The sequence below is a fragment of the Myxocyprinus asiaticus genome, chromosome 7 (assembly GCF_019703515.2).
Source record: "Myxocyprinus asiaticus isolate MX2 ecotype Aquarium Trade chromosome 7, UBuf_Myxa_2, whole genome shotgun sequence".
NCBI classification, from domain to species: Eukaryota; Metazoa; Chordata; class Actinopteri; order Cypriniformes; family Catostomidae; genus Myxocyprinus; species Myxocyprinus asiaticus.
The window spans coordinates 39,454,865-39,526,953 of NC_059350.1; the positions used below are offsets into that span (position 1 = coordinate 39,454,865).

At 37.9% G+C, this 72,089-nt stretch overlaps 2 protein-coding genes, 2 non-coding genes and 1 pseudogene across 6 annotated transcripts; 1 reads left to right on the plus strand and 4 right to left on the minus strand.

The window, feature by feature from the left end:
- The first annotated feature begins 8,028 nt into the window (after positions 1-8,028).
- LOC127444122 (myotubularin-related protein 7-like) lies at positions 8,029-31,323 on the plus strand. 3 transcript variants are annotated; one of them, XM_051703327.1, is made up of 14 exons: positions 8,029-8,267; positions 8,901-9,020; positions 12,244-12,406; positions 14,408-14,565; positions 15,596-15,724; positions 15,846-15,980; positions 16,292-16,424; positions 16,522-16,631; positions 21,058-21,183; positions 21,277-21,326; positions 27,017-27,217; positions 27,871-28,005; positions 28,931-29,057; positions 29,763-31,323. In XM_051703327.1, exons 1-14 carry the CDS (start codon positions 8,244-8,246, stop codon positions 30,087-30,089), a joined length of 1,938 nt encoding a protein of 645 aa, XP_051559287.1. In that variant the 5' UTR covers positions 8,029-8,243; the 3' UTR covers positions 30,090-31,323. The 3 variants fall into 3 exon arrangements, with proteins under 3 accessions (XP_051559287.1, XP_051559289.1, XP_051559288.1); XM_051703329.1 differs by having other exon boundaries at positions 28,931-29,085; positions 29,763-29,913; XM_051703328.1 differs by having other exon boundaries at positions 28,931-29,117; positions 29,763-29,909.
- A 144-nt stretch (positions 31,324-31,467) lies between these two features.
- On the minus strand, positions 31,468-41,824 carry LOC127444130 (vacuolar protein sorting-associated protein 37A-like). The gene is made up of 12 exons (XM_051703343.1): positions 41,389-41,824; positions 40,490-40,564; positions 40,288-40,405; positions 39,490-39,587; positions 37,447-37,657; positions 36,149-36,219; positions 35,732-35,859; positions 35,439-35,497; positions 35,239-35,307; positions 34,395-34,538; positions 32,066-32,180; positions 31,468-31,954 (listed from the first exon to the last, which is right to left on the minus strand). The coding sequence occupies exons 1-11, from the start codon at positions 41,496-41,498 to the stop codon at positions 32,100-32,102; spliced, it is 1,164 nt and encodes a 387-aa protein (XP_051559303.1). The 5' UTR covers positions 41,499-41,824; the 3' UTR covers positions 31,468-31,954; positions 32,066-32,099.
- Positions 41,825-42,442: 618 nt separating this feature from the next.
- LOC127444475 (uncharacterized) lies at positions 42,443-42,620 on the minus strand (annotated as a pseudogene).
- Positions 42,621-44,000: 1,380 nt separating this feature from the next.
- Positions 44,001-44,208, minus strand: LOC127444476 (small nucleolar RNA U3). The gene has a single exon (XR_007897829.1). It is a non-coding gene; the product is annotated as a small nucleolar RNA U3 (small nucleolar RNA).
- An 11,907-nt stretch (positions 44,209-56,115) lies between these two features.
- On the minus strand, positions 56,116-56,330 carry LOC127444474 (small nucleolar RNA U3). Its single transcript, XR_007897828.1, has one exon. It is a non-coding gene; the product is annotated as a small nucleolar RNA U3 (small nucleolar RNA).
- Between the last annotated feature and the right edge of the window lie 15,759 nt (positions 56,331-72,089).

Sequence of the window (72,089 nt, forward strand, 5' to 3'; positions counted from 1 at the left end):
CCGGAGAAGTTAAGTCACACCCCATTATTTCACATTTGCACATGATTTGGACAAGAGTGGCCAGAGTATTTAATTTGGACATTTATTTAAATGTTGCCTCAAGCATATGGATGAACCCAAAATTATGTATCAATAAGTCCCTTTTCTGTTGGTCAGAGTGGATTGTGAGAGGGGTTGTTACACTCGGCGACCTGTATGAAAGTGGAGTGTTGAGATCTTTTGAGAATTTGGGTCATCATTTTGGGATTCCCAGATCTCAGTTATATAGGTATTTACAGCTGCGCCACATGCTCTGTACTATTTTTGGGAGTAGCACACACCCCACTAAAGCGGCAGATGCTTTGGGAGAGGTGATTACTGCTTTTGGAAAAGGTCATGAGGCATCAGTGTATTACTCCCTGCTGGTTCGGAGTCTGGGGGATGGAGCTTTAGCTTCTATCAAGAGATTATTGGAAAAATATTTGAATGTATTTGGTATTGGAGGAAGAAGTGTGGACTAGGATTCTAAAAAATATCAAGTCTGCATCTAAAGATGCAAGGGTTCACCTTATGCAATTTAAGATTTTACATAGATTTTACTGGACCCCCTCTAGATTATATAGGCTGGGTCTTAAAGACACACCCAACTGCTGGTATTGTCAATAAGAAGTTGGAGACACAACTCATGCCTTTTGGAGGTGTGTTAAGATTCAAGATTTTTGGATGAAGGTGCAGAGATATTTGTTTGACGATTTGGGCACTCAGGTTTTGCTTTGCCCCAGACTTTGTATTTTGGGCGACAAAGCGGTCATAAATTTGGGGGACAAATTTATAAAAAACTGGGTTTTAACAAGTGTTATGACACTTAAGACAAGTCATTTTAAGGGGTTGGAAGACTGATGGAGCGCCATCATTTCCAGAATGGTGTACAGAGATGGGGAGGGTGGCAGCGTTTGAAGAAGGGGTATCTAGAGGATTGGGTAATTTGGAATTGTTTATGGGAAAGTGGGGCAAATATTTGGCATTTTTGGAGGGCTCTTGGGGAGGGACAGTGGAGAGAGAGATGTAGAGGTTATATGTGTGATTTATTATATTTTATTAATTATTTTATTTTTTAGTATTTGTTTTTGTGTGTCTATAATTATGTGGGAACACTGGGATGTTCTTATGGGTAGGGTTGGGGATTTGGGGGGTGGGGGGGGGGGTATGTAATAGAGGGGGTTAAGTATTGATTCTGTTTGTATACGTTCTTGCTTTTATGTGTTAATGTAGGAATCAATAAAAACATTTTTAATGTAAAGCCGCACTTTGCGGGGGGCCACTTTTACATTCACCCGATTTCTCTCTCCCTTTTGTCTTGCAGACGGACGCTTTAGACAGAGGGCTGGGGGCCGTACTCTCGCAGGTGGTGGAGGGGGAGGAGCGCCCGGTGCTGTACATTGTCATTAACAATTTTTTTTGATTCCACACTCAAATCAACACAAACAGCACATGAAAACACATAATCAACTTTCAACAAAATATAATATTTCACCACCAGCAGATTTCACTGAAGGAATGATAGAAAAAGACTCTCTCTGCTTTATATATCTAGCCAACTCCAAGTCACCTGACTCAAAGTATGACTGTCTTGCCAAAACAAGCTCCAGCCGCTAGGCGGAACCAGCACAAAAAAAAAACAAAAAAACAGAACAGGCGTCCCCGTTTCTCTAATGGTCAAGTGTGTATTGAGCGAGTCAAATTCACTCGGAGGCTGCATAAAAAAATACGCCATGACTTACTCAGTCCGTCAACTTTATAAAAGACATCCTTGTGTAGGCATGAAGATATTTTGCAGTCGTTCTTAGTATCCTTTCTCAATCTGGCCGGGAACTTCAGTGTATAAGCGAACTTCCGTCCATGCAAAAGTTTCTTGAAGGAGTCATTCCACAAAACAAACTCCATCCGCTAGATGGAGCCACCGCAAAAAGAAACAAAAATGGCGCCAGCTTCCTCAGACAGCCAGAGTAAGTACAGCGGGTTAATCCAGTCTGGAGCTATGTGAAAAACCCCAAATGGCTTACTCACCCATTGTTTTTATAAAAGACAGTGCTTGCTTTGGACACATAAATACCCTGGAACCATCCTTCGTTTCTATTCTCAGTTTGGCCAGAAATATCAGTGCAAAAGTGATCTTCCGTTGATGTAAGAATTTCTTGCATTCCTTGAACCGATCGCGTTTCTCTCATTGCATTTGCAAAGTCCGGGAATAAGAAAATATTGTGATTCTTCCAAGAAAGCTTCCCATTGCTCCTCGTCTTACGTAACACAAGATCTTTATCGAATGATCTCAGAATTTTGGCCAGAATTGATTTCCAGCTTATGGCCTGTTATTTCGAGCAGACTCGGGAAGAGCTCGTCCAGGAATTTCACCATATCTCTGCCCTCTTCATGCTCAGGAATTCCAACAATTTGAATATTGTTCCTTCGATTCTTATTTTCGAGATCTTCCAATTTTTCCAAAACGGATTCCAAATCAGTTTTTGATGTGGGCGGATTAGCGGATAATTCCCTTTCCGATGACTCAAGATAATCGATCCGTCTTTCAACTTCTGTCACTCTTTTGACCAACTCAGAGAATTTCGTTTCCATCGTCGTAATCGGTCGATGTATTACAGCAAGATTCTCCAAGTCAGCAACAACCTTCGTCAGCATCACCGAGATTTTGGACAGTTGACGCTGGATTGCTTCTCCCGATGTGCTTTCCAAATCGAGTCCCCAGCTCGCAGGCCCGTCAGAGGCCTCAGCTAGAGCACGTAAGTGACTTTTAATGTCTCCAGAGTCTGAGGATTTTGACTTCTTTGCCATGTTTACCTCAAAGAGCAAATATGTAACTGGGTGTATCAAATCTCACCGAATTAAACATGAAAATAACAAACTAGCAAAGTGCACAGAGCCAGTTGCTCACACGTCTGCTCCTCGCATGGTGTCACTTCTAATTCCCCCCGGTGTTGCATTAGCCGCAAGCTCTCGCTGAGGGAGACTAAGTACAGCACCGTAGAGAAGGAGTGTCTCGCCATCAAGTGGGCAGTCCTCACTCTCCGGTACTACCTGTTGGGGCGGGCTTTCACCCTCTGCTCGGATCATGCCCTACTCCAATGGCTTTACCATATGAAGGATACCAACGTGCGGATCACCCGTTGGTATCTGGTTCTTCAGCCGTTTAAGTTCAAGGTGGTCCACAGACCGGGAGTGCAGATGGCTGTTGCCGACTTCCTTTCCAGAAATGGGGGCGGGGGGGGGGAGTGGTAGACAGGCCGGATGTCTCCCCGGCCTGAGTCGGGTGGTGGGGATATGTGGCAGCGGGGGCGTGGTCAAGCGTCTGTCCAGAGAGAGAGAAAGTGGTAAAGGCACTTGCACCTGAGCTAGATTATGTATAACACCTGTCTTTAATTCCAGTGAGCATGGGGAGAGCGGCATATAAGCAGCCACGCCACCAGCAGAGAGAGAGAGAGAGAGAGAGAGAGAGAGAGAGAGAGAGAGAGAGAATCTGGCACAACGAAGGCCACGGTGCTCCTGAAGCTGCTACGTTTAATCTGTTATGTTTGTGAATCTGATGTGTTTAAGTTACTATGTGCCTGTAAAGCTAATGTGTTTAAGTCTACGTGCCTGTGAAGCTGACGAGTTTGCGAAGTTGTAAAGCATTGAAATGGCTGACTAAAAGTCCTACCTGAGCCTGGAAAACCTGCTTCCCTGTGTTCTCCTTCCCTTCTGTTTGTGAGCTGTTACAATTATATTTTTATTTCCAGCTTTCAAACCATGTAAATGTTATCACCAAATTCAAACAATAAATGTTGTTTTGAAGCTTCTTAATGTGGTGACCAATCATGCTAATGGATGCGCTGCATATAGCGCTCTCTCTCCACGATATTTAGAGTTCATAGAAACATAATAATTATAACATTAGAAAGCTGAGACTTTCTTTTTCACCCTCATCCACATCCCTTTCGGAGTTGGCCACAGCAGAGACAGCCTCGGCCACCCTTTCCCATTTACCTGCCTCGTAGTTTCCGACATGATATTATTATCAAGCTTCCCAAGGAGAACTTTTTCCTTGCAGTAACTTCCTCAGCTCTTGTCTACAGAAGATTTTGTTTCTTTTCCTCCATGTCAAATTAAGATTATCTATCTTACGAACTTCTTATAATTTATCCTAAGAACTTTCTTAGTTTTTTTTCTTAAGAACATTTTCGTGAATCTGGTCCCTGATGCGGAGCGCCTGTCTGTGCGTTTATGGCGCGAGCATTCGCTGCTGACTCTTACTGCAACATCTGCACAACGGACGGCATGAAACAAATAATGCTACACACTCTCACGGCGAAATTCTAAGGATTCATATGACTTTTCTAAATTTGGCTAATTTGTATAATATTGTATGACTGCACTTGTATGAATTCGTATGACTTTCACTACAGCCAATGATGTCGCTGAACATCATTTCCATCTAATACGCGTTAATTACTTGATTCTGTCACACACAACAGCTTCCTATCAAGTTTAGACACTCTACTGATTGGTTAGGTTTAGATAAGGGTTTTGGGTAAGGGCATAATATTAATAATGTCCTTAAGGCCCAGTGCGCCAAACTTGCATTAGACATCCGGGCATTTGCATGTGAAGAAATTGTACAAATGTATACGAACCATAGCCAACTCGTAAAATATGTACGAATTTTCATGAGACTTGGTTGAATAAGGTTCAGTGAAAATTCCAATGAAGATCGCGATGTATGTATTTCGAGATTTATCAGATATTATTAGTAAAACAACAGGAACTCATTGCGGGGGCATTCTTTTTGCCGCCATATTTTGAATTTCGGGGGCATTTTTGCCCAGAGCCCCCATTAATTTCGAACACTGGATGGAACACTAGAGAGATGGAGGTGAGAGATGTAACAGGTGTTTGAGTGTCTCTCTTCACCATGCAGCTTGTACACCAGGCATTTCTGCCTTCTTGTCAAATGTACTGCATTGTGACAATGGAGTGCCAAGGTATGAAAGGCATCAAAACTATAGGTCTCTCCAAAGTCACGCTCTAGCAATATTAACAGTTTTGTTAATTATAAACAGGAGCGATTGTTTTATCGCGTTGCTCGCTTACGGATCTGCAGTAAAACACCATGTGCATGTCAAATAAACAGATTTAGAAAGGTTTATACATCTGTAACATCTTAAGATCAGTAACTATGCGACAAAGCGCTTCCTCACAGCACGTGCTCACACTAAACTCAAATGCTCAATGCGCTGCTGACAGCTACACGAGAGAGAGAGGGAGAGATAGAGAGGATTTACTCGTGCATCTTCTGGAATTACGATTTGATAGAAAAACAAGTTGATTGATTTGATTTGTTCATCTGTATCTATTGGTTTAATAATTCGCAGCTGCACTGTAAACTGAATAAAAGTGTGCGGGAATTTCCAGCGCTATGAACATGGAACTTGCGGGAATGATTAAAATTATGCGCAATACCCGCAATCCCGTGTCAAATTTCAGGCACAGCAATATAACTTTTATTTGTTGTATATGTCACCCGGAGATGATATTTTACCAACTGTGTGTTTGTGCAAGTGTAGCAGTTACTCTGCAGATCTTTGAAAGCATAGTGACAGAAAAAAGATACTGTTAAAGCAAGCTGTCCATCACTTGTCTATCATGACCTACAGGCAGCTGACAACTGGAACCCAGGCTGAGTACAAGCCTCTAGATGCCCCCCAACACTACACATTTTGGATATCTCCATAATCAAACACACCTGATTAATCTCATCAGCTTGTTAGTGGAGACTCCAAGACCGGAATTGGGTGTGTCAGAAAAGGGAGATATACAAAATGTGCAGTGCTGGGGGGCCTCCGCAAACAGGGTTGAGAACCACTGCTCTACAGAGCATTGCCCTGACTCCACATGTGTATTTTTACCATCACTATGCTTTTTTTTGTACAAAGACCAGATTCCCTTTATTATGGTGCTTACTTAGGTAATCCCATAGGCTCAAATTGAAGGAGGGAGTCAAGCCGTATCTAGGAGCCAGAATATTAGAGACTTGGAGATGGGCTCTTTTGACTTGGGCAATGACCTAGCAACCACACAGAGCACCCAAGCAATTGCACAGCAACGTGCCAAAAAACACTCAGAACAGTGTTGCTGCAACTCCCTGGCAACCACCCACAACATCCTAGCATTGGGAAACATCTAGTTAGCACTAACAGGTATTACTTACACATAACAGGGAAAAACATGCACTCAGCTCTACATCCCCTGCACCTGTAGTGTGTCAAGTGCTCTCTTTGGGCCTTGTGCCACTCCAGTGACCCAGAAACGTAATCTGTAAACATGTAGAAATGCTGACCATAACACATACCTCTTTGCTGTCAAGATTTTTTTTTTTTTTTTTTTTTTTTTTTTTTTTGCTGATGCAAATTAGAGGGACACCTCTAAGACTCAAACCTTTTTGATTTACCTGCTTTACAGAAAATGATATCCCAGTTTTTAGAGAAGCTTTTTTGTGAACAGTTTTGTAGTACCATAATAATACAGGGGAAGGGAAAGGAACTGCAGTGGAGACACTTTGCCTAAACCCAAGTAAATGAACATCTGGAGCCAAACTGTAGAGTAATAACAACAGCAAAGGTTTAAGCTCAACCAAAACATTCCAGCTTTGATTTTAACTGTCCAGCTTCTCTGAAAATCAGCCTGATCAGAGTGAATGGGAGGACTGAATATGCCTCCCTTACAAACACACTTCTATGGTCAAACTAAATTCCAAGTAACACTGTATAAAAACGTTCATTTAATTATATTAACAAAACATCATTGTATTATATAATGTATATGATCACAATTCATCAGTTTAGGTTAACTGAAATAGTTAGAATGTGTCGTTATACTTTCACTCATGTTATCTGAAGTACTGTATTTATGATTGAATGCACATGGTCTGTTATGATAAGCATGATGTTTGTTAGTGACGTAATGTTATAAAGTGCTCCTAAAATACATTTATGTATTCATAATAGAAAAAAAAAAAAAAAAAATAAAAAAAATAAAAAAATATGTGTAAACTGTAGCTCTACGCCGTTTCAGCTTGAGTATTTTTATGCCGGGAATTTAGCGCCACCTTCAGGAAAAAAGTTGCATCTACAGACAAAACGAAATTTAACGTGAAGATTTCCTGTGGAGATTTATTTTTAAAGTTCATATTTAAAATGTTCATAAAATGAAAGACATTATTTATTTTGTCCACTCTGAAATTATGTAATGAAATAGCATGTTGTAAGATGAAAATTATTGTGAAAGTGAAATTGTGAAATTTACAGCACTTATTTCGACATTACACGTCAAATACTGACGTGTGATTAAAATCCACATGATAAAAAAACAGAAACAGTGTGCGAGTCATCTCTTGAAGCACTTGTGTCTCTAATCTAGTGAATGATCTTATGAATCGTGTGATTATTATTAAAACAATTTTTTGCCATGACAGGAAATGATCATTTAAATGTTCATTTAATTGACAAAATACTATATTTAATAAATACATCTGCGCAAATACAGTACGCAAATGAGACATGCCTTATTTTATTTTGGATCTTTTTGTCTGCTCGGCCTTTATTCTTTTCAAGGGCGATATATTTGAATGGGGATATAGCCCTGATGGTTGTGAGAGCCCGAGGAGAGGCAATGCAATTTACGCATGCGTTGTTGTGAAACAATCCTCTTATAATGCGAAATCACGAATCTTACTATGGCGAAGGATAAAGTTATGAAAATTAAAAAGACTTTTGTGACGTTGCTTGGTAACCCTCCTGAAGTCCAGTCACGTACTCTAATTCAAACGAATGAGCCAAGCCTTCTTCTAAATTGCATTCTTTAATTCGTCATTTTACTAGAGCCCACCTACCAATGGCTGCATTCCAACCAATCATGTCGGACTATTGAGTAAACGTCACATAATATCATTAATATTCATGAGCCACTCCTTCACTATACTAGGATTCGTAGCGTGCGGTCCTGTGTGTATGACCACCGTGTACAAGACTAAACAGCGGCTCACAACACATAGACAAGAACTATGGCTAGAATCACGATACCTGCTGGCCATCCCAATATGAAATGATGTGTTTGTAACCAACATGCGACGTCCGGCTTTGTTCTTCTGACTGAAAAAAGACCTAACTCCCCGGTCGGTTCGGATTAATTTTCCGCGCATCATTTGGACGGGTTTTAGGATGGAGCACATCAGAACACCAAAGGTAGCGCTGTATTTCTGATTGCCTTTATGTCCTTTCCTTTATTATTAATAAACGCTCGCTACGCGACATTAATCCGTCCCACCTCTTTCCTTTGAATACTTTATTCTTTATTAAAAAGGTAATATTTGTCTACCAAATGATTTTTCAGCTAAATAAATTACTTCGCAGAATAAACTCGATGATAGGCCACAATAACAGCCCCCCATCTTCATTCACCCAAAGCCTTGTAATAAGATCTGAATTATGTTTGGCCTCCCTCAACACAGCTAATGCGACATGAGAGTCAGCAGATCTTACAATTTATTTTTTAAATGCATACATACGGTATCAGTATCATGTTTCACGATTTTATTGTGCTTAAGTTTGAATTCATGCATCTTTGGGCAATTATGTAGGTGGCTGATCTGGGCATGACTATGCGCGTAGCCCTAATTTCATCATAATGTAAAGGATATTTTAAAATGTGCTTTTATTGTTCAGTCAAAACAGTGAGAAACACTTCTAATATGACCTATTTCGTTCGTTATCCTTTTGATATTCCTATCCAACTGACAAAATAAAATGTATATCACAAGGCACTACTTGGTAGCATAGAGAAATTATCTAATTGTATAATGTGTCTTGTTCCTCCAGGTGGAAAATGTGCGTATGATTGATAGACTGACCCCCAGGAAGTCTATGGTGGGAACATTGTACCTCTCCTCTACTCACACTATATTTGTGGAGAACACAGAGGCACGCAAAGAGACCTGGGTAGGAATCGAAACTGGTCTCAAACTCTTCCATGCCAACAATGAAGCTTCCTCTTGAAAATAACCCAACTTACTTAAACCTTCTTGGTCTTGTTTGTGTCTTTCTAGCTAAACCCAAATTAAAGGGATAGTTTACCCAAAAATGAACATTTTCTCATCAATTGCTTACCCTCATGCTGTCCCAGATGTGTACGACTTTCTTTCTTCTGCTGAAAACAAACGAAGATTTTAAGAAGAATATTTCAGCTCTGTAGGTCCATAGAAGTGAATGGTGACTAGACCTTTCAAGCTCCAAAAATCATATAAAGGCACCATAAAAGTAATCCACATGACTCCGGTGGTTAAATCCATATCTTCAGAAGTGATAAAATAGGTGTGGGTACGAAACAGATTCATATTTAAGTAATTTTTACTACAAATCTCCTCTTTCACTTGTGCAGCAATGACAGCTTTGCAGATCCTTGGCATTCTAGCTGTCAGTTTGTCCATTTCACCCCACGCTTCCTGTAGCACTTGCCATTGATGTGGCTGTCTTGTCGGGCACTGCTCACGCACCTTACAGTTTAGCTGATCCACAAAAGCTCAATGGGGTTAAGATACATAACACTCTTTTCCAATTATCTGTTGTCCAATGACTGTGTTTCTTTGTCCACTCTAACCTTTTCTTTTTGTATTTCTGTTTCAAATGTGTTCTTTTCTTTGCAATTCTTCCCATAAGGCCTGCACTCCTGAGTCTTCCCTTTACTGTTGTACATGAAACTGGTGTTGAGCGGGTAGAATTCAACGAAGCTGTCAGCTGAGGACATGTGAGGCATCTATTTCTCAAACTAGATACTCTGATGTACTTATCCCCTTGTTTAATTGTACATCTGGCCTTCCACATCTCTTCCTTGTTAGAGACAGCTGTCCTTTGTCTTTGAAGGCTGTAGTGTACACCTTTGTATGAAATCTTCAGTTTTTTGGCAAATTCAAGCATTGTATAGCCTTCATTCCTCAAAACAATGATTGACTGATGAGTTTCTAGAGAAAGCTGTTTTTGCCATTTTTGACCTAATATTGACCTTAAGACATGCCAGTCTGTTGCATACTGTGGCAACTCAAAAACAAACACAAAGACAATGTTAAGCTTCATTTAACAAACCAAATAACTTTCAACTGTGTTTGATATAATGGCAAGTGATTTTCAAGTACCAAATTAGCAATTTAGCTTGATTACTCAAGGATAAGGTGTTGAAGTGATGGCTGCTGGAAATGGGGCCTGTCTAGATTTGATCAAAAATGACTTTTTTGAAATAGTGATGGTGCTGTTTTTTACATCAGTGATGTCCTGTCTATACTTTGTGATCAGTTGAATGCCACTTTGGTGAATTAAAGTACCAACTTCCTTCCGAAACAGCTAAATCTGTACATTAATCCAAACTTTTGGCCCCAGTGTATATTTGAAGCAAAAAAGTTATCCAACACTTATATCACCCTTGTGAAAAACTAACTGTCCCCTTAAACTTAATAGCTGTTTGTGCCACCTTTAGCAGCAACAACTGCAACCAAACGCTTCCGATAACTGGAGATCAGTCTTTCACAATGCTGTGGTGGAATTTTGGCCCATTCTTCTTTCAGAACTGCTTTAGCCATATTGGAAGGTTTTTGAGCATGAACTGCCCGTTTAAGGTCCTGCCACAGCATCTCAGTCAGGTTCAAGTCAGGACTTTGATTAGGCCACTTTAATTTAGCTTCTTTTGAGCCATTCAGAGGTGGACTGACTCCTATGCTTTGGATCATTGTCTTGCTGCATAATCCAGTTGTGCTTGAGCTTCAACTCATGGACTGATGACCGGATTTCTCCTTTAGGATTTTCTGGTAGAGAGTAGAATTCATGTTTCCCTTAATTATTGCAAGTCGCCCTGGCCCTGAAGCAGCAAATCATCCCCACACCATCACACTACCACCACCATGCTTGACCGTAGGAATGATGTTCTTTTTGAGGAATTCTGTGTTTGATTTTATGGCAGATGTAACAGGACCCCGTCTTCCAAACAGTTCCACTTTCGACTTATCAGTCCACAGAGCATTCTCCCAAAAGCTTTGAGGATCATCAAGGTGTGTTTTGGCAAAATTCAGACAAGCCTTAATGTTCTTCTGGGTAAGCAGTGGTTTTCGCCTCGCCACTCTTCCATGGATGGCATTTTTGGACAGTGTCTTTCTGATAGTGGAGTCATGAACAGTGACTTTATTGATGCGAGAGAGGCCTGCAGTTCCTTGGATGTTGTCCTTGGCTTTTTTGTGACATCCTGGATGAGTCGTCGCTGTGCTCTTGGAGGAATTTTGGAAGGTGGGCCACTTATGAGAAGGTTCACTACTGTGCCAAGTTTTCTCCATTTGGATGGAGATAATGGCTCTCACTGTGGTTCTTTGGAGTTCCAGAGCCTTTGAAGTAGCTTTGTAACTCTTCCCAGACTGATGTATTTTAATCACCTTTTTCCCGCGCACACTTTTTCCCATAGTGTGCTGCTGAGTGAGACCTTTTAGCCAACTTTATGCTGCTGTAAAAGTTCTATTTAGGTGTTGATTTGATTGAACAGGGCTGACAGTAATCAGGCCTTGTTTGTGTCTGAACCCCATTATGAATTCAGTTTCATAGATTTGGGGATTTAGTAACTAAGGGGCAAATACTTTTTCACACAAGCCCAGTTGGTATTGGATAACTTTTTGCTTCAAAAAATAACATTATTATTTAAAAACTGTATTTTGTGTTTACTCAGATTGCCTTTGTTTTATGTTAGATTTTGTTTACATTTTTGAAACAATTTAGTATGAGATATTCACAAAAACCGAAGAAATCAGCAAATACTTTTTCACAACACTGTATATGACATATATTAAACCACTGGAGTCATATGGATTTCTTTTATGCTGCCTATTATGTTATTTTTGGAGCTTCAAAGTTCTGGCCATTCACTTTCATTGGAAGGACCTACAGAGCTGTGATATTCTTCTAAAAATCTTTGTTCATTTTTGTGGGAACTATCCCTTTAACATGTCTTTACTTAGCTGTGGTCCTAAGTATACAAAATAAAAGAAAACAATCCAGAATTGAACTATTACTGAGGATTTCTCTTGCTCTATCTGTCTAGATCCGTCTTTCTGTCTAAACTTGTCTACTTAACAGTATAGTCCAAAAAAGTTTCCTGAAATTAGCTTTGACTGAATCACTCTTGTTCTGCTAGGTTCTACACAGTTTGGTTAGTACTGCTGAGAGACTCCCGACAAACCCGTCTGGTAGTCCTCTTATAATCCGCTGTAAGAACTTCCAAGTGTACCGATGGCTGATCCCGCAGGAAAAGGACTGCTTAGATGTGCAGGCTTCCCTCACTCGTCTTTCACGCCCAGGTGAAGTAAAAATGCCCAGTTGAAAAAACATATTCTACACAAATCAGAGAGTTTTAAATATATAACATGGTGCCTACAGAGAGTTATGCAATAAATGCAGAATGTTGAAGGTATTGGTGTAGTATACACTATCATTCATCACACATTTTTACGTATTTTAAAAAGTAATTACGGGGGTGGGGTATCCTCTGGGGGCAAAACCCCTTAGCTCTTCCAACCCTAGTAATGCTCCTACTTGAAGCCCTTGTGTCTCTAGTCTAATGTTAAATCCTGTGATTTAATTTTGTAGCCAGGATAGGAAATTATCAATTACATTTTCAATTAAATTGGCCAAGTACTATATTTAATAAACAGATTTGAGCAAAATGCTTTAATCCTCTGTAATGTGAAATTACAAATCCTACTATGGCAAAGGATAAAGTCATAAATATTAAATATTTATGACTTTTGTGACATTGCTTGTTAAACTTTTGAGGCTATATGGAATATATATTAGCCTTCAGTCCTCTTAGTGAAACAGTGATTTGACTTTTAGGGTTTCATTTATTTTTTTTAAACATGTTTAAGGGCCAGTTTCTAAAATAAGTTTATTTCTTGGATTAAAAAGTGTATTTGGTGGATGGATTATTAAGTAAAATTGTCTAAAAATAAGGTTAACTATTGTCTAGGGACCAGTTGCTAGAGTCCACATTGAAAATCAAATTTAAAACTTGAAACAAAACAATACATTTTAGGATTTTGTAAGATGTTAAACAAAGAAAAGTTATAAAGTAACATGAATAAGAAAAAATGACGTTTCTGCACTATTTCTGGTCATTAATCAAACAAGCAAATTTGTGACACTGACCATGTTAACTCCTTTGTACCAAAGGTAAATTTTCCTTGCTTTCATTGAAGCACACAAGATGCTCTGGAGAACATATATAAATCTGATATATGGCCATATATGTATAAACACACAAAATAATATTTCATATATTTGAGCATATATCTACAAAAAGAAATTCCAATAGTATTTTGGAAAATATATGTTACATAGTGTATATGAAAACTTATATTTTTGTATTTTGAAATATAAAAAAAAACAGTGAAACCCATATATGAACATATATTTTATATATGCGCTTTGTATATCTTGCCATTTATTAGATTTCTGTATTCTCCAATCATGCTGGGAAAACATGGAACACATCTGTGTTTCAGTGCACATTTAAACTCATATTGTTATGCTGCTGATAATACAATTTGTAAAAAAATCTGTATTCAATTATAAGAATGTAAAACGGAATCCTTTTCACAAGTGCACTCAGTCTTTTAAACCCCACTGTATTAAAGGTGCTGTAAGCGATTTTAGCCATTCTGGAATTTCCACATGTTGAGCTGTTGGATTAGCCACGCCCCCTCTTTCCAAAACCTGCACTCCAAAGATACCACATGAACTTTAATGAGACCGACACTGAGCCGAAGTGGTTGTCAAAACAACAGCAGCAATATAGCGCCCTCAACTGACAACTGTAATGAACAACATGGCATAAAAATGACATTAAGCTTCAATAATGTGCTGCAGTTACAACATTATGAGAAGGTGCTAAATGATTGACAGGCAAAAAGCATCAGAGGACACATTTTTGTTTTCTGTTTACAAAGTCTAGAGCTGTCACAGAGACCGGTGAGATATCTCAAGACACTTATTTCATCGATATCTTTCAGGGAGTTTGACATTTTTTGCATATCTTTCCATAAAAAAAAAAAAATTGGCAAAGCATGAATAATGCTCCATAAAATTGCAGATTTTTTTCTTTTCTGTGAAAGATAACACTGTGCCTTTTTTTGCTCAGACATTGTTCGGGCTTAGCTATTGCATCACAGTGCATGATGAAAATAGAGCATGTGTGCAAATCAGGCGACTTAAGAGCAAAATTCTATGGAGATTTGTACGTTTCACCCATGGGACTTGTACACTCATTAACTTCCAACATATCTCTCTCTCTTTCTATGTAGAGCACTATGGAGAGCTGTTTTGCTTTTTTTTTAACCCCAACTTGAAAAAAGACTTAAGGGAAAAGGCCTGGGGCTTCATCGACCTGAAGGCAGAATTCAGCCGAATGGGAATACCCAGAAACCTCTGGCATCTTACAGAAGCAAATCATGAATACAGAGTCAGTATGACCTCAGAGCTCTGTAATAATTATTCCTCCTTTATTACAGGACCAATGAACATAATTTCTTTTTCCATGAAAATCAAGGCATCGGTTTTTGAGTTACGCCTTATTTCACAGAGTGAAAATCAATTAAATTAATTAAAAATGAAGTGTGTCATTTTTTCATTGTTAAATCGTAAAAATACTCCTATCCTAATTTAAAAGTGTTGTAAGCGATTTAAGCCATTGTGGAACTTCCAACAGACCTGCTGCAGGACTTAATTTTATCGATTGGGAATTGATTGGATTGTGAAAAGTAGGCTTTATGTACCAAAATGGTATAGTGTATGGAGGGAAAGGTTTGAAAAGTAAGATGGATTTGTGATGTCAGCTAAAAAGGGGAGTCGTTACAGAGGCAGAACAATTTACTATATTTTTATAAGATTAAAAAGCCCCAAAAAAACCCATTTGGAATAACGTTCACTGAGGAATCCTGCACAATAATACCAGAAATGTGCATTAAAAAAAAGTTAATGTTGACTTAGTTTACCCACAAATGAAAATTCTGTTCTAATTTACTCACTCATGTCATTCAGTATCTTGGTCCATCTTTTCACTAACTTTTTCTTTCTTTAAAGCTTAAAAAGGAGCCAAAAGTATCAAAAATAGTCCATGTGGTCCATGTCATATTCATGCAAGAACTTGCTCTAAAAAGTTCTTGCATGAACATGCAATCCACTGTGAATGAGCTTCTCACATACACTAATGATCGTGCAATGGACGTCAAGATTTTCAATGACAAATTACTTAATTTTAGGTATGAGCTGCACGTTTCTGCAATGCTTTTATGATACTTTTGGGTCTTTTTTAAGCTTTAAAGTAAGTATCAACTGTCATTGTATTGAAAAGATGGACCAGAATATTCATTAAAATATATTGTTTTGTGCTGGGTTTAGAACAACATGAGGGTGAGTAGAATTGACATTTTTGGGTGAACTATTCCTTGAATGTAAAACAATAGTTCTAATCAGTATATTTCAATTGGCAGCTGTGTGACACTTACCCGTCGGAGCTGTTTGTGCCAAAGTCAGCCTCACCTGCTGTCTTTGTGGGCAGTGCCAAGTTTCGGAGTCGAGGACGTCTTCCTGTTCTCTCCTACTTCCATAGGGACACCAGTGTAAGTGCAGAATGGTCTTCTTTAAAGCTTTAAGTGTCTTAAGCCTATGCAGGCTTCTCACATTTTACACCAAACTAAATAATAGGTTGAGCTGAATGTCTCAACACCATTGCTTTTCTAGGCATCTATCTGTCGGAGCAGTCAGCCACTCTCTGGTTTCAGTGCACGTTCCTCAGACGATGAGCAGATGCTGCAGGCCATAATGAAGTCGAACCCTGTCAGTGAGTTCATGTATGTGGTGGACACAAGGCCAAAGGTGAGAGGTCCCAAAAAACAAGTGAAAAGACAGGTTAGACAGGCTGTTGAGATTTAGATGACATCGTTTGAAAGTCGTCTAAGCTAATTGTGGGGGGAATTCACCTGAAAACAGCATTTAAAGCGATAATTCCCTCAAAATAAACATTCTGTTATCATTTACTGACCCTCATGTTTTTTCAAACCCATATGACTGACTTTCTTTTGTGGAACACAAAACGAGATGTTAACCTTTTCAGTTGCATTGCATTTTTTTCCATAAATAATAATTATTGTCATGACTTTGAAACACTGTACTGTGATTATTTCCAGCTGAACGCCATGGCAAATCGTGCTGCAGGGAAGGGCTATGAGAATGAAGACCACTACGCTAACATAAAACTGCAGTTCATCGGCATAGAAAACATCCATGTCATGAGGAACAGCCAACAGAAGCTTATAGATGGTAGATGGATTAATATTTACTTCTATTACACCTTATTCAGCAGATGTTTGTTTTGTTGTCCATATGAAAAATGTCCATTTCTGTCCTTGTGTTTCAGTTGGCGATCTTGTATCGCCCTCCATGAGTGATTTCCTGTGGGGTCTGGAGAACTCTGGGTGGCTCAAACACATCAAAGCGGTGCTAGATGCTGGAATCTTCATTGCTAAGGCAGGACCCCTAAGAAAGCTTTAAATTAAAGGCAGTAATTCTAAATGTAAACAAAATAGCCCAGCATAACACTTCAAATTATACACAATTGAAATTGTTTTGAGGTTTTTTTTTTTTCTGAAGAAATTATTGAATAGTTTGACACACAAATTAGTGACTAGAAATTAGCAGTTAGTGGTCAGCAACTGTAAAATGCAATACAGTGGTACAGTGATGGTATCAGATGGTTATATCATGGTATTATTATATATACTATGGTAATTAATTATCATCTTATTTATGTTCTAACTTGATGTATTCTAAGGTACTTAAAAAATGCAATGGTACTACCATTGTACATGTCCAAAGAATAGTCTTTAAAGGAATAAAAGTTAAGCTTAATGTATGTTGAATATCACAGAAAATATTTTCGATTAGTCCCTTATTTATATACAGTATATACACTGATTAGCCAAAACATTATGACCACCTGCCTAATATGCTGTAGGTCCTCCGCGTGCCGCCAATACAGCGCTGACCCACCGAGGCATGGACTGTACAAGACCCCTGAAGGTGTCCTGTGGTATCTGGTACAAAGACATTAGCAGCAGGTCCTTCCAAGTCCTTGCAAGATGCGAGGTTGAGCCGCCATGGATCGGACTTGTTGGTCCAGCACATCCCACAGATGCTCAATCAGATTGAGATCTGGGCAATTTGGAGGCCAGGGCAACACCTTGAACTCTTCATCATGTTCCTCAAACCAGTCCCGAACAATGTGTGCAGTGTGGCAGGGCGCATTATCCTGCTGAAAGAGACCACTGCAATCAGGGAATACCATTGCCATGAAGGGGTGTACCTGGTCTGCAGTGATGTTAAGGTAGGTGGCATGTGCCAAATTGATGTCCACATGAATGGCCGGACCCAGGGTTTCCCTGTAGAAAGTTGCCCAGAGCATCACGCTCCCTCCACCAGCTTGTCTTCCCACAGTGCATCCTGATGCCATCACTTCCCCAGGTAAACAGCGCACGCGTACACGGCCTTCCACGTGATGTAAAAGAAAACGGCACTTATCGGACCAGGCACTTCCGACGTTCACGCTGTGCCCATTGTAGGCGCTTTTGACGAGGACAGGGGTCATCATATCCACTCTGACCGGTCTGTGTCTATTCAGTCCCATACGTAGCAGGGTGCTATGCACTGTGTGTTGACACACTCCTCCTGTATTCATCATTAAAATTTTATGTGACTTGTGCAACAGTAGACCTTCTGTCATTTCGGACCAGACGGGATGGCCTCCATTGCCTTCGTGCATCGATGAGCCTTGGGTGCCCATCACCCTGATGCGGGTTTGTGGTTTGCCACTCTTTGGACCACTGTCGGTAGGTACTCACCACTGCTGACCGGGAGCACTCCAAAAGCCTTGCCGTTTCAGAGATGGTCTGACCCAGTCGTCAGGCCATAACAATTTGGCCCTTGACAAAGTCGCTCAGGTCTTTACTCCTGCCCATTTCTCCTGCATTCAACATGTTGACTGAGAACTGATTGTTCGCTTACCATCTAATCTACTCAGACCTTGACATGTGGCCTTGTTAGGTGATGCTCAACATTATTCACTTCACCTGTGAGTGATCAGTGTTTTGGCTCATCAGTGTGTGATGACACACACACACTAATATATATATATATATATATATATATATATATATATATATATATATTACACATACAGTTGTGCTCAAAAGTTTGCATATCCTGGCAGGATTTTGGCATTGATTTTGAAAATATGACTGATCATGCAAAAAAAAAACTGTCTTTTATTTAAGTATAGTGATCATATGAAGCCATTTATTATCACATAGTTGTTTGGCTCCTTTTTAAATCATAATGATAACAGAAATCACCCAAATGGCCCTGATCAAAAGTTTACATACCCTTGAATGTTTGGCCTTGTTACAGACACACAAAGTGACACACACAGGTTTAAATGGCAATTAAAGGTTAATTTTCCACACCTGTGGCTTTTTAAATTGCAATTAGTGTCTGTGTATAAATGGTCAATGAGTTTGTTAGCTCTCACATGGATGCACTGAGCAGGCTAGATGTTGAGCCATGGGGAGCAGAAAAGAAATGTCAAAAGACCTAGGTAACAAGATAATGTAACTTTATAAAGATGGAAAAGGATATAAAAAGATATCCAAAGTCTTGAAAATGCCAGTCAGTACCGTTCAATCACTTAAGAAGTGGAAAATTTGGGGATCTCTTGATACCAAGCCAAGGTCAGGTAGACCAAGAAAGATTTCAGCCACAACTGCCAGAAGAATTGTTCAGGATACAAAGTAAAAAAACAACAACAGGTAACCTCAGGAGAAATACAGGCTGCTCTGGAAAAAGACGCTGTGGTTGTTTCAAGGAGCACAATATGACGATACATGAACAAAAATGAGCTGCATGGTCGAGTTGCCAGAAAGAAGCCTTTACTGCACCAATGCCACAAAAATGCCCGGTTACAATATGCACAACAACACCTTGACATGCCTCACAGCTTCTGGCACACTGTAATTTGGAGTGACGAGACCAAAATAGAGCTTTATGGTCACAACCATAAGCGCTATGTTTGGAGAGGGGTCAACAAGGAAGAATACCATCCCCACTGTGAAGCATGGTGGTGGCTCACTGATGTTTTGCGGGTATGTGAGGTCTAAAGGCACGGGGAATCTTGTGAAAATTTATGGCAAGATGAATGCAGCATGTTATCAGAAAATACTGGCAGACAATTTGCATTCTTCTGCACAAAAGCTGTGCATGGGACACTCTTGGACTTTCCAGCACGACAGTGACCCTAAGCACAAGGCAAGTTGACCCTCCAGTGGTTACAGCAGAAAAAGGTGAAGGTTCTGGAGTGGCCATCACAGTCTCCTGACCTTAATATCATCGAGCCACTCTGGGGAGATCTCAAACGTGCGGTTCATGCAAGACGACCAAAGACTTTGCATGACCTGGAGGCATTTTGCCAAGACGAATGGGCAGCTGTACCACCTACAAGAATTTGGGTCCTCATAGACAACTATTACAAAAGACTGCACGCTGTCATTGATGCTAAAGGGGGCAATACACAGTACTAAGAACTAAGGGTATGCAGATTTTTGAACAGGGGTCATTTCATTTTATTCATTGTTGCCATGTTTTGTTTTATGATTATGCCATTCTGTTATAACCTACAGTTCAATATGAATCCTATAAGAAATAAAAGAAATGTTTTGCCTGCTCACTCATGTTTTCTTTAAAAATGGTACATATATTACCAATTCTCCAAGGCTATGCAAACTTTTGAGCACAACTGTATATATAAAAATCACAGTTTGGATTTAAATAAGCAGATACTTAAGAGTCTATGATTGGATCATTATTGCAGTGATTAATATGTTTCAGCTGGCAACTATTATTTTAACCCTAACTGATGTAGTGTGTAGCTTCTCATTTCTTAAACAACCATGTCAGAAGATGTATCCCGTGGTCGTGGAAAAGATGTTACCATGTTTAAGAAGGGGGAAATTATTGGCCTGCATCAAGCAAAGAAAACAACTAAGGAGATTTCTGAAGTCACTGGAATTGGGTTAAGAACTGTCCAATGCATTATTAAAACCTGGAAAAATAATGGTGAACCGTTCACAGAAAAAATGTGGTCGGAAACAAATCTTGAATGATTGTGATCGGAGATCACTAAAACGCTTGAAGTCACATCATAAAAAATAGACAGTAGAACTCACGGCTATGTTTACTAGTGAAAGTAAGAGCATTTCCACATGCACAATGCAACGAGACAACGGGACTAAACAGCTGTGTGGCCACTTGATGGTGAGGCTAATCTGAAAAAATTACTTCAATTTGCTAGGGAGCATAAAGATTGAACTGTGGAGCAATGGAAAAGTGGTCTATGCGAGTAATGTGGTCTGATGATTCCAGATTTACCCTATTCCAAAGTGATGGGTGCGGCAGGGTAAGAAAGGAAGCGCATGAAGCGATGCACCCATCATGCATAGTGCCCACTGTACAAGCCGTCTGGAGGCAGTGTTATGATCTGGGGTTGCTTCAGTCTGGTATTTTATCACACTAAAGTCATGTAGAACAGAGATTTTATCACAAAATGTTATCAACACATGCAATGTTTACGTCTTGTGGCAATGCATTTGAAAAGATGTGTATTTTAGCATTTATGGACTGGTCCCATTCACATCCATTGTAAGTGTCTTACTATAACCACAATTTTTGCTTTTTTTTTTTTTGTTTTTATTAAACACGGGATGTCTAAAAATGTTTTGTGGTAATCAACATTATACCACAAATGCTGTCGATTTAAGATTAACTTGTATCGAATTCAGAACATTTCTTTTACAGAAACAGAGTATGATTGCTGTAATCACACATCTATTTATGTGTGTGTCCACAGGCAGTGGCAGAGGATGGAGTGAGTGTTCTGGTGCACTGTTCAGATGGATGGGACAGAACAGCTCAGGCGTGTTCAGTGGCTAGTGTGCTACTAGACCCATACTACAGAACTATCAAAGGGCTGATGGTAAAAATACACTGGATTATGATTTTGATGATGGTCTATTTTTTGGGGGGGGGTTTGCCAGTGTTTGATTTGAGCATCTTTCTTTGCTTCTAGGTTCTTATAGAGAAGGACTGGGTGTCATTTGGACACAAATTTTCCCACAGGTTTGTGCTTTACATTTCACTCCCATGAGATTTGTGAGTTTCTGACCTTACATGTTGGACATTCCACACAAATTGCTTGAATTCAGTTCCTTGAATTGAGTAATTGATTGAAGAAGAGTTTTCTGTGAACCTTCTGTCCTGTGTACGTTGTACAGTTATAACATGTGAGACCAGAAAAGGCATAATTTCTCAGTCCATTGCAGTACTAATCCATAGCATGACTTAAACCATCAGTCATGGTGTATGCAGTGTTAGACTGAGAGTATCTGAGTTTCATAAGTCTGCAAGACTTCCAGATATGTCGTCATTTTTAGTGTATCAAAAAGATACTAATTATTGTCCTTGAAATCAAATTAAATGTCAACATGAAATCAAAATGGAACCTATTTCCTGGTTTTATTGTGATTTTTCAGTGCACGTTATTCAGGAAAAAAAAAAAGGAAGAAAACGTTTATCAATTTAATAACTCTCCGCCTTTGAAATGGTGGAGCATTTCAGGGGTGGAACAATTGTATTTTACCACTAGACAGTTATTTAGGCATTATTTTAGGCTACTGCTTTAGGCAATACAGCCTTTCTAAAATCTAGCCAATAATTAAAAGAATGTTCCGGGTCCAATACAAGTTAAGCTTAATTGACAGCATTTGTGGCATAATGTTGATTATCACAAAAACAAATTTAGACAAAAAAACAAAACTCTGGGCTACAGTGAGGCACTTAAAATGGAAGTGAATGAGGCCAATCCATAAACGTGAAAATACACAAGTTTCAAAAGTATCCCTTGTGAAAAAATAATATACTTAAGCACACTTTATTCTTGGGTGCTTCAGTATACTAAAGTGTATTACTGGCAGACTATAAATTGGTATACTTAAAGTCTGCTAAATTGGAACAACTCATTTTGTACTTAATGCACTTTAGTTTGCCAAAAGTAGTGCTGTGGTGCAACTGAAGATGTGTTAAGTATACTTGGTTGTGCTAAAATGGAACCATTTCAAGTATACTTTAGTACACTTTAAATATCCACCCTTGTATTTAATTTTTGAAATACACAGAATTTACTCAGTGTGAACTTATAATGTATTTTGGTGACATTACAATTGCAACTCCATTACACTGTAAGAGTGCTGGATATACATTAATGTTATACTGATAATATACTGCTGGCCCACACACAACTGAATTTCAGCTAGCATTAATATATGTACTTCTGGCACTTGCATTAGTAGTATTATTGCATGGGTATTACTGTGAAGAAACGTAAAGGACCAAACATTTTGAGTCTTAAACTACTTTTAATCAACAATGATAACGCTGAAGTATTACACTTAGTATTTCACTGATCAAAGCAACACTAATCTCACCCAGGGTAACTACAAATATATATATATATATATATACATACACTATATTGCCAAAAGTATTCGCTCATCTGCCTTTAGACGCATATGAACTTAAGTGACATCCCATTCTTAATCCATAGGGTTTAATATGACGTTGGCCCACCCTTTGCAGCTATAACAGCTTCAACTCTTCTGGGAAGGCTTTCCACAAGGTTTAGGAGTGTGTTTATGGGAATTTTAGACCATTCTTCCAGAAGCGCATTTGTGAGGTCAGACACTGATGTTGGACAAGAAGGCCTGGCTCGCAGTCTTCGCTCTAATTCATCCCAAAGGTGCTCTATCGGGTTGAGGTCAGGACTCTGTGCAGGCCAGTCAAGTTCTTCCACACCAAACTCGCTCATCCATGTCTTTATGGACCTTGCTTTGTGCGCTGGTGTGCAGTCATGTTGGAACAGGAAGGGGCCATCCCCAAACTGTTCCCACAAAGTTGGGAGCATGGAATTGTCCAAAATCTCTTGGTATGCTGAAGCATTCAGAGTTCCTTTCACTGGAACTAAGAGGCCAAGCCCAGCTCCTGAAAAACAACCCCACACCATAATCCCCCCTCCACCAAACTTCACAGTTGGCACAATGCAGTCAGACAAGTACCGTTCTCCTGGCAACCGCCAAACCCAGACTCGTCCATCAGATTGCCAGATGGAGAAGCGTGATTCGTCACTCCAGAGAACGCGTCTCCACTGCTCTAGAGTCCAGTGGCGGCGTGCTTTACACCACTGCATCCGATGCTTTGCATTGCACTTGGTGATGTATGGCTTGGATGCAGCTGCTCGGCCATGGAAACCCATTCCATGAAGCTTTCTACGCACTGTTCTTGAGCTAATCTGAAGGCCACATGAACTTTGGAGGTCTGTAGCGATTGACTCTGCAGAAAGTTGGCGACCTCTGCGCACTATGCGCCTCAGCATCCGCTGACCCCGCTCTGTCATTTTACGTGGCCTACCACTTCGTGGCTGAGTTGCTGTCATTCCCAATCGCTTCCACTTTGTTATAATACCACTGACAGTTGACTGTGGAATATTTAGTAGCGAGGAAATTTCACGACTGGACTTGTTGCACAGGTGGCATCCTATCACAGTACCACGCTGCAATTCATTGAGCTCCTGAGAGCGGCCCATTCTTTCACAAATGTTTGTAGAAGCAGTCTGCATGCCTAGGTGCTTCATTTTATAGGCCTGTGGCCATGGAAGTGATTGGAACACCTGAATTCAATTATTTGGATGGGTGAGCAAATACTTTTGGCAATATAGTGTATATATATATATATATATATATATATATAGAGAGATATAGATATAGATATATATATAGATAGATAGATAGATAGATAGATATAGATATCTATCTTTTCATAACATAAAACAACATATTTATCATTAAGCTGAACTCAAAACATAACTATATCCCCAGTTACTTTTAAATGTTAGTTAATAAACCCCCCAAACAGTCCCTAAAACCTACACTGACCTACCTCATTAATTATGCAAACACAACAGCCAATATCAAGTCCCCAGCAGAAATATCAACAGACGTTACAGTATATTCCTGGAAAGGACTGTAATTCAATGTAGTTTTAACGCCTGACATTTTATTAAAATAGGTAAATGTGCCATTTTGCCCTTTGCGCAAAGAAAAGTGAAACAAATGCAGACATCTGATTGGTCCATCTAATCACTGATCTACAAATGCCCTGGACTGAAAGTAGCTAACTTGCGGCTAGTAGCCAGAAATTAAAGCGGATGAGGCCGTGCTGGCTAGCTAGTTGTCACTGCCATTCTGTGTTATTTGTAGTCATGTGTAGAACCATAATAAGATGCTTTGTTATACACTATTATAAGTCCAGATGTGTATGTAGGTAGTTATAACTTACATGATATGACTTGCGTGATAGTTGTATAATGACCATATGCTGTTGGCACAATGTTAACAAGCAAATTAACAGTGTTTTCCATTCTCCGTTGGTTTTTTGTTTATTCTTTCAAGAGGGAAATTTGTCTTACTTTGAATTAAGACAAGTTTGATATCAAAAATCAGTCATGAAGTCGGCAACATTAGACAAAGTAGGATAATGAACAAATATTGCTTTGAATCCCATTATTGGGGATAATGAAATAACTTCTTTTCCCTTTTTCTCCCAATTTGGAATGCCCAATTCCCAATGTGCTTTTTAAGTCTTTGTGGTCGCGTAGTGATTTGCCTCAGTCTGGATGGCGGAGGACGAATCCCTGTTGCCTCTGCATCTGAGACAGTCAACCCACGCATCTTATCACGTGGCTTGTTGAGCGTGTTGCTCAACCACATTATACCGACCATGAGGAGGTTACCCCATGTGACTCTACCCTCCCTAGCAACTGGTCCAATTTGGTCGCTGGTATTCAAACTAGTGAACTCCAGGGGTGGTAGCCAGCGTATTTTACCACTGAGCTACCCAGGCCTCCTGATGAAATAACTTTAACCCTTAACACTTCAAGTCACACAATGTCGAATGCAATATGCTGCATTAAAAATGGTTAAAACGCAGGGAATTCTGTACTTGGGTAACGTTGTTGAATGCAGATACAAACAACAAAAGACTGATTGAGACTGATTTAATAGATACATAAAGAGGAACCTATACACAAGAACACACAGTTGAATCAATTCAGTGTTCCAGTAGTATCATCATCAATGGCATAACAGACAGCATTTCATTTTGTTGAACAAAATGTTTGCGCAGCAGTTTATGTGAACTGAAAATAATGACAAGCACATAGTCTCTCTCCATGCATGCAGATATAAATCTTTTTCGTTTGATTGCGTCAACATTTGAACTGTGCAAGGGACAGTTTTTGACTAATATTTATTTAGATAACTAATCATTGTGATTTTGACAATCTTGGCAGCTGTTCTGGTATAAATTGGGTGTACAACACACTCTGCATACTGACTAGTTAATGTTGTTGTGATGATGTCACAACCAGCCAGTTTGAGACAGTATACAGTATATATATTAGGAAAATATTTCTAAGTCATCTTACTCATATTTTTCTGTGCTTGAAGAACATTATTATGACAATTGCTTTTAACACTGTTCAAACAAGTTGTAGAATCATAAAACAAGTTGTAGATGGAAACAAGCACCTAACCTGTGTACTTTCATAAAGTAGACTATATTTGAACTTAGTGTATACTTCTAATTGCATTTGTAAAAGCTATACTGTTTTAACACTTCATTTGTAATGATCAAAGTATCTCTGTGTGCATTTTGAATAAAGCATTAAATAAGTGCAATTACGTGGTACTTTCATTTAGTTAATAGATATGTTAATGTATTTGTAGTATACTTATCATGAAATAAATGTATTTTAAATACAATTTGGTATATAACTTTTTCTCTAGGGATAGCTACAAGTCGTAAACAATATGTGTGTTAAAATAACAATCGCCAAGTAACTTTTTTTGTGTAATGTTATATCCAATTTTACAACTTTGCTGCCAAGACGACGTAAAGCGTAAAACTTAAAACGACAATAAAAACGATGATTTAAAACAAGTTAATACTCGAGTAATACACAAGTTTTAACAGAAAAAGTGTTTTTATAAAATTATATGTTTTACATTTGTCTTTTTAAACCCTCCAAAAATTGGCCCCAATCACTTTCATTGTGCCTCAAGTGCCTCACTGTAATATTTTTTATTTCTTTTTTTTTTTTAAGGAATGTTTTTAAAAAACATTTGTGCTAATCAACATTATGCCACAAATGCTGTCGATTGAGCTTAACTTTTATATAAAATGTTCCTTTAACGTTGCTAATAGTTGATATTCGTTAGTGTAATAAAGGTTACAGCAATGGCAAATAACAATTTTAAAACGGAGCATTACCATTGGGATACATTGAGATGCTCTTGAAAGGGAAGTTGACCTTCAGCCTCCACGTCCTGGTCAATAAACCTCTCAAAAGCAGGTGCTGGCAGTGTTTCAGGAGAGAATGTCATTCACAATCGGTTGAAAACTGGCATTCTGGTGTGACTCCATTCTGCTATACAACACCCACTTTCACAATCCCATTCAAGTCCAAATCTACATGTTTTCCCCATTGAATATCCTTTTTCACACAGAAATACATTACATTATGGAAGTAAAATGTGTTGGAAATTCTGTTTTATGTTGACTTTAATGGTTATATGCTTAAAAATCTGCTATTCTAACATGCTGTAATTGCATAATTACAATACCTCTTTGTCTTTGTATGCTTTCTGGTGTAACTCCTGTTCTGAGGTACAAAATCATTGTGCATCTTCTCCAATCAGGTATGCTCACCTTGATGGTGACCCCAAGGAGGTTTCTCCTGTCATGGACCAGTTTCTGGAGTGTGTGTGGCAGCTAATGCAGCAGTTCCCCTGTGCATTTGAGTTCAACGAGCGATTCCTCATACAGCTACACACATACATCTACTCCTGCCAGTATGGGAACTTCGTCGGGAATTGCCAGAAAGAGAGGAGAGACTTGAAGTAAGAACACCAACTATAGTTGTGTCATAGAATCTTCACAGACACATAGATGTTCATAGATGTTTATACTGCAAAGACACAGGGAGTTAATGATTTGCCAAATTGTTTTGCACAGTGATCCATGAGAAAACCATCTAGACTGAACATAATAGTGTTTCTATACTACTTTGTCAGTCAGAAACATCTGCAGAGATCAATAATTAAGGTTAAGATCAAACCTGTTAATTAAAACTGTTTTAAATGGATAGTTCAACCAAAAATGAAACTTCTGTCATCTACTCACCCTCATGTTGTTTCAAACTCAAATGACTTTCATTCCTCTGTGGAACACAATAGGAGATGTTAGATGAATGTTGGTCTCAGTCACCATTCACTTTTATTGTATGAAAACTATGCAAAGAAAGTTAATGGTGAGTGAGACTAACATACTGTCTTACATCTCCTTTTGTGTTCCACAGACAAAATAAAGTCATATTGGTTTGGAACTAAATTAGGGTGAGTAAATAATGACCAAATTTTAATTATGGGTGAACTGTTCCTTTAAGATGAGATCAAGTTCCAAACTAAATGTAATGCAGCTGTCCAGTATTGCTGTTGAACCAACATGGTTTCAGTACCTAGTTTGTCCTTTCAATTTCCCCTTGTGCATACAGGTTACATGAGCGAACACACTCTTTGTGGCCTCACCTGTGGGAGAACCGGGCAGAATACACAAACCCTCTGTACAGAACAGACCACAGCCAGACACAGGGTGTTCTCAAGCCTCTAACCACTGCCTACTGCTTCAAGTAAGCCAACCAGACCAAAACAGCCCTGATTCCTGTACATTATTATTGAACCTTCTTTCACTTCCTCTTGTATAGTGTTCATGTCACATACTTGCTTCTGAATTGCTTCAGAGGTGACAAAGCTCCTTAAGAATGACTAGGTGAAATGAAAGTTAATTGGGCTTGTATTTCAAATCATTTGCAATGACACCTTTGCGCATTCTCTTCCTTCCAGAAAGGCACTTAAACTAAAAGTGAAGTTTTAAGCAAAGAAAAATCTGTTTTCTTAATTACTCATTTTTGTCTTAATGGCATGACTGGCTCATTTGTTGGCTTAATGTTTTTTTTTTTTTTTTTTTTATATGAATTATAAGTGGTGCTAAAGCAAGAATCACTACTACTATTTGCTCATATTAGGGTCAGGGATTTGAATGAACCCCTAACTTTAAGGGTGCACTCATTTTCTGTAGTTTTCCTCATTAAACTTCCTATTCTGTTTGGTCATTTTTGACTGAAATTAATTTTTTCGGTGTAATAAAAATGGTTGATTCAATAAGTCTAAGTGGTCATTGAAAAAAAAAAAGCGACACCTCAGCTGTTCGCGGTCAAAATTAACCGAGCATAGCAATGCCTTGGAACCCACCATAAACACCCTAGCATCAGGATGGCGAGTTTTGCACAGGCAAGCCCCACTCGCAGTTTCTTTAGAAAAAAAACAAAAAATCGAATCGAATTCTAAAGTCTAATTTATTTAGATCATTCAATCTCAAAGATTTGATTAGATTTAAAAATATAATTACATAATAAGAATACACATTTAATTGCAAACACATAATAACATCAAGAATTATGTCAAATAACCATATCACAAGCTAGCTCATTTGTTCAAGAACTCGGGAATATAACTTGACTGAACTGATTTTAGCACATGGAACTGATCTTCTAGGTTTTGGAAGGGGATGTACGGCCATGCAGATAAAAGCATGGCATCAAACCAGTCTCCAGCAGATTGCCTGAATGCTGTGAGGGAGGAGTCACAGCAACTGGAGGAGGAGCTTATCACCCACCAGGAGGTACCACGGGAGACGGACGCTGGACAAGGCATACACATGCATGCATAAATATCACATACAGTATGAATCATAAAGCACTTTTAAAACATAGCTATTATGGTAATGCCAATAGTTAACGCTGTTTAATAGTGGTTAATGTTTTTATAAAAAAAAGTCAATAATAGTAAATAATGCTAGATTTCTAAAAGAGTTACCATTGGGATATTTCAAGATGCTCTCAGCAGAGAACTTGACTACAGCTTACTCATCCCGGTCAAAATTTTTAAAGTGGGTACCAGTAGTGTTTCCATAATCGACTACAAACTTGCATTCATTCGGGCATAGCAAGACCACTTTTTCTTATCCAGTCAGTTTCTGATGGATAAAATTAAGTCCTGCCCCACTTTTTTTTCTCATGAAATTCATCACATTATAGAAGTTAAATTGGTTGCGAATGCTGTTTCATGTTGGCTTTAATGCATAACTTTTTCACATAACTGGCCTTCCAGTACCCACCTAACAGCATCTAACTCTAGTTCCTCCAGTATATCAGTATGAAATCAGTTGCTTACATCATTTATATAGTTCAAAACTCGAAAGCAAACTGGCAAGTCTGGACTGAAATCCTCTCTTTTTGCCGCACTTATGTTGAACTGACCTACCCTACCATCTTGCTTCTTCCCTTGAAACACTGACCATACCTGTGTTTGCTTCATACCTAAACAGAGACTTGCCCAGCTTAAGGAGAAGAAAGCTCCAGGGGGGAGGAAGACGACCAACAGGCTGTCTGAACGAGTCCGCCGTCCAGTTCCAAATGAATGCGAACTTGGCAGCCCTCTAGACTACTTCACCACCACCAGAAGCGAGACACACCCACCTTCGTTCACACTGCCGCTAGAGCCAGCAGCCTCGCCCAAGTGCGATGACCCTGATGCCCTTTCAACTTGCAGTGATTTCGAGTCAGGTGTTGCTGACCTCAGCAGCCACTCCTCTAGTGCTGGGGATGATGCTAAGGACCCAGATTCTGATGAGGTGGTCAATACAAATGCTTGAACAAAAATACAACTGGTAACAATGAGGGACATAAGCACAGTAACGGGTAGCGAATTTCAAACTGCTGTTTTTTTAATGTTATTATATATTTTTTTTTTAAATCTCTATTTTAATTTATATTTAAGTATGCACACATATACATATATCCAAAGTGGTCTAGCAACAAGCCCTTATTTCCATTATGTTAACATCTTATTTACTTACTTCACCATCTGGTCCTTTAAACCTTCAGTATGAGTCTTTATAATCTCCATAAATATAATCTTATAAATACTGGAAAACCTACTACATTCGCAGTGTACAACAGAGCACGCTGTGAAATACTGTATCCCACAACACAATGTACTCAACCTTTTCCAGTGTAACAAATGAAGTAATCTGCCACAATTTTTAACCATCACATTATTAACTCTTGGCAGTCAAATTAACTGAGTTGAGACATTTTAAAAATTGGTTTTAAAAACAAAAAACAAATGTTTTTATCTTGCTGAATTAACGTGATGAAGTCATGTGACATGTAGTGTACTGCTGTTTTGAAATGTTTATCGTTGCATAATACATTTTCACATACAATTTAAAAAAATAGTAGGCAGTATACATTGTACACTGTGCTGTATTCTAGTATTCCATTCGGTACATACCCCATGTCTTTGAAAAAAGACTGTACCTACCAAAACCATATTCCAGACTGTTTTCCTCACTTGTATTCAGAGGAAGACTTTAGGTTAAGAATTGTTGAACATGTTAAACAAGAACTGGATGGCACCTATACAATTTTCCTGTGTATTATTAGCATAATTGAGACAGACAATCAATACTTGACAAATCTGTGTGATTAACATTTTAACTGGACCACTGGATTAGAAACACAGATTTGTCTGGAAAATAATAAACATTTCAAGGGTGAATGCCCTCAATAAAATGTTTGCTACTCTGCAAATAAAACTAAAGACTTGTTATATCTAGAGTCAATTTCAGAGCATTTCCCTCAACTTGTTAAAAATGCTAGAGCTCAATTTGAAGTTATTTGTGCACTTTTCTGACTACTTTATAGAGAAACAAGGGGCCGTGTACACCGAATGCATTTTTGTGTCTGTCTGCACTGTTTTTTCATAAAGCAGGAGCATTTGGGTTTTAAGACACTGTATCAAGTTAATAGAACTTTTAAAATATAACTGCATTTAGCTTTTCATCATGCATCTTCACACTTCAACTTCTCTTCGTGAGCGGCAATCTGTATACCGTTTTTTAGAGGTTGGATCAGTAGCGTCAAATTCAGCAGAGAACATCTGACACACAAATGTAACACTCTAAAATACTTCTGGTGTCTAATGGCATTAACATTTTTGACCATACAAAACCACATTTCAACCATAACCGGGATTATTCTAAATGTTTTATTAACCTATCAAATTAAATAAACATAATACAATGTCTAATTATAATAAAGCCTTTTATCAACATTATTAAATACAGTATGTCTGTGTCATAGTTACATTTCCGGCAGCATTAACATTGTTCAAAATCAAGTGCATATAAGGCCCAACCCCATTTGTCACATCATCAACTGAACTAATAAGCTTTGAACTCAGCCTGTCTCTGACACCTATTAAACACCATTTGCTCTCCTCTGATTACAGCATTTGGGTCAGAGCCAGACTGGCCATATCCAGACTACTTCTATCTGACCAACTCAACCAGTGTGAGCTTAACACTTTTGGAATCATGTGCAAAAGTCTTTGATTTGAAAAAGAAGAATCTTTTTTTCATTGAAGAATCTAGGTTTGCCCAATCAAGGCTATAGACCACAATATGTGCTTCCTGTCTCAAAAGCCCACTGGTCTGCTGGTAGATTGATCCCAAACCTGTGATAAAGAAAAGAAAACAATGTTTTTAATAAAGACTAAGGTTGAAGCCTTCCTACTAAATGCCACAAGAGTGAAGACCTGCTGAGTTAGGGAACGAGAGTAAATTACCTTCCTCAAAGGAAAGAGCACCAGGACATTCATTCTAATGTGTGGTGGGGAACTGTCCATGTGTGTTCATGCATTGCTGAAGCTTCTCCTCTTTGGCTCTTCTGCAATGGCAAAGCTGGAAAAGAAGGTATGAAACGGTCAAAGACGTCTTTAAAGCTAATGTAACTTTTTCTGTGTAAACATACTTTCTCCCATCCCAACTTAATATGCAGAGACAACTATTAGTAAGCCATTCATAAGTTAATTTTCTCGAAAACTATAAACACTGTCTTTGTGTTGTGCTATGAAAATTGCTCTGTTTGTTTTGAGGGACCCGCTTAGACCAACCCCAACAACGTTACTCAACAACCAAAGGTGTTAATTGTGGGAGGGACTATCTTTGTTTGTCCAACAGCAGACGGGGGGCATAATCAGAAAGCTGTTTTGAAAACAACTTATTTTTGCAATTCCGTTTGTTGGCGCTAGTGGCGCAGAAATTACATACTTCAGCTTTAACTGTAAAGGAATAATCTGGGTTAATTACACTTAAACCATAGGGACAGCATCCGTGGCCAACTGTCCATTACCATGGATAATAATTTCAACGTTAAAGGCAAAAATTAGGCTATGGAACGACATTTCTGGGGGTTTAAAAATAGCGTGTATTTTTGTTGAAGCGCTTATACTAAAGTTAAAAAAGGTTATTATTGTCCATCTAAATCGTCCTTTTGAGGATTACTTTTCTGTGGATGCAGGTAGGTGAACGTCTGGTTGTTGTATTACCAACATTTGCTGTGTGTCGAGTTTGCTCCATGTAAATAGTGATTTTATGAATATAATATCACACCCTTTCCTGGTATCCCTGCATGAATATTAGTGATGGGAAGTCCGATTCTTTTCTGCAAACCGGTTCTTTCGGATGATTTGTTTCAATGAACCGGTTCCAAAAACTAATTTGCCAGTTCTTTTATGTCATCTCGTAATCGTCATGGAATACACGCTCAAACACATTCAATAAAGCCATATGCAAGCGCACATTGCTGATGATTATTACATTTTATTCAGTTAAGTTAGAATAATAAAGGTGTTAACTGTCATCAGTGTTTTAGTCTGTGATCTTACATTTTGGATACGTTTCCTAAATTAAAGTTTTGATAAAATTCCTAAAGCACCCATTACTGACACTGATATACAAACGTGGATTTTCTACATGTCTAAAGCATATAAAGTTAATAAACTAGTCTTAATCAACTTACCCTATATACAGAAACCATGATCCAGCTCATAACAACTTCAAATTTAATCTGCATGCACAATACTCGATAGTAAAATTAATTTACATCTCGACTGAAACGTTTCACCCCCTCATTCAAGTCCTCGGTTTGCGCATGCTCATCAGTTCTCAGTATTTCGAACTGAAAGAGATGATTCTCAGTTCATTGTTCGGATGACTCGAGAACTGCTGTGATCGACTCAATGTACTGCTGAACACGAGAGCTGCTCTTTCCAGATCTGTGTACTGGTGACCCTAGACCGCTTGCGACCGGATCATAATTATACTTTGATAAAACGATAATACAATCAAGTCATAAACATGATGAACGCTACTGTCAACTTGCAGTGATTTCGAGTCCCCATACACATGGCACACACATGCTAAGTGTCAGCACGTCATCATGACTCAGTGTGTTGGACACCTCCAAAAGATGTGATTCTCAGTTCAGTGTACTGTTCAATCAAGAACTGCTGCGAGTGACTCAGCGCACTGTTGACTCGAGAATGGTTGCGTCCGGAGCTTTCAGTCCAATTTGAACTAGTTGGAGCGATTCATTGCAAAGATGAGTTAGAAAAAGCAGATATCACCAGTTCTAGGATCATATTACTCCCAGTTATCAGCTCATTTCGAGTCGGAGTGTCAGGCACGTCCGAGAGACAGGTTAAGATAAAGTAATTTGTGGATCAGTATTGACTCAAGACGTGAACTGTTTGAAATGATTCAGTCCGATTTGGTGAATTGGATCAACTCGTTCACTGAAAAGAACCAGTTCAAAAGAACAATTCGTTCACAAACTGGACATCACTAATGAATATAAATTCATAAGGGGTTTACATAGTCATGGCATGAGTTGAAAGACTGGATATACTAACACTGCAAAGACAAGGCAGGTAAGCGAGTCTCATGCTAACACAAAGTTTAAATGTTATACCTATCATTTCAAAATAGTGTGATTAATTTAATATTTTAAGAATTAATTGTGGTGCTGTATAATTGGCCCATAGACTTCTATTGGAAGTGCATTACTGTTAAAACAACATTTGTGTTGTTTCAATACTTCGGTTGCTTTAATACCGTTCTCTTTTCCATGAAGCTGGCTAAGAAGTCATCAATCTCTGTCTTTCCTTCCAGAAAATGATCTGCTGTCACCTCAGACTCTTCTTCAGCCTGATGAGCTGCTACCTTTAATCTGGCTTGTAGTGCACTCAGACTGCAGCTCTGCAAGTCAATGAAACACATAACAATCACATTTAAAGCAGAACATGCTGTATTTTGTCTAGTCAATTCACCTTGGCCTAAACCAAATGAATGGTGCAATTTAAAATATTGGATAAAATAATAAACTCAACATTTTTAAAAATGGAAACCATATATATTTAGTTTTCTTTCATCACAATATCACAATTAAAAAGGTACACTAATTTCTCATTTATTTTCCTTTATAAATGGACAATTTTGAGCAGTACATAAAGGAAAATCTGTTTAAATTAAAGTTCCAGCCTTAATTTCCATCTAGGTACCCCGTAAATGTCCTTGCCATTGTGTAAATAAGTAATAATTAATAAAGTTCAAGTGCCTGAGCTTGACCAGAGCATATTTCTGAAAGTCTGGTTTACTAATTTATAGAAACACTTCCTTAAATATCAACACTAGAATTTGGAGAGTTCAAAAGGTAGGGCAAAACAGAAATGACCCAACAAAAATACACAATATGGATGCACAGAAACCCCAAGCACAACACGTACACATGAATGCAAAAGCCTGAGTTTTGAATATCAGATTAACAATGGAGTATTATATCTTCCATTTCCTTGTCCATCTAACTTTTTTGTCTATATCAAATACATGAATAATCAAGAAAAGTGAGTGTTTTCCTCTTTCTGTTCATAGTGTCAATGTGTACATGTGTGTGTTTTACCTCACTGAGTTCATGTTGTCTCTGCATCTTGGTTTCAAATACTGACTTCATCTGGGTTAGCTGTTCATACTAGGGGGAAAAAATAAAATAATTCAGAACCTTTTTCATCCTCAAATGCAAAGACTTTGATAATATTGTTTGTGTGTTTCGGTCTATGTGAGCTTGAGGCACTGTGTAAGTCTATTTGCTTGAGAACGTACTTTACACAGCATCTCTTGTCTCTTGCCCTCCAGTTGAGGCTCGAGCTGTAGGTTCTTCTCTGGAAGTAAAATAAATTCCCTGTTATTTGCAACGTGGTCCAAAAACCCAGATCCTAACAATAACAATGTGTATTGTTTGTGGCACATTTGTTATTAGCACCACAAGCACGTGGTCTGGCTTACTTTTTTTGTAAGATCTACAGTAATATATTAGAAGATAAAAACATTGGCAAGATGATCTAACAAACATTACTAACTAACCTAAACTGCATTTTGTTTTTCAGAATACTCACTGGCTATCTCTACAATGTTGTTAACCAGCTCCTCTTTGTCAGAGGTCACTTGTTTTAGCTGAGGCAGACACATGAAGAACTCCAACAACACATCATCTTGATCGTTCATGTCTTTCAGCTGGGAAACACTGTGAGATCATAAAACACACACACACACACACACACACACACACACACAATAAAAACCCAGAAAGATGAACGTAAACAATTTATGATAAAATAAAACCTTCTTTGAACAGAATAAGGGGAGAAAATAATGATCTCCGTTTTAGTATCTGACACTATATTAATTTGGATATTTTTAGCACTCAAATGTACTACAAAAAAAGAAGATCTCATCCATTCTCAGAATAATGATCTAAGGAATAAACATAACCTAAATAAACATATTCAGAAAAGCAGACTGTTGTACAGTACCTAATCCCAGAGAGTTCTGGAAAGGACTCTGGTATTTCAGGCATCCTGTATATGTGTCCATTCAGACCTGACTATAAAGGAAGAAAATCAAGAATGAGCATGTACACATTCTTGTGTTTTTAGTTACTCACATGCCTTTTTGAACCATCAAGTATTACTGTAAAACCAGCACACTTGCCTCATTCTTACTAAAGAATGATATATAGCCAATGACAGGAAATGGGAGGGGAGAATGAAAGGTCTAAATCAGGGGTTTTCAAAGTCAGTAAGCACCCCCTCTGACAAAATGTACAAGACCGTGCCCCCCTTAACCCCCCACCCCATTTTTTTTGGCTGAATTGTGTTATATTATCAAAATTCATCATATTTCTGGCATTGGAGCAATTCACCAATAATGATCAATAACCATAACCTCCTGAGACCACCACGTGACTTCTGTGTGCATTTTCCATTTCATTTTTTGATTTGTAAGTAGTAGCACCTAATAAAAAAAGCATAAAACAAACCCCAAAAAAAAACGAGAAAAAAAAAAAAACAAAAAAAAAACGCCTCATTCTCTAATTCCGCGACTTCCCTACATCATTAGGGGGCCCATTAATTCATGACCACCTCTAAAGCACTACATAAATGCCTAATTTAAATAATCGCACCCTAGGCCCCACCCACTGGTGCTCAGTTCGTAAACAGATAGAGAGCATGACAGACAGGCCTAGTGTGGCCTACTAACTTTTCCTGAACACCAAAGGGGACCCATCTTCCTCAGGGAAGATAATAACATTACAAAAATAGAGAATGCCATGACTCCTTAAAATCTGTTTAGATGTTTGTAGCCTGAACAGCAAACACCTCAAATGGGAACTGATTTTTACAAAACTGATCCAAGCCACATTCGTGAGTGGTTTGAAAACCCATTTCAGACTGAACTGTAAGATCAAAATGTAAGTACCAGTAGTATTTATTTAATCCTTCGGGGCGTGATGTGCATTCAACATTACACACAATATGCAGTAGTGCCTATTACTCGAAATATGGATGTGTAAACTACAGCAATGCTTCCTTCATAACTTATAATGTCTCATGCGCCTCTTGAGTTCAGCACCACAAAATCTACAGTTTCATTGTTCTTTCTTTATTGACAGCTTTACTGAAAATTGACTACACTGCCTGAACAAATGAATCTGATTTGTGTACTTTCAAAATAACAATGTGCAGACAACCAAAAACTAATTAGGATTAGCATTGTGTGCAGTGTGAACAAAGCCAAAGCACTCAAGGGTCGCTAAATGTCCTTTAGGTACCTGGGAATCAGCGGTTGGTACAGGAAGAGGAAGGTCTGTGATGAGTCCATAAGCTGGTGCCACTGGTCGGAGAGGGGCTTGCTGAGGCTCCACCCCTGCATGCAACACAGGGGCAGGCCCGATAGGCCGCTGTCCATCCTGTGGTGGGAAGGCAGGAACAAAATGGAAGCTCTGAGCTGGATAAGGAGGCATTCCCGGTGTTTTGTACATACTAAGACACAAGATGAAGAAGAGGAGAAATACAGTTGAAGTCAGAAATTTACATACACTTTAGCCAAATAAATTTAAACTCAGTTTTTCACAATTCCTGACATTTAATCGTAGAAAACATTCCCTGTCTTAGGTCAGTTAGGATCACTACTTTATTTTAAAAATGTGTAATGTCAGAATAATAGTAGAAAGAATGATTTATTTCATGTTTTATTTCTTTCATCACATTCCCAGTGCGTCAGAAGTTTACATATACTTTGTTAGTATTTGGTAGCATTGCCTTTAAATTGTTTAACTTTGTCAAACATTTAGGATAGACTTCCACAAGCTTTTCACAATAAGTTGCTGGAATTTTGGCCCATTCCTCCAGACAGAACAGGAGTAACTGTGTCAGGTTTGTAGGCCTCCTTGTTCGCATATGCTTTTTCAGTTCTGCCCACAAATGTTCCATGGGATTGAGGGCTTTGTGATGGCCACTCCAATACCTTGACTTTGTTGTCCTTAAGCCATTTTGCCAAGGTATGCTTGGGGTCACTGTCCATTTGGAGGACCCATTTGCGACCGAGCTTTAACTTCCTGGCTGATGTCTTGAGAGGTTGCTTCAATATATCCACATAATTTTCCTTCCTCATGATGACATCTATTTTGTGAAGTGCACCAGTCCCTCCTGCAGCAAAGCACCCCCACATCATGATGCTGCCACCCCCATGCTTCACAGTTGGGATGGTGTTCGTCAGCTTGCAAGCCTCACCCTTTTTCCTCCATACATAACAATGGTCATTATGGCCAAACAGTTCAATTTTTGTTTCATCAGACCAGAGGACATTTCACCAAAAAGTAAGATCTTTGTCCCCATGTGCACTTGCAAACTGTAGTCTGTCTTTTTTATGGCAGTTTTGGAGCAGTGGCTTCTTCCTTGCTGAGCAGCCTTTAAGGTTATTTCGATATAGGACACGTTTTACTGTGGATATAGATACTTTTTATTCCTCCAGCATCTTCCAAATGTCCTTCGCTGTTGTTCTGGGATTGATTTGCATTTTTCACACCAAACTACATTCATCTCTAGGAGACAGAATGCATCTCTTTCCTGAGCAGTATGATGGCTGCGTGGTACCATGGTGTTTATACCTGCATACTATTGTTTGCACAGATGAACGTGATACCTTCAGGCATTTGGAAATTGCTCCCAATGATGAACCAGACTTGTGGAGGTCCACAATTTTTTTCTGAGGTCTTGGCTGATTTCTTTTGATTTTCCCATGATGTCAATCAAAGAGCCATTGACTTTTAAGGCAGGCCTTTAAATACATCCAATTGACACCAATTTGCCAAGAAGCCTATCAGAAGCTAATTCACTAATTGCCTTAAGGCTTGACATCATTTTCTGGAATTTTCCAAGCTGCTTTAAGGCACAGTTAACTTAGTTTATGTAAACTTCTGACCCACTGGAATTGTGATATAGTCAATTAAAAGTGAAACAATCTGTCTGTAAACAACTGTTGGAAAAATGACATGTGTCATGCACAAAGTAGATGTCCTAAACGACTTGCCAAAACTACAGTTTGCTAATATGAAATCTGTGGAGTGGTTAAAAAATGATTTTAATGACTTCAACCTAAGTGTATGTAAACTTCTGACTTCAACTGTATAACATACAAATAAGCAGTTTTTACTGTTTTTCCAAAAAAGCACAAATTATAGATTTTCCTTACTACAGAACTTATTAGATGAAGCACAGGGCAGTTCTCACAACAGAATCCTAGCATACTGACATACAACAGTGTGGACAAAGGATTTGATGTAATTTCTGGTAAAATATTGAAATCTACTCACAAAGGAAAGGTGGGACCTGACATCAAGGCAGGAGGACTTTTCCAGAACTCATCTAGCAAACTCTGAATTACTTTTCCTAAATCTGAATGCATTCCAAACTTCATTGAAAAGGAAAGAAAAAGCAAGAGAGTAAAAACAGATTCAGCATGTTCTTTCATACATTTTAGATGTACACGCACATAGCACTTTATTAGGAAAACTATTATCCTAATAAAGTGCCTGACGTGGTCTTCTGCTGTTGTACTCCATCTGCCTCAAGGTTCGACGTGTTGTGCATTCTGAGATGCTATTCTGCTCACTACATTTGTACAGAGGGGTTATCTGAGTTACTGTAGCCTTTCTGTTAGCTCGAACCAGTCTGGCCAATCTCCATTGACCTCTCTCATCAACAAGGTGTTTCCGTCCACAGAACTTCTGCTTACTGGATGTTTTTTTGTTTTTGCCACCATTCTGAGTAAACTCTAGAGACTGTTGTGCATGAAAATCCCAGGAGATCAGCAGTTACCAAAATACTCAACCCAGCCCATCTGGCACCAACAATTATGCCACGGTTGAAATCACTGAGATCAAAATGTTTTCACATTCAGATGGTTGATGTATCAGCCTGATGTTATGCATTGCACTGCTGCCACACGATTGGTGGATTAGATAATCGCATGAATAAGTAGGTGTACAGGTGTTCCTAATAAAGTGTTTTGCGAGTGAATAATGTACTTTAGTAGAGAATCATAACATATAATACATGACATACAGAAGAATAGATTCCACATAAGTAATAATAAATCATAACAAACTTACATTAGTTATGAGTGGGCTGGTAACCACTGTCCCATTATTACCATCTACTAAATGATGACCTACTGGTGGGAACAAGCTGACCACTGGTTTCTCTTGAGGGAACTGTGGTGGGAGCAAACTGTGCATGATAGCAAATGTAACAATATATTAGACACCAGTGACATTCATGCAAATTAAATTGATATCACACGTTTTAACTTACATATTAAGAGTAATCGTTGAGTTGTTGACAGTAAAAGGAAGTCTGTACTCCACATCCTTCTGAATTTCAGCAAGACTGTGGAGAGATATCATGTGCAAGATTAAGTCACAGGCAAATAAGACCCACCAATTAAAAGAGTGAAATGGCCAATCAGAAAACTTTGAGCCTTACTATCTGATCGTCTAAAGAATGGAGGACAAGGAATAATTTTGGGAAACATGTCTAGAAACAGTCACTCTTTAATCATCCTCTTCATTTGGTACCTTACACTTATGATGGGTTGTATTACAGTTAGTAATAATACAGTTAGTGTTACAGTTCTATGCAAAGAAACGGAGATCAGGTTTTGACCGGATTTTGATGAAATAACCATTGAAAACTTAGGTTTCAAAACATATGCTCTGGATGACTAAAATATTTTAAAGGTAAAGTAAAAACAGCTTAAATAAAAAAGAAATGTCTTTATCTGTCTGATGAGTAATGCTGACAAATACAGTGTACCATGCCACTATGACCTGTCCTCATGTAAGAAGGGATCTGAAGTAAACTATGAAGAGCTAATACTTTAATCTGAAATACATAGAGAACGTCATCAACACAAGCACACCAGCACCGATCACTCATATCGGGTCAGTAAGAGTAGCACGTGTGCTGTAGCCCCAGCAGTGAGAAATATCGAGTTGTTTTTTTTTGTATTATACTGACTGTTCAAAAAAACCTAATGAGTTGCTTACCTAGACAGCATTATTTTACATTACACGCGCGTTCGAATATTCGATGCTACCTAGACAGCATTATGGGTATCATATTCGCGTTTGTACGTTCTATTGTAATGTTCGAAAACGCGGTCTATGTAGGCAACTAAATAGATTTTAAATCATTGTTTTGGTGTGACTTACTTGGAGTGAGCAGCTTTGAGCGAGTCGATCTGTCTCTGTCTTTGTTTCTGTAAACTGTTCAGAGGAGGGATCGATCCGGAGCCCTTGGACAGGGGGAAAATCCAGTTCATTCTCGTCTGCCAAAACACAAACTAAAGGCTTGAATCTTGTCGGCGGTGTCGGTTTAAAGAGGCCTGACAAAATGAAACAGGAATTCAATAAATACCCATCGCCATCATTAGCATTAGCTGCGGCTCTATCTAGTGTTTTTAATAATATTAGCGACCTAACACCTGTTTACATGTGTACATATGAAACGTAAACGAAACGCTTGTTACTGTTTAAAAAAAAAATAAGCTAAGGTCTGTTGAGTTTTAATGACAGTATGAGATATCAAGCTGAAAGTCTGAAGCGCACGGGTTCGGAAGAAAACAACGCGTGTGAGCGTGACGTCAGCCGTTCAACGCTGCTTACATCATGACTACCAGCGGGGAGGAGTTTAAAGAGACACGGACCTTAAACAGAGAGCCCTACTGTATACCTGTATGCTTTGGCTTTAATTTAATTTTTCTAGCACATGGATGGCATTTGTTCTTGTTTCATTAAAGGTTTTTATTAAATTGAAAAAGGTTTAAGTGTTTTAAATGGGGAAACATTTACATTGCGTGTGAAAAGTACATTATAAGGCGTCATAAATAAGGTGTCAATCAATTGAAAATCAAATGTATCTAATTAAACTTAAGTATTAAAAGTAAACTAAACTTTTTTTTCTTACCTTTCAGTATATCCTGAATAAATCGGGAGATGTGTTATCAAATTAATTAAAATAATGTAATTATTAAAAAATATATTTCTTCTAAAAGCAACATTTACCACATAGGACACCACTATAAATTCCGATTAAATAAACTCCCATGATTTAACCTAAAGTTTCAGTATAAGTAAATAAACGTTATCCATTACTTTAACCAACATCAACTGTAAACACTTAAATTATTACTATAACTTTCTCATGGAAACTTTACTTTGAAGGCACTTTTAATTTACTTTAAATCGACATTTAACTATGATACACACCACTCTGTTCCTCCACGCTGCAGAGAGCAACAAGGAACGGTCATCAATAATACACAGCACATGACATGAATCATTACTCTGTATTCATTTCGCGCTCAGAAAAGAGTATCCAATTGCATCATCGTGATTTGATCCTTAGTTAAGAACAATAGATATGACCCTGAAAGTATAATCTTCACTTTTTTTAAGCAAAAACTAACTGCTGTCTTTTCTGACACTCTTTGTCTCACCGACAGTGGTTCAGCTGTAGTTCGTTCGTGCGGGCCACTAAATAGCGATGAGTAAAACAAACACATGAATAAGATGCATTTCCATAAACCTAAACGAGAAGACTTTCCCCCCTTAATTCTGAAACATGAAAAACTGTGAACTCTGCAATGTGTGGAGAATTGTAATATACCGTACTTTGACTTGCAGTAAGAGTATAGACTGTACATTTACATTTATTCAATTAGCAGACACTTTTTAAGTTGACTTAGAAATTATAAAACGTTCAACACAATTAATTAATACTAGTGAGTGCAAAACTAGATTTTATTTTGAATGATAACAGAGACGATTTAGAAGAGATGGACCACTTCTATTAAAATAAATGAGAGAAATCGAACGCCAAACAGATGCAGAAAAATAAGTCCCGCCTTACAGGTAAAAGAGCCAATCACATTTTAGATAAAGACATCGCCTGTCAGTCAACTCGAGAAGCTGAACAAGCCTGAAAAATAGCGTTTTGTTTTAGCGTGATATGAGCTGATGAAGCACAATTTATGTTCCCATTGTTGTTAAATTTTATTGCTGATTTACATTTTTTTTTTTAATTGTAATATTGACCAACCGTATTGGAGATTTCGGTCTTTCCTTATTCATGATGATAGGAGCTGTACTTTTATGCCACTTGTTTACGTGGAAAATAGCTGCCAATTATTATTTTTTAGCAAATAAGTCCACTTTTCAGGGGGACACCGAAATCTCCAAAGTGGTTGGTCAAGATTACGATCAAAGAACATATTTTAAATCAGCAGTAAAATCTGACAACACTGGAATCATAAACTGTGCTTCTTTACCTCAAATTATGCTAAACATTTTTTATTTTTCAATTTTCCCAGCTTGTATAGCTAATGCGCATGCGCGTTCTAAAGGCGATTGACGGATGATGTCTATCTAAAAAAGTGATTTAGTTTTTTAACTTGCGGGACTTCCTTTCTACGTCCGTTGGGCGCTCAGAGCTCCTTGGTGAAACGTTCCAGCTTCTCTCATTCATATTAATAGAAGGGGCGCCAGTGAGTGCAAAAGTAGACTTAACTTTGAATTTTAATAAAAGCGGCTGTGAAATGAATGTGTAGCTATAATCACGTAACAGCTGAGACTACTGAACAGATACTCTCACCTTATATCATATATTCACACATTGATAATTGCAGTAAATATCTTTAACATTAACTACAAATTGTGTAAAACATTGTACCAATAATAACTACGTCACTCATCGTCCTTAATTACACCCAAAACCTTAACGTTGCGTATCAAAATCATTTAAAATTTAAATTATTACTTTTCTAACCACTCCGTTCTTACTCCTTCTCTCCTCACCATTATTATAATAAGATACGTTCTTCAATGAATTAGAGCACATGATATTGACCATTTCTCTGATTCACGCTCATATAATAGGATCGAAACTAGTCATCATAGTTTAGGAAAATCATAACTTTCGACATACCCTTCTTAATTGCACACTACAAAATTAATCTCTGAAAGTATAGTCTTAACTTACATATGCAAATACCAGCTCATCTCAGTTCTGACACTCTCAGTCTCACAGACAGTTACAGTGTTGTTTACTCAAGGGTAAGACCTACATTTCAACTGTTCCAATAAACTTTTATGCTCTGAAGCAGCAGTAGCTACTCAACACGCTTATGCTGTCATCATTCAATATATTTATGTATATTAATATCACGTTTATGCAATGAGGTGTTCATTTTCAAGAGTATTTACGGGAATTATCTGTATCACAAGACAGTTAGAGGGCAAAATAAACATGAAAAGGAAGTGAAGAATGAATTAAACAACACAGCAAAAAGGAGTATACATGCTGTAACACAGGAGCGGCTGACCGTCTGCACGCGCGTTGTGCACATGAACGCTCTTGTCTTTCAAACATTTTAATGGCGGATCGCAAACTAAAAGAGTGTAATGTCATTCTCTATATACTTCTTTTTTAATTACTGATTTAATCTCTGATTTTCTATGTAATATCTGAAATTAACCTCACTCCTCGGTTTTGTCAACCGATCTGCTTCCTCATTCCCTACTTCTATGTTTGCTTGTAATATCTTGTCTACTGTCTGATTGCTGAGCTTCAAGGCTTAAAAGGGCCGAACTGTGACTGTTTGGTTTCATCGTGATTCCATAACCCATTACACTGCCATCATGATAGCGACCAGCTCACCTGTATAAACTGATAAATGGTCAGATATCCCTTTCTTCACTGAAATTATTTTTTATTTTGCACTGTTTTGTGTAGATTCCCCTCATGCATCCAGCACAGCACAAACCTGCGTCTTAGATTAGCATTCTGAGACGTTACTCTTCTCACCACAATTGTACAGAGAGGTTATCTGAGTTACCATAGACTTTGTCAATTTGAAACCATGCCGAATATTCTTTGCTGGTTTTTCTCATTAACAAGGAGTTGCTATCCACAAAGTTACCACTGATTGAGTGTTTTTTGATTTTGGCACTATTAGGACTGATTTCTAGAGTCTGTTGTGTTTGAATATCCCAAAAGATTAGCAATTACAAAAATATTTTAACTAGCCCATCTGGCACCAACAATCATCCATGCGGTTATGTACTCAGCCAATCATGTGGCAACAGTGCAGTGCATAAAACATGCAGATACAGATCAGGAGCTTCAGTTAATGTTCATATCAACCACCAGAATGGGGAAAAATGTGACCTCAATGATTTGGACTGTGGCATGATTGTTGGTGCTAGATGGGCTGGTTTGTGCTGATCTCCCGGGATTTTCCGCACACAACAGTCTAGAATTTTCTCAGAATGATGCTATAAACAAACAAACAAAAAAACATCCAGTGAGTGGTAGCAAAGATAATGGAAATGCCTTGTTGATAAAAAAGATCAATAGAGGAAAATAGCCAGAATGGTTCAAACTGACAAAGTCTATGGTAACTCAGATAACTGCTCTGTACAATTGTGGTGAAAAGAATAGTATCTCAGAATGCTACTCTGAGATGCGGGTTGGTGCAGTTTTGGTAGCATGAGGGGAAGTTACACAATATTAGGCAGTTGGTTTTAATGTTGTGACTGATCGATATATATATATATATATATATATATATATATATATATATAGGGAAGGGAATTGTTAGGAATTTAATGATTCGGTTCCTTAATGGTTCCAATATGATTCCAGTAGTTCTTTTATTTATTTGTTCATTTATTTGTTCAGGGACAATTCACAATATATGTATTATAACAGTATTAGCTTGAAGCAAAATTTCAACTGTGGTCTCTGGGCGGCAGTTACAGTACTATCCAGTAAAAGCAGTGTGTACTCACAAATAAATGTAAAAATTATAACAACAATTACCCTACATAAAATAAAACATTACATCATAAAAAGATGCACAAGCATCTACAACATAACTTAAACTACATAAATTTTAAATCACAATAAATCAACATTAATACACCAATCAAACCAACTTTATTTATTGAGCGCATTACTGTTTTTCTTTCAGCTATGTTTTAACACCTAATTTAAACATTTTTAAAGTACTACACTCTAATAGTTCTCAGAAGAGAATTCCAATATCCTACCGCTTTATCTGAAAAGGCTGATCTACCAAATTTTGTTGACCTATATTTAATGTAACAGTCACCTCTTGAAGAAGACCTAGTCAACATTGTAGCTGTTGTATCATGCATTACAAACTGTTTAAAAGGTGGTGGGGCAAAGCCATGTAAATTCTTATATAACGACGTTATGTTAGTCATGATCAAAAAATTATCGAAAGTTAAAAGATTATATTTTTGAATAATATTACAGTGATGTTATGAATTCATTTTCTTATCCAATACCTTAAGTCTCCGTTTATAAAGTCTATACAGAGGTTTCATAGTTCATAGCCAAATACAATTTAGCTGCATCAGTGCTTATTTGATTCCTAATGAATTTAAACTGATTAAGATTATATTTTACATTACCTATGATTTTTTTATATGTTTTTTTAAACATCAAATTACTATCAATAATTACACCTAAATATTTAAAATGTTGTACCACTTCCACTCGCTGACCTTTCACTGTAATCTCCAGTGGAGTAATATTATTTTTCGTTATGGAAAAAAACATGCAGACTGTTTTAGAAAAATGAAATGTCAGCCAACAATAACTCAACCAGTCTATTTTATCCATAGCTTCTTGAAGCAAAGATGCAGCATGATGTTTTGACTTTGCATGTACATAGATGACTGTATCATTTGCATACAGCTGCATTTTAACCGCTGAAGCAAAGGACGGTAAGTCATTATACTAAAAAGTAAGGGGCCTAAAATGAACCCTTGAGGAACCCTTATAGTACAATCTAAATATGATGACAAATATCCATTAATTCTAGTACAGTGTTGGTGTATTATCCAAATAAGAGGACATCCATTGTATTGTAGGGCTTTACTGGTTGTTTAGATCAGTGTTACTATCAGAAATAATTAATAATTAATAATTATTTCTGTAGTTATTAATTAATATTTAAATTAATCAATTGAATCTAACTCATTAAAACCTCATATGGGGCTCCAGTAAATGTAGTGTACTACGTTTAGGAGCAAGTTTGGTTATTAGCAATAATTAATAATTATCAAAGATAATTATTAATTATTAAAATCAATAGAACATTGATGAGAATCAATGTTAGCTTTTTTAATCCTTTAAAATCAACAATTATCAAAGATAATCATTAATTGTTAACATCGATGAAACATTAATTAAAATTAACACTAGCTTATTGATCATTCAAATTCAACAACCATCAAAGATAATTATCAATTATCAAAAATCAATAGAATATTAATAAGGATTAATATTGACAGGGCACCACCCTGGAATTAGGGACTAATAACCAGATAGTAAAACAGTCTCAATATTAGATTGTTTTCTTAGGAAAATCGACATCCGAAGAATATCGATTTTCGGGAAAAAATTAATGAAGGTTTGAATCCGAGCACTGACATCCCGTCAGCATGACACAGGCGTATGCAGAACAAACCAAAACACTTCTCTTTGTAATATAAACAAGGTTTATTTATGCAGTAATATCAATTAATAATTAATACAATGCAGTCAATAAACTTCCGACTTACAACTACAAACTAAACAGTGATATGATTAGATATGGAAATAAAAATAATCCTATAACACATAAGGTGTGTGTGTGTGTGTGTGTGTGTGTGTGTGTGGGTGTGTGGTTAGTATGAGAGAGAGAAAGAGAGAGAGAGAGAGAGAGAGAATTAATTAAGTGACAGCCCTAAAGCCGATTTCGCGATAGTGGGAGAGAAAACAGCTGTCAGTTTATCACTCAGAGACGCGGTGGACGGCTCGTAAAAGTCCCACGTTATTTGACTCTTTCATGGATGAACTCAGTTGCTGTCTCACCCGCGATGGCGAAATTGCACAACAATCCAATTTGGTTGGACCACAATACAGCAAAACAAATTTGTGATAATTAATACCCTGAGTATTAATAATGAGCGGACATGGCGGTCCGTAAAATGTACAAGCAAAAAACCTTGAAACACAAGAATAACACACTATAATATTCTATCTCTGCCCAGACATAAACCTCTTAATTGAATCGCATGAGGACACAGGTAGAATGTGTTTTCCTCCGTCCTTTAACTCTGACCCGGTTCCTTGAGGCTCGGGTGATGACGGGAGGCCGTTTCCTCGGCTGCTGATTCTTGGCGGGCTGGCGGAGAACTCAGAAATGTCGACTTGATTGAAGATGGAAAAGAAATCTTTAATCTCTTCACTTCTGTAGGCAAACGGATGAAGATGCGAATTGCTCGGCGGTCTCCTTCGGATCCGTTAGAGTGTTCGGTTGAACACAGAGTAATCTCAACTCGTCCAGCGAGATGGAGTTTGTATGGCTACAGTTTCAAGTCGGACGTTACTTCCTTGTGCCACGAGGTTGCACCGGAGAGCAGCGAAGAGCTGCGTCCACACGCTGCAAACAAAGTCGCTGGAAGCAAATCTCGAAAGCATTTCAGAGGTATTTCAACTCCTGATGATGTCATGGTTTGAGGTGACGTTCTGTTGTGTGCCTCATCCAATAGGAGTTGAGAGTTCGATCCTTTAGTGAGCAAGGCTTCATGGATTTGTAGTCTGTTTTGGACTCCCTTTGTTTGATTTTGGCGCGATTTTTATCAGTAAGATTTACGATTTGGAATGTGGGGGCTTGAGTTAGGTTTTTACGACTGTGTTAGGCCTGCCTTTGTCTTCTATCTGAATACATGAGGCCCAACAGTATTGTGTTTGCAGATATATTATGTGTTGACAATTTAGACAATAAAATATCATAACTGTATCAAACTGTTTCTTTAAATCTATAAATACTGCACCAACCACTCCACCCTTGTCAAGCATGCTTTTAATTAAAATACCATAAAATAACTGAATTAGCTGATTCTGTGGAATGGTTTTCATGAAAACCAATCTGCATAGAGTGAAGAGGATGCTGACCCACATTTAGGTGTGTAATTAATTGATTTGCGACTTCCTTCTCTAATATTTTGGATAATATTGGGAGTATACTGATGGGTCTATAGTTAACTAGTTCACAGATATCACCAGATTTATAAATCAGAGAAATAACTGCTATTTTTAAACAATTAGGAACAATTCTTTATCTAATAGATCTATTTATCAACCTTGTGATAGAAGCACAAAGAGACATATCATTCCTCTTAATTAAATTAGAATAAATCCCAAATATATCTTGAGCTTTTGAGTTATTAATTGATGTAAGAATTTTCATAACATCTTTTTCAGTAACTTCAACTAAGTCTAAAACAGGGCAAGTATAATCAGGAGGTTTAATCAGACTATTTCTTTCACCAAAATTAACAGCCAGGTCCATTACTGAATGTTTAAAAAAGTAATTTAAAGATGTAGCAACTACTTTTTCATCCCGTGTCAGTGTGTAATTTATCATAATTTCATATTTATTTAAAACCTTATCTTTTTTTTTTTTTGGAAGTTTACTAATATGCTTCCAAAGCAATTGACTATTACATTTTTATTGTTCCATAAGTGTGATAAAGAAATTAGCTTTTGCCTTTCTGAGTTCACTCACCGCTTTATTCGTAGGTCTTTGAAAAGGCGCATATCAGAATTAAGGCTAGTTTTCAAAGCATTTTTTAATGCAAAATCTCTTTTCTTCATAAGAATCCATATCTGTTCATTTATCCATGAAAGATTCACCATTTTATGTTTATTAACACATTTTTTACTAAATGTATTTTTAGCGTTGTTTATCGTGCCCATAAAACTTCTACAAGAGCCATCGATATCTTCGATAGTGTCTGAACTATTCCAATTCACTTGCTTTAATTCCTCATCAAACTTGGGTAAATCTTTCTTTGGTATTTTAAAACTGCTACACGTTTTCCCCTGTCTAAATATGAACAAAATATCAGTTTTCGTACAATTAATGTTAAATTATGATCAGAGACCCCTGTTATAAATTATAAGATTTCAAAATTCTCTCTGGCTTATTACAAAAAATAAAATCAATTAGGGGTTTTGTTGTTCGCGTTAATCTCGTTGGACCATTCACCATTTGTGTAAAATCGTAATACTTAGTTATTCCTGTAAGTTTCTTTCTACTAATTTTATCATTCCAATTTATATTAGAATCACCCATTAGAATCACTTCTTTATCCATACTGTTCAATTCTTTTAAATTTTCTTTTAAATCGTCATAAAAACTGGTGTTAGCTGATGGTGGCCGATAAATATTGACTAAGATAAAAGACTTTTGAAGAGACAAAGTTACAGTAACTGCTAAATATTCCAGATTAACATCTGTATAAGAAATACAAACTGAGAACACTTAAAATTATCTTTCACATACATCAATAATCCACCTCCTTTTCCCATTTTCCTGTCTTTCCAAAATATATTATATCCAGGATTCATGTCTGTGGAGATGTTTCTTTCAACCACGTTTCTGACAAGCAAAGAAAATCAAGATTTGAATCACAAAGAATTTTTTTGATATTGATCGGTTTTAGATAAAATTCTACGTACATTTAAATGACCACCTAATAAACCTTTAGGTTTTGATCGCGGGTCCCATACAATTTTTGCGTGATTAAGTGTTTGTAATATAGTAAGATCATATCCTCTTTGAGTTCTTCTTGCAGTTTTTCTGTGCATACATGATCATGCACATAACTCTTGTTTTTTTTTTAGCATTCCTCGACACTGTCTACTTTCACCAATATTACTGCGAGTTCTCTTCTCCACATCTGCGTCGTCACCGAGATTAATCTTCAGTTCTGCTGCCAGAGATTTTACACAAACTGTTGTTTTCTGGATTCCACTATGATCTTCGCAGGAACAATCATCTGCAACCACCTCTCTGCTCTCCCGGTTCACCATGACCCCAGATTCTCTGCCCATCATTAAGCTGAGACACGGGAGGACTTAAAACAATGCATATATGTGTTCTCTTTTGACGCAGAGTTATTTGAAAATGAGAAATACAATTCTTATTGGGTTTTCTGTTCTCTGTAGGCTGTTGCCAAATGATGAGATTCTTTCAGATTTCTATGGAGCAGATTTATCAAATCACAAATATATTAAATGCAATTCTTGTAAAAGGTGTGTTTGCTGACTTTTTAGAGACATATATCCAATCAAGTAATTGATTCTAGCTAGACAATATCTGGATTATCTAAACAAACAAGAAATGTAATGGCATATTTCATTCCTTCTTTATATATATATATAATTCCTTGTATTACAAAACTTGTGTATTTTTAATTAAACATTGTCATATGAACAACCAATCAGTATCTGCACTGCTTGATTAAAGTCTCACAGGTCTAAAGTCACATGACATAACAGTAACAGTTCCAGAGACCGTTTAGACTGTGTTCTGTTGTCTAATGTAGTACATCAAGCTTGTAAGACTTCAACAGTTCTAATTTAATTTAGAGTTGGACATTCATAACTTGCACATCAGTGTAAGATTAATACTATACCGGACTAGACCGGAAGCACTGCATGTTTTGTGCTTTAGATTCAAAAGAATTGGCTCATACGAGTCATCCTTTCGGAATCGGACCATACCGGAAGTGCTGTCTGTTTCTCACTGTAGATTCAACAGAGCCCAAGTACCCTATCCAAGTACTCTTCGCTGCAGACTGTGGCGCGATGATGTAGTGGATCTAATCCCATGCATATTGGATTGTGATACTAAGTAAATATACTCACTGTAATGCATAAAAACCAAAACATCCACTACGTCACCAAAATCCACTACGCAGAGGATTAGATCCACTACGTCATCACGCTATAGTCTGCAACGAGGACCCTCTCACAGAGCTGGCTCATAAGAGTCATTTGTTTGTGTATTTTATGCAATTACCATTTTTCAACTTCTTTTAATGTTATCTGCATTCTCTGGACACTATATTCTAAATTCCTGCCTTTGAACCATAGAGCCCCATCATCTGCAATGATTTACCTATATATTTCAAACCAATTTTGAGAATACATCATTAATCCTAATGATAAATAGACAAGAACTTGCATTTCTTTGGGAAGTTCCATTTTCTATCAAACCCCAAGAAGATATCTTCTCCATCTTTCACCTTAATCACTCTTACCATAAGAAATTCTTTGATCCAATTATATATTCTCCTTTCTATATCCATCTGACCAAGTTTCACCAACAATCCTTAATATATCGCGTGCCTTTTCAACATCAAATATACTGCTACCACTGTCTCTTTACTAACCACATCTAATCCCACTCTTATATGGAGAAAAAAAAATTTCCTTTTCCAAACTATATATTAGCCTGTTATCATCCTTTCCATGACTTTACACATGATGTGAGCGCAATTGGTCTGTAATTTAATGGGATACTTGGATCTTTTTCTGCAAAATCAATCCTTCTTTCCAACTCTGAGGTAATGTTCCTTCAACCAAAATCCTATTATAATATCTCAATATTACCTTTAGTGCATCCTTGCTAAAATGTTTCATATTATAATTCTGTCCTGTCCAGGGGTTGATGGATTCATTCTTCTTAGTGCTCTTTTTAATTAAGTCATTTCAAAAGAAACATCCAACAACACTCATAGCTCCCCTCTTTTCCTTTAGATTTGGACATTCTTTAACTATGTCTTCTATTGTTCAGTCAAATTATCAGAACTGTGTACTTTCATAAAACCTCTTCGAAACATCTCTGCTTTCTCATTACTAACAGTATTCTCCCCTTCCATATTTAAAAATGTATATATATTCCTTTTGAATTCCACTCATTTTTTAATTCTGCTCCACACCTCCTCTGCCGAAGTACTTTTCTCAATTTTGATACAAAATGATCTCCATTAACCTCTTTAAATTTCTTATTTTTTGTTTTTATAATTATAATAATTATTATTTTTTTATAATTTTCTTTATTTATCACACATTATACATATATGGTGAAATTCTTCTTTTTCACATATCCCAGCTAGGCTGGGGTCAGAGTGCAGGGTCAGCTATGATACAGCGCCCCTGGAGCAGATAGGGTCAAGGGCCTTGCTCAAGGGCCCAACAGTGGCATCTTGGCAGTGCTGGGGCTTGAACCCCCGACCTTCTGATCAGTAACCCAGAGCCTTAACCGCTGAGCTACCACTGCCCCAATTTCGCATATCCCAGCCAAGCTGGGGTCAGAGCGCAGGGTCAGCCATGATACGGCGCCCCTGGAGCAGATGGGGTCAAGGGCCTTGCTCAAGGGCCCAACGGTGGCACCGTGGCGGTGTTGGGGCTTGAACCCCTGACCATCTAGTCATTAACCCAGAGCCTTAACAGCCAAGCCACCACTGCCCCTTGTTCCTGGGTAGTAAGTGTTATTTCCTAATTGCTTATGCCTCAAAAGCATAGAAAATGGCTATTATTCCCCAGAAACTATGCTTCTGTGACCAGGACAGTGATATTTTGAAAGTTACCTCTTTCCAATGAGAAAACAGACAAATTTGTGTCTTTTCATTCACGTAAAGTCAGAAAAACAACAACATATGAATCCAAATTAACATGCATTTATACTAAAGTAATATTCAAAGCCATGCTGGTCCGTTATGGTAACAAGTACCCATCTCTTCCCCTGGCTCACTTGGTACGCCTCAAAGAAGATTACAACAGCATCAAGACCTTGCTGGATGCCTTGAAGTATGATGAGTATGGTTGGGAGGTCATAGGAGACTTCAAAATGGTGGCATTCCTGATGGGTCTCCAAGGCGGTTTTACTAACTTTCCCTGCCATCTTAGCAGGGACACCAAGGCACACTACCACAGGCGGGACTAGCTACAGCAGACCAAGTTCTCTGTGGGGAGCAACAATGTCAAATGGGAGCCACTGGTGGACCCCTTTAAAGTACCTTCAAGGCTTCTTCCCTAAGCTGTCTGAGGCAAAGTTCAAAGCCGGTGTCTTCGTCGGACCACAGATAAAGAAGGATTTTGGATTCATATGTTGTTTTTTTCTGACTTTAAATTCACCCGTTTTCTCATTGGAAATAGGTACATTTCAAAATATCACTGTTCTGGTCACAAAAGCAAAGTTTGTGGGGAATAATAGCCATTTTCTATACTTTTGAGGCATAAGTAATTAGGAAATAACACTTACTACCCATGAACAAAAATTGTGTTACATAGTGTTATTCTTCTGACCTCTGCTTGGGCTCCTTAATACTCAATAAAATGTTGATGTGTTTTCCTGATTCTCCTAGATTATTTTCTTTTCTTTTAAATAGTCTTCCCTTCATTCCACCAGGGCACTTTCTTCTCCTTCCTTTACTCCTTGGGATACAGTGTTCTTCAGCAGACTGAGTAGAAAGCATGATTTCCCTGCTCACCGTCTCAATGTTACCCCTTTTATTTACATCTATCTGACACAACCCTTCATTACTCCTTTTTATAAATTCTGCCCAGTTGGCTTTATCATACATCCACTTCCCTGTACTCCCCAGACACATATTCCTGATCCCAACACAACTCATTATCATATTTAATATCGGAAAATGATCGCTACCCATGTACATTTCCTTAAAACTTCCCAATTAGATATTCCACCTAAAGAGTTTGATACCATTGTTATCTTAAATCCAAAACTGATTCTAATCCTGATGTCACATTCACCCTAGTATAACTCCCATCACTGAGGCATACCAACTCTTTTATATCCACCATATCTTCAATCACCTGCCAATTTATATCGGTCAAAACTCCTCCACACAAAGTGTTACGTGCATTAAAGTCCCCACACCAAATTACTCTCTCACCATTTTGGCCCTCAATACTTCCTAACACATTCAAGTGTAATCTTCAACAGGGATTATAAAAATGTATTATTAGATAGTTCTTCTTCCCTACCCAAACCTCAAATACCACATATTCCATATTTATTCCCTTCCCCACCACTCTATTCGGCCAACCCCTTTAATAATAATAAAAAAATTAAAAAAAATCACGATCCCTCCTCACAGCCTTATAACCTTCGTGTCTAGATTTAAGCCATGTTACCTGAACACATATCACATCTGGTTTAACTTCCATATGCGTTAAATATCCCTTAAACTCTCGTACATATGCAAGCAGACTCATAGCATCCATTTTAATATTATAAACATTTTTTTTTTTTTTACCCAAATCATAACAGGACTAATAATACCTTATGCTTTCTGTATACATCTTATGTTTTCAATGATAAAAACTAGCTTTAAAAAAAAACAAAAAAAAAAACAGGATATTTAACCATTACACCCCTCATTTGTTGGCTATATATGTTTATATAACGTGTTTTATTTCATATTAAAATAGCATGTCTAACATACAATACTCCATAAATAAGCTATCCAAGAATTACTATTGTAATTAAAATTGCAGCCCCTGAACTTTCTGAAATAAGTAGCCCTTCTCTAAAGACATTAAAGTAATGCATATAGGCCATTGATTAATATGGCTTCACAGGGATATAATTCCTCAGTTTAAATAAGAAAAATAAAATTCTTAATCTAAAACTGATCATTTTGAATCTGAGCTTCCCAGTTATGAGTTTTGGAATAACCTAGCAAACAACGAACACAAAGAGTGTGAATCATCAATGTATGGCATACAATAAACTAACCACACTATTACTTGCTGTTCCAGTTCATAAAACCCATTCATTTTACAATTAATTTTAATAAACAATAAAAATCATACAGCAAGAATTGAATCACTATTAAACATCTTTATTTATACTCTCATACACACAGAATTAAATAAACAAATATTTACACATCATAATACTTCATTATTATGTTGACCCTTTATAATACATCTATTTTACACTAAGTACACTTTTAAGTCTTCCTTTCACACAATTAAACTAAACCATTCTGATCATACTCCTGTCCTCCACATCACTATAAGTGATGAGGAACGTTCATCAATAACACAAAGCGTATGAACTAAATCATTACTTTGTATCCGATTCACGCTCAAAAAGAAGTATCATGACTCTTCATCATGGTTTAGGAGACGCAACACTTTCGAAACACATTTCCTAGTTAGAAACTATAGAAATGATCCCTGAAAGTATAGTCTTAACTTTAAAACACTAAAACCAGTTCGAGTCTATTCTGACACTCTCAGTCTCACGGACGGTGTTCGGTTGTTGCTCCCACTTTCAACACACTAAGCAACAACGAGAAAAACAAACACCAGAAAAACGCTATTTCCATAAGTTTTTAAATTCTAAAGACCTATGACAAATATATATATTGATTTAGAAACACAGTTTCTTCGTTGAAATAAAACATTAAAATTAAGTACCCGAAAACGTGTGTGCCCCTATTCACCGATGAGAAAAACAACACTTCACAATAACCCAACAGTAAACGTTTAAAGCCTGTGCTTATTGATCGTGTTACATATATTACTTATACCACAGCAGACACTTTATTTTCATTGTAAAAGCACAATTAATTCATATATTATTTTAAGCATTTACAGTTACCCACAATGCAAATTCCAAATCCATGATCAGTTTGGTGACCGAGCAACCAATCAGCTAAGAGAAGAAAAAAAGAAGAAGAACAAACTATTGGAAAAAAACAAATGTAGAAGTAGAAACTATCTGACTTTAAAGCAGTAATATGGTGATTTAACCACCTAATGGACTACATTATTTATATTCGAAAATTACTATTTTCATTTGTTTCTGCGCATCGGTGCACCAGAAAAAAGGGTCCGGAGAGAACTCGCCTACGCTACATCAAAGTTCCGTCAAGAGTGAAAGCTGTACAACAACAAGCCAAAGATGTTCATTCATCCAAGTTATTTATTGAATAGTTATTAGAATACAGGATTAAAAAGCAACTTACTTTAATTTTAAGATATTAGGTTGCTTAAGATTTGCTTTAAACAAAAAAGCCAACATAATTTCAATAACAGCAGCACGTTTTGAAAATTACCAATGGGGCAGAAAACAAGAGTGCGTATAATGGTAGAGGAAGATACACGTTGAAAGTCACTGAACCTCAAACATAAGAAAACACTAAATTAACGAAAATTGTTCTTAGATTTTCATGCATTTCTAGTCACCGTGGGATCAAGCTCTTTTGACCAATGCCCTAATCAACCACTAGGAGGCAGAAAATTGCGCCTGCAACAGTATCATGCAATGCCATTTACACTCCAAATTAATTAGCGTATCTTGTAAAATCATGAAAATTGTGACAAAATGTTAAAGCACAAACACAATGTCTTTAACTAGTATCTGATTATTTCAATGCATGATCAGGAACAGGGGAACAGAATTAGATAATGATAGCACAGCAGCCTCTATCAACAGCTCGAGGTGAACTTCAATATGGTCCCCTTAACCTAAAATGTCTTTTAAATCATACGAATACCGCAGAAACGTCATATTTAAACATAAATAGGCAGATACAACTATCTATAAAAGCTATATCACATTTGAGGCATAGCAGGGTACAATACTTTCAGAGGATAGCCTAAAAGTTTCATTCAGTTAGCGCATCATTCAATAAACTAGCCAAAACATAAATTGCTGGATGATTATAAAGGAAAAGTTTGCTAAAACATTTAGAACGAATGCTTACCTACGTTAAAATGTTTACTTTAAATGACTTTTTGTGGAAAGAAAATGTGCAAATTGTAGTCCATGATGGGTGGTTACACAAGCGGAGGACTGTGACGTCATATTTTACTACGTAAGATCATTTATTATCGTCGTTGTAATGGATTTATTACAGTTCAAAATCCTTTCAATGTTAAGTGGAAATCCTTTACTTTTATCGATATTTGTCTTTATTAAAAAAAAAAAAAAAAAAAAAAAAAAAAGAAAAAGACATGGAAAAACATATTACAGATTATCTAATTAATTGTAATGTTTACATGTAGTATTCTAATAAATGTGATAAATATTGTAAAGGGACATGTTTTTTATTAAAGGCTATGAAAGGACATTTAAATAGATTCAATAGACCCATTCTTGGTATGACATAAAAATATTAAATACATAGTGAGATGTTTTTATATAGCCATATAGAAACAACTTTATCGCACAAAAGGTACAACTTGTACATTTTGCACACTTTTTTGATAGAATTCCAAGGCTTTATTTTTCAAGATCTCATGATTAGGTTGCAGTTTTATTTTCAAAATAAATAAATAAATGCTCAATTGAAACTGGAGTACGGGTAGACCGAGTACAGTTGTAACACTTTTTGCTGTACTGCACAAATACAGAGCAGAAAAAAACATGCAATTTTCACATGAGATACCTTTATCTGTTTACTAACAAAATAAATGCCAAAAACCTGCATCCACTATCCCCCTTTTCTAATTAGTGTTTGAGGACAAGGAGTGCTTTTGTTACAACTGTGCCCATACCACGTACAGTTGTAACACTACCCCGTTTGTTGTAATTGTAATGTGCTAAATTGGTTTTCAAATAATTCTAATGCTTGCATATGTATAATTTATAACACATCGGCTGGAAATACTCTCTTATTTTTACTCACCCCATCTATCTATCTATCTATCTATCTATCTATCTATCTATCTATCTATCTATCTATTCTGTAAATAAATTAAGTGTGAGTTTACAGTATATTTTACAGTAGTGTAAAAAGGGATAATTTTCTATCCGTTCCGGAGTGGAACTTCAATAAATTGCCCTTGAAGGTCTCTGCGTTGTTCTGTCTTTTCTGAGCGCTGAGGTAAAGCAGTTATTGTTAATTCACACATTTGATTCCGTTATTCACTTTATCTGACTCCAATTTTATATTAATCTGACTCCAATTTTAAGTTGACCTCTAATTTATATTTAAACTCTAATTAATTTCTGATCATTCTTTTAATTTAACATTTTTAGGTTATTGATTACTCTAAATCCTCTTCTATTCATTGTCCTTTCGATCTTTGGAGACTTACGCCGGCCGTTATTAAATTACGTAAACCTCCCGAAAATGGATAGCCAGTTCCGTTCTTAGTCAGCGGTTGTATGGTTAACTAATATCGTCTGGTTTGGCTTGTCTCGTAACCAGATGATATTACCGCTTAGTCACATACATACAACTTGCTAAGATGGGCGGTGAGCAGAGACTGAGAGTCTTTAAATGGCTTTCTCCTACCCGGTTGTCCTGAGTGGTTTCTCCTATATTAAAGCTCCAGTATGGTCTACCCTCGTCTAATGAAATTCAAATCCTACCCGGCTGTCCTAGGTGGCTGTCCTACCTGGTTGTCCTGAGTGGTTTAAATTCAAACTGAGAGTCTTTAAATGGCTTCCTCCTATATTAAGGCTCCAGTAATGATATAAATGATTTCGGAGGAATTCAGAATAAATCAAATAATAACAATTTATTTATCAGGTAGGATATAAAACATTGTTGCAGAAATTCAAATCAAAGCCAATTTCACATGATCAGAATAAACAAGCATTACTAAAAATAAAAGACAAGTCAAAGAAACATATCTGACAAAACTACATGCAGCGGTACAGCATGGGAGATCTGCTTACAGATTCCTGGTGAAAACGGCTACACACATCAATTGTGCGGGAGGTCTGCTTACAGATTCCTGGTGAAAACGGCTACACACATCAATTGTGCGGGAAATCTGCTTACAGATTCCTGGTGAAAACGACTACACACATCAGTTGTGTGGGAGATCTGTTTACAGATTCCCCGAGCTTCCTGCCAACTTTCCTTAAATATCTAGACAGAATAAACATTGTGTACCAAATGGTATTATCCTTTGAACAATGAGAATTTGGGGGTGAATGGGTTCTTGACTTCCTGGGGTTTAACCTTGTTAACATATAGGAGATCATTTCAATTGTGGGTCAAGGAGGGGGATAGACCTCCAGAATTAAGCAGTATTTGGCAAAGACCTTATAACTTTGTTACCATTAGTTTTATCAACATGGGAAAGAGACCACTATACCAGTCGCACAGAGACCTCTTAAATGATATCAAACACATACAGTTGCATTCTTTGTTTTCATGGTATTTGTTATATTTTTACATATAAATCTTACGTCTTTGTGTTGGTCCAGAGCTGTTGAAGGGGAGAAAGGGGAGAGAGAAGGGGAGGGGGGCAGCAAGGTGATTTGCAATTTATCACTCTGTGGTGATATTCAGGTGAAGATTTCAGATTTGTAAAACAATCAAAAGCCGATTTGCAATTTGTCACACATGATGATATTCAGGTGTAGATTTCAGCTTTTGTGAGAGAGTTCTATGACGTTGATTCTCGCAGAGTTCTTTGACTTTTACCGGAAATGGCGCCTTTTGGTTGTAGACATTCCGGTGCCAGCCTTACAATAGTATTTCTACAATTTATTACAATTAAAAGACAACTGTATACTGTGACTTCACAGTGAATAGGACCAATAAATTACTGTAATGTAGCAGTGCTGTGTAGTAGAATCATGATCATCTGTATTTTTTTTTTTTTTTTTTTTAATCTAGTGTTTGTTAATGGCCACCATCATTGAGTTTTGTATGCTGTGTGTTGATATCTTGGGTGCCTGATTAAGAACTTATGATAAAAACTTAAAGAATGACAGAATTAACCATTATTATTCACTTTGTGCAACAGAAAAACGAGCACGCAACCATCTTGAAAATTTTCTCCTGGAAGTTCCATTCTAGTGGTTAATATACATATATATATATATATATATATATATATATATATATATATATATATATATATATATATATGTATATATTTAGATAATTTATGTGTACATAAAATTGCAACTGTAATTTTCTTTATAAACTTGCATGTGTAATAATACGAGCTATCACTGTTGGACATTTTTTATACTAACTACCCATTTCACACAAATTATTAATAAGTTGAAACCTAAAAGTTAAACAGAATTACACGTATAACAATTAAACACTTGTATTATGAAAAAGTGCTGTGCCTCATAGCTGTCTGAATTTGATCTGCCAGGTCCAATTTACCTCTGCGGGTGTACAAAAAAACCGAACATTTAGAGTGACAGAAAAACACCTCAGGAGCATTTTCACGTAGGAAAGGGGTGCTGTTGACTCACATCATATACTCTTGGTGAAAAATACTTTCTGTGCTCCCACATGTAATCCATTTTGATTGACTCTTCTCAGTAGCTTCAATACAAACAGGAAGTTAGATGACAAAATTCAGAAGAGCGGAGCACGGAAAAGGGGCGGGGCTGAATAAGGTGAATAGCCTAACTTTACAAACATCCCTTACTCATTGTTCATTTAAAACGATATTATTTCTTTACTTTCAAATGCATCATATTGTGTAGTATATACATCATAAGCCAACACAGTTAACCATCAAAATGACTTATTTTTTCCATACCTCACAATACAATACAATACTTTACATTTAAATACATTGCATCAACTGGGAGACATTTTATTAGAAATAAATTAGGTAAAGTCACATACAAAATCTTAATTCATTCATTTGTTTTGCTTACTTATCTTAGCTTTCTGACTGAATAAAAGCTAACAAAACTCTATAAGGAGCATTGGCAACCATGTTTCTTATGGCATGGCACAGTGATCATAGTTAGGGGGCACGGCCCCCGAGACCCTCCTGTAGCACCAACACTGGTGGATTTGGTAATCGTTCCAAACAGCTTCTTCCTTCGTGTAAGCTCTGCAGAATTTCTTTGAGTTCTTGAAGATGATGCTGTATCTTAGGAATCTCTGAACAGCCAGCACAGGAAATAGAGCTTGGAGACAGAGAAGGGAATTAAGAAAAAAATGGGAGGAGAAAGGAGAAGTAAGAAAGAAACATAATAGTTAGATTTTTGAGCTCCTGGACTTCTTGACAGAGAAGATGGATCTCATCTGCCTCATCTATGTTGTGTGTTGAGACACAGCTTTCAGCCTTTTTTCGGTTTAGTATAAGAAACTAAAAAACAAGGATTCGGCTCGTGTTTTCTTTCTTTCTTATTTTATTTTATTTTTTATATTTTGTTCATTGTCAAAGAAATTAAGTTTCTTTAATTCACACATGGCTGGCACTGAAACACCCATTTAATCTGATTGGTCAATCCGACTCGTCCAGTCTTCTGTACTGCCTAAATCTTATCAGCCAGAATTAAAATTGGTACCGCTCTGCATATTTGTCTCAATTTAAATTAAATATGGTCCCGAACCACCAAGTTCGGAGCGCATATCAAACTGGCCAAGTCAGTCAGCATTCATTTACATTTATTTAAATGGAATTGATTGAAAGAGATCTATTTGTTTTACAAAAAAAGGAATCTGGAATTTAAACTATCGTACATGTTTCTACATGATAATGTCTACACATTCTTGTTTCAAATGCTGCATAATCTAGTGGTTAACGCATTTGACCAACTATTCAGTCCCATACTGACTGTATCCAGGCTATCACCATAATGTTTTCTTTATGTTAATTGTCTGTATAATCATAAATATTGTTTTACATTTGTTAATACAAAACAAAGTGTTGTTTTTAGAAAAAACAGAACAATAAGTACGGGGGCAACCAATAATCCTCTCAGCAGTCCGAACTGTCCTTTGTAGTCTTCTGATGTCTGATTTCATAGCTGAACCAAACCAGACTGTTATTGAAGTGCAAAAGACAGACTCAGTGACTGCTGAGTAGAACTGTATCAGCAGCGCCTGTGGCAGGTTGAACTTCCTCAGCTGGCGAAGGAAGTACAACCTCTGCTGGGCCTTTTTCACAATGGAGTCAATGTGTGTCTCCCACTTCAGGTCCTGTGAGATGGTAGTGCCCAGGAACCTGAATGACTCCACTGCTGCCACAGTGCTGTTTAGAATGGTGAGGGGGGTCAGTGTTGGGGTGTTCCTCCTAAAGTCCACAATCATTTCCACCGTTTTGAGCATGTTCAGCTCAAGGTTGTTTTGACTGCACCAGATAGCCAGCTGTTCAACCTCCCTTCTGTATGCAGACTCATCATCATCTCGGATGGTAATAGGCGAGTGTATTAACCACTACACTCTTAAGCATAACCGTATGACACTGGGTTTACTTAATAAAAAATGAAAGTGAAGGAGCGTTCTCACGTACAACAGTTGAAATTCCAGATTCACTTTTTGTAAAACAAATTAATCTCTTTAAATATCACTTTTGTATGGAAACAGCTCATCACTTAACCCTTAAACGCATACCTCAGTTCTCTAGAGACCCGGGACCACATTCCACCCCTGTATCTCATCCATTTTTTGGAGTTGTTCCCACACCTCTTTAGTATTCCTCAGTCTATCTCTTATAAATAGTGACACAAAAAATGGCAAAAAATAAAAATAAAAAACACTTTATAATGGTTTAAATACCAAAAGTGTATAGGGTCTCTGAGGTATGTAAGAGTGTCAGAGTTTTTTTTGCACTTCCATAAATTATATATTTGTATAATTATTTCATATCTATTTAAGTTTACATGATATCTATTTCTTTGTGTATTATAAGATAAATTAGTACTATATTCATACAAATAAATACTATATCACGTTGACTTCCTGTGCAACAATGAACTATCAACAATAGTGAATTATCAGTATTTTGATATGCGTACATACATAATATACATGTTATTTCTCACTCAAGGTGGCACTGATGTGTCAGTGATTGACTTGATTTACATTTGACATTGCTATTTGACGAAGAAACATCATCGAAGTAGGCTTATAGCAAGTACAACACATGAAAAGTATGGTATGACTTGTCATTTGGGTGTACTACTGAAATAATGTTAGTTGTACATCTATTTAGACTCAACAAGTGCCTGAGAAAACACACATAAGATACATGTAAGCTACACATAAGTTACACATACATTACACATACTGTATGTAGATTATTTGTATGTGTAGCTCAATATGTGTTTGATAGTTGCATCTCATGACATTTCATTGTGAATATAATGAATCCTGTTCTTGATTTGTCCTGATTTGTTGCATTATCTCTTTAATTTTTGAAAAATAAAACATCAAAATATATAAAAATATATTTTATTGTTTTCTGATTGTCTTGAAAATATTTTTACAATTTGACACTATCTGGGCATTTTATTCATCCATTTTTGATACATATAAGTGCCGGGACTCTAAAGACCTGAATATAAGAGTGTTTGGGAAAATTACCATGCATTTAAGAGTTAATGAATTAACTGACTGTTCAACATGTTTTACACAAAAAAAATCCCTTTGGAATGAACTATGTGTGGAGTTTACCACGATAAAATTGTTGGTTTATAAGAGAAGACACTGACAATTTTGCGACAAGTAGGGGTCAATTTACAGGTCTCCTCATTTATTTGTATGGTATCCACAAATGGTTCTCTTTCAAACATAAGTTGGTGTCACACTATGGGATACACCCCTTCCGCGCATTCCTCAGAAGCCCTATTGCATTACACCAGCCCTTATTGGCTGGCAGACGTGACGCTTGTGTCTGTGAGTGGCTCTGACCCAATATAAAAGGAGTGACACAGTGTCACTACATCATTCAAAAATCTGTTCTCGCTTTACTCCAGAAACCTGGACTACTATTCGGATAGTCATCTACTGGTATCCACACTGGCTGCTGACTAATCAGTCTGATACAGAGTTTCCAGCTCCAGTTCATTGTGAGGATTTCCTCAACATCCAGCTAAATGGTTGCAGTGATGCAGAGTACTTTGGCTAATGTGGGGGATTCTTCACAGCTTTGCTCTTGCAGGAATAAGAATTCATGCAAAGACACACACCAGGTGCCTCATGTATAAAACTCTGTGTTGATTTCATCCTAAAAGTGTGCGTACGCACAAAAGTCCGATTTTGCGTATGCACAAAAGTTTTCAGATTTATAAAACCCGTTTTTACTATGCATAACCTCCTTTACATACAATTACCATATGCACATTGCCATCCAGACACGTGACTACCGAGTTTAATGGTATGAGAAACTATGAACACGGGAGACAATACAGACGCCTCATGCCCATAAGTGCTCTTTGTCTTGTTTTAGAGTAAAATATACTGTCTTCTAAACAAGATATGTTAACCCGAGAAACATAATTTTTTAAGATGTTAACTTCCAGAGAATATATCTTATCCCTGGACAATTTTTTTTATTGTTGCAAGCATAAATCTATGAAAGTTTGCTTCTCAGAAAATGTTTTAAATCGTTTTAAGGGTGTTTTATAGAGAAGTTAAATATATAATACTGGAAACAAAACAAAGATTATAATAAGATGTGTGTAGTGTTAAACTATTGTCTGACATCAATGGATTACTAAAAGAGCTTTTTAAAAAATAAAATGTGCAAGCTTACATTTTGTTTTGTGTTTGACTGGCTGCGCATCCACTACCAATATTTCCTTATTACAGTTTATATTTGAATGCCTTTTCAATTAGTTACATAAAATTAACATAGCCTAATATTAGCTGGATAACAATACATTTTGATTCAAGTGTTTAACTACATACTTTTTTATTCTAAATATTGTATATTTAATGAAAAGCAGTGTTTATAATCAGTGTGTTCAGTTTATTACTTGTCCAGCTGGAGTCCCCAATTGACAAGCAGCAGTAAAAGAGTGCATATGCAAGGGATACACCTTGGGTGGTGGTGTGCACATTTTCACATCAAGTTTACTTTTTATACATCCCATCGTAAGCTTGAGAACTGCCATACGCAACATTTTTGTGTCAGTATTTATACATGAAACCCCAGGTCTGCTCTGCATGTATTGGGTTGAAACATGCCCAAATGGTAATCAACAATCCTGGATTGTGTGAGCATTTTGCATGCTTTATCATGAAGAGCCTTTGCCACAGACTAGCATGCCAAACTAGCCTGTCGGGCCAAAATCCTCTAGTATCGGGCTATCACCCCGCAGGTATGCATTCCTGTAGAGCTGCCCACCATGGTGGTGTTGACATGGACTGACCAGCTCAATTTATGCGCCCCTGTACTCACCATGCTCAGCACAGATGAGGAGGAGGCGCTGGATTACGAGGATGAGAGACAGTCAGATTTTCTCTTCTCTGAAGAAGATAAAGATTTAGAGGACTCCTGGGAAACATGGAAGAGCTGGGCGGGGCACCATCCTCTCTGCTTCTCAGACTAGATCTGCAAGATGTGCACAAACGTGGGCAGATAAACAAAATATTCCATGGCCGACTGTGGTAGCAGAGGCTGCAAAGTCATGCTACAAGGGCAAAAGGCTGGCAAGGGCTAAACGGGTGGTGAGACAGCTTCTTCCAATATTTTCAGAGCTCTTGGAAGACGTTTTGGTCACCTGGAAGGCTAAACCCTTCATCAGCAAGCTGCCCGTTCAAGGGGGATCCATGCTCGATGTGGAGGGAATGGAGAAGTAGGGTTTTTTCCGCATGTCTCCCATGGAGCCTTTAGTGGCAGCGCACCTGAACCCCAGGCACACGACAGCTGCGAATCCAAAGCGGACTGTTTCCAGTCAAGCATGACGGAGTGCGCTAACAAAACTCAGTAAGGGCTTTGAACGCTGTCTCCATGCTGACTGTATTCCAAGCAAAGCTGCAAGATGAGGTGTCTGCCATCCCAGGTCAGGCACAATGGGATGAGATGTGTCGTCACAGGCCTCTCTCCGTCTTCAGAGATGTGCTGTCCAAGCTGCGGGCAAGGCCATGGTCACAATGGTCATTAAAGGTGCAGTATGTAAGATTCAGAAACTCTTGTTATTAATGACACCTGTGGCTGTTAAGTGAACTGCAGCCAGCTACCTGTTGCCTGTGATCGCGCACACACTCCATAGGGACATGAGCATCGACCAAAACAATGAACAAAGAGGCTGAACGTGATTCACCGGCATCATGCTAATAGATGAGGTAGCATAATTAAAATTAAAAAGTGTTACATATTGCACCTTTAAAGAGAGAGTATGATGGCTTAACCTGGCAAATCATTCTGACCGTGAGAAGGAGGCCTTTTGGATGCACCTGTTGTTTCAGAGGGGATATTTGGTTCAGCTTTGACATGGATGCAAAAGAGGTGTGAGGAGAAGAAGAGGGATGATGAAGCTTTGCAGCTCTATCTACCCAGAAAGACACAGACTGCACCTGCCCCCCCCACCAGCAGACTTTCGCACAAGTCACAGCTCGTCCACCTCCTAGCGGCAAAGAACACATGTGAGTGCCCCAGTGTCAGAGTGGAGCCCTAGTGCAAAAGCATGCTTGGCCCAGAAAGAACTTTGCACCTGCTACAGTTCAGACAGCTCAGCCAGCTCTTCATCCTAAGAGAGCGAGGAGGAAGAAGAAGGTAGCCTAGGGAGTACCCCCCCATTTCAAACGCTCAGGTTAGTGCGGGTGCAACTGTCAAGTCTGTCGATAAAAGAGACCCTTGCCTTGGACTGGATGCAGCTTTGGAATATATTGAAGAAGGCCCGTATCAGCCAGTAATTGATTTTCCAGCCAGTGCCTGTGGGATCAAAACCAGAAAATTCAGGCAAGTGTGGAACAGTGAATATAAATGGCTTGAATACAGTGTATGTGATGACAGAGCTTTCTGTTTTTGCTGTCAAGCATTTGGCAATGGGCCAAACAGTGACCTGGCATTTCGAGTTACTGGTTTTAAAACATGGAAGAAAGCAAATGAAAGATTTTGGGAACATTCAAGTGTGAAGCTCATCTAGACGCCGTTGCTAAATGGAAGGGTAGGCTGCAGTCCTGTAAAACAGGGAGTGTTGCATTCCAGCTTGATAGTCAAAAGAAAAAAGAGTGGCAGACAACAGAGCATATTTAGAAACTGTAATAGAGAGTACTTTATTTTGCGCTCCCCAGGGTATACCTTTGAGGGGACACGAAGAGGGAATGGATTCCACAAATCAAGGCAATTTGAGGGAATTGATGAAACTGTGTAGCACAGACAATTAACTCATTCAGCGATTTATGGTTGACATAATAAAAAATCATGGCTTCACAAATAATAGATTCAATCATAAATGAAGTAAAAAAAGATTTTCCATCATTGCAGACGAAACAATGTATCTGTCAAGATTCGAGCATGTAAACCAGTCATTTGAAATACAGGAGCGGTTTATTGGCTTCTACAGGACGCTGAAGACAGACGGGGCTTCACTTGCCACACTGATCAAGAGTACATTATCAGCCTTGGGACTTGATATTTCAGCTCTAAGGGGTCAATGTTATGATGGAGCTGCCAACATGAGAGGACCCTACAAAGGTGTGGCCACACGGATACTTAGCGAAAATCCTCTAGCTTACTATGTTCACTGTTATGCTCATATATTAAATCTGTGCATAGTGGACATGATTTCCTGCATTCCAGTTGTCCGAAATGCTTTTGGAATTCTCCAGGCTCTACGAAATTTCATTGAAGTAAGCTCAAAGAAACATGTTGTGTTTGAAAAAATAACGGCACAAAAAATTTATTCTGTGGGGCCAGCTACTCTTAAATCACTCAGCGACACTCGTTGGAACTGTCCAGTCGAGGCTATCAGAGCTGTATTGGAAAATTTTGATGAAATGGTTCAGGCTCTGAACGAAATTGCACATGGGGGTTCAAAAGCTGGAACTGAAACTTATGCACTTCTCAGAAATGTGCAAGACTTCAACTTTCTGTACTGCATGTTTTTTATGCGGAGAGTGCTAATGCAAACAAACAACCTGTCCAAATTTCTTCAATCAAAAGACTTAACATATCAAACAGCAATGGCGATGGCTAAATCCATAGTGTCTGTACTAAAGGAAATGAGAAATGATAATTTTGCATCCCAAACTTTTAATCACGTCAATGAACTGTGCCAGAAAAACGGTTATTTTGGCCCTTGTGTGCCACGCAAATGGGTTATTCCCACAAAACTGGGAGGAGGGGTAAAGTCCTCTTTTGAAAAGCCTGAGGACTACTACAGGACTGAAATACTGTACACCACTCTGGATACCCTTATTGAGGAGGTAGAAGACCGCTTTTCTGAGAATGACCTTTTCATTTTCAAGTTCCTTGCAGACGTTCTCTCTTCTGAGAGCCCATCAGATGAAAGTGTTGGTGCTGTTTCTACCACTTACAGCATTGATCAAGAAGATCTGAACTCTGAAATCAATTTGTTTTCCTGGATGTTCAAAGATGGCATTGCTGACAAGAATATTGAGGAAGAGGATCGCACCCAGCTGGAAAAAAGACTGCAATTCTTTCGTGAAATGGCACTGCGTGACACCCTTCCAAATCTGTCCAAACTCTACGTGCTTTACTTAATTATCCCAGTGACTACAGCATCGGCTGAGAGAAGCTTTTCTTCTTTGCGGCAACTGAAAACTTACTTGAGGACGACAATGACAGATGCTCGTGTTTCTAACCTGGCAAAATTACAGATTGAAAAAGGAGGACATGCTGTTAACATACTGGACGTTGTAACAAGGTTTGCAAGCAGAAAGGACCGACGCCTACAATTCTTTTGACAAGGTAAGGTTTTTAAAGCATGTACATTTGTTATTGTCATTTACATTTGTTATTTTTTAGCTAATGGGTAGTTGTCACAAAAATAGGATTAGGTCATATTTTTGTTAAAGCATTTCGTATTGGGAGCCGCAAGGTGGCGTGGCTATGTTTATTATGAATGGAATGTTAGCACGCCACACAACCCAGGAAGTCGCTCTGTTTTCTTTCTGATTAAGAACACCCGCTAGTCGTCTCATTACTGTGATGCAGTCGTCGCTGTGTTATTTTTTGGAAAACTTGCTATGTGGTTAACAAATACCCGGGAGATTTGGGGTAATTAAAATTACTTTGTCTACTGATCCTGAACACTGCATACCACCAGGAATTTTAAATTGTATCCCCCCACTATCAACAGTTACGCGTCGCCACTGTTCAGGAGGGAATGAGTCCTGGAGTTCCTAAATGTTCTATGTGGCAAACAGAGCCTGGCTGGGTAAGGGTATGCACAGAAGTGAAGAGGACTAGAGATGGTGCAGTGGTGCACACCACCCACTAGTCACAAACACTTTACACTCTCTGAACTCAATAAAGTTTTCACTGTCCCACTAAAGAGTACTGCAATACAAAATGCCCCCCAAAAATTTCTAAAAATACATTTATAGATTATGTTATAATGCCACCTCTGGGAATCATCGGTCCCTTAGAGGCGGTGAGCCACTTCAACTTTGTCCAAGCACCAGTGTTCAGGCATGCTCAGTGTAGAGCCCAATCTTGTTTACAGTTCAGCCACTAGATGGTGCCAGAATAATACATATGAACAATTGGCAAGCATGTACAAAGTCCCACTGGGTTTTGAGAATGATACAATTTGGGTAAAGACTGCAATTTTCTGATCGCCCCCTGCAATTCAGAAGCATAATTCACTCTCAGGTACTGGAGGGCATCAGCTCATGTTCTTCAAGAGGAAATGTACTCCTTGCTGAACAAGAAAGCAATAAGAGTGATTCCACCCAAACAAAGCCAAAGTGGCTTTTAAAAAAAAAATACTTCCTTGTTCCAAAGAAAGGAACTCGGGTTCTCCTTCCCATATTAAATCTATGTGCACTAAACAAAATTTTAAGGAGGTATAATTTCAGAATGCTCACTCATTCAACACTCCTGAAATTGGGGCGCCCAGTTGATTGGTTCACGTTCATTGATACTTTCACATAAGAATATATCCACCCCACTGGAAATTCCAGAGGTTTGTATTCCAAGGAGTGAAGTACAAATATTTAGTCCTTCCTTTCGGCTTGGCTCTCAGCCCAAAGATCTTTGTCAAGCGTATGGAAGCAGATCTAACTCCGCTCAGGGAAAAAGGCATTCATCTCGCACATTCATAGACAATTGGCTGGTGATAGCTCAGTTGGAGTGCATAGCGAGAGAGCACACAGTAACGCTTATAGAACATCTGCAAAAACTGGGTTAAAGATTAAACACCGAAAAGAGTGAATTAATCCCCACACAGTCCATTACATATCTGGGGCTGTCACTGAACTCTGTGAAATTCACAGCACGACTGTCAGAAGAGATAGTGATGAAATTTACTCATTGTCTGGCTGAGTTTCCTTTCGTACATGCCTTAGACTGTTAGGGCTAATGGCCTCAATGGTCATTCCACTGGGTTGATAATTTATGAGAGAGTTTCAGCACTGGGTAGACTCTGAGACTGGACCCATTACGTCACTCTCGGAGGAGAGTGTGGTTGACATTGCTAGTGGTGCTGGCATTGCATCAGTGGAGACACCAATCATTTTTGGTTCAAGGGGTGTTCATGGTGTTGTTCAGGCCAGTAAAGTCATAATGGCAGATGCGTTACTGTCTGGTTGGGGGGCACTAACAAGGGCAGAATGATAAATGGGAGATGGGATCGCCATCTGAACAATCACCTCATAAACTATCTGGAAATGCTGGTGGTTTTCCTAACCCTGAAGCATTTTCTCCCCTTATTGAAAGGGCACCATGTTCTTGTGAGAATGGACAACACTACAGTGGTGGCATATATAAAACGACAAGGAGGTCTCAGGTCACTCCTTCTGCACACGTTGGCATGCAAATTGATTCTGTGGGACAATGCTCACTTATCCTTTAGTGCTTATTTCTTTGTTCATTTTTGTGCTTGTTTTTTTGCTCATTTCTGTGCTAGTTTCTTTGCTCTTTCCTTGGTCATTTCTGTGCTTGTTTCTTTGCTCGTTTCTTTGTTTGTTTTGGTTCTCATTTCTGTGCTCTTTAAGCTTTTTGCTTCTTCTTCAGGTTAGAACTGAGCTCTAGCAGTTGTTTCAAGAAACCCATGTTGACGGATATGTCTCAGCTATTTGATATGGCATCTACGACCAGGGTTGGTGAGTAACGGAATACATGTAACAGGAATACGTATTTAAAA

Bases quoted from the DNA above. Each gene is read 5' to 3' on its own strand.
- LOC127444130 (XM_051703343.1), bottom strand. From the start codon at position 41,498: ATGAACTGGATTTTCCCCCTGTCCAAGGGCTCCGGATCGATCCCTCCT. The intron at 40,406-40,489 runs GTAAGTTAAAAC...TATCATGCACAG, and splicing joins TCAACGATTACTCTTAATAT to TTTGCTCCCACCACAGTTCC. The intron at 35,498-35,731 runs GTGAGTATTCTG...TTTTACTTCCAG, and splicing joins CAACATTGTAGAGATAGCCA to AGAAGAACCTACAGCTCGAG.
- LOC127444122 (XM_051703327.1), top strand. From the start codon at position 8,244: ATGGAGCACATCAGAACACCAAAG. The intron at 28,006-28,930 runs GTAAGCCAACCA...CTGATCTTCTAG, and splicing joins ACCACTGCCTACTGCTTCAA to GTTTTGGAAGGGGATGTACG. The intron at 29,058-29,762 runs GTACCACGGGAG...ATACCTAAACAG, and splicing joins AGCTTATCACCCACCAGGAG to AGACTTGCCCAGCTTAAGGA.